At 31.9% G+C, this 70,878-nt stretch overlaps 8 protein-coding genes across 10 annotated transcripts in view; 4 read left to right on the top strand and 4 right to left on the bottom strand.

The window, feature by feature from the left end:
- LOC101218995 (IQ domain-containing protein IQM2) overlaps positions 1-1,618 on the top strand; it is a 3,764-nt gene extending 2,146 nt beyond the window's left edge. Inside the window, exons 7-9 of the mRNA XM_011661875.2 lie at positions 56-295; positions 420-521; positions 611-1,618. Of these exons, the coding sequence (XP_011660177.1) occupies positions 56-295; positions 420-521; positions 611-1,348 (1,080 nt within the window). The 3' untranslated portion in view covers positions 1,349-1,618. The remainder of the gene's footprint in view (positions 1-55; positions 296-419; positions 522-610) is intronic.
- A 2,121-nt stretch (positions 1,619-3,739) lies between these two features.
- LOC101218765 (IQ domain-containing protein IQM2) lies at positions 3,740-8,378 on the top strand. The gene is made up of 9 exons (XM_004139086.3): positions 3,740-4,229; positions 5,086-5,628; positions 5,711-5,825; positions 5,913-5,978; positions 6,091-6,179; positions 6,754-6,844; positions 6,928-7,167; positions 7,298-7,399; positions 7,487-8,378. Exons 2-9 carry the CDS (start codon positions 5,144-5,146, stop codon positions 8,030-8,032), a joined length of 1,734 nt encoding a protein of 577 aa, XP_004139134.1. The 5' UTR covers positions 3,740-4,229; positions 5,086-5,143; the 3' UTR covers positions 8,033-8,378.
- Positions 8,379-12,671: 4,293 nt separating this feature from the next.
- Positions 12,672-20,889, top strand: LOC101222313 (succinate dehydrogenase subunit 6, mitochondrial). Its single transcript, XM_011661873.2, has 3 exons — positions 12,672-12,988; positions 14,821-14,923; positions 20,492-20,889. The coding sequence occupies exons 1-3, from the start codon at positions 12,803-12,805 to the stop codon at positions 20,644-20,646; spliced, it is 444 nt and encodes a 147-aa protein (XP_011660175.1). The 5' UTR covers positions 12,672-12,802; the 3' UTR covers positions 20,647-20,889.
- Positions 20,890-25,778: 4,889 nt separating this feature from the next.
- On the bottom strand, positions 25,779-30,237 carry LOC101222077 (fasciclin-like arabinogalactan protein 17). 2 transcript variants are annotated; one of them, XM_011661872.2, is made up of 3 exons: positions 28,771-30,237; positions 26,956-27,062; positions 25,779-26,179 (listed from the first exon to the last, which is right to left on the bottom strand). In XM_011661872.2, the coding sequence occupies exons 1-2, from the start codon at positions 30,095-30,097 to the stop codon at positions 26,989-26,991; spliced, it is 1,401 nt and encodes a 466-aa protein (XP_011660174.1). In that variant the 5' UTR covers positions 30,098-30,237; the 3' UTR covers positions 25,779-26,179; positions 26,956-26,988. The 2 variants fall into 2 exon arrangements, with proteins under 2 accessions (XP_011660174.1, XP_011660173.1); XM_011661871.2 differs by having other exon boundaries at positions 25,779-26,173.
- Positions 30,238-41,228: 10,991 nt separating this feature from the next.
- LOC101221841 (E3 ubiquitin-protein ligase RHF2A) lies at positions 41,229-47,999 on the bottom strand. 2 transcript variants are annotated; one of them, XM_004139020.3, is made up of 8 exons: positions 47,708-47,999; positions 46,945-47,085; positions 46,818-46,864; positions 42,791-42,853; positions 42,599-42,707; positions 42,129-42,511; positions 41,904-42,011; positions 41,229-41,830 (listed from the first exon to the last, which is right to left on the bottom strand). In XM_004139020.3, the coding sequence occupies exons 1-8, from the start codon at positions 47,711-47,713 to the stop codon at positions 41,518-41,520; spliced, it is 1,170 nt and encodes a 389-aa protein (XP_004139068.1). In that variant the 5' UTR covers positions 47,714-47,999; the 3' UTR covers positions 41,229-41,517. The 2 variants fall into 2 exon arrangements, with proteins under 2 accessions (XP_004139068.1, XP_011660171.1); XM_011661869.2 differs by lacking the exon at positions 47,708-47,999 and adding an exon at positions 47,223-47,428.
- A 2,947-nt stretch (positions 48,000-50,946) lies between these two features.
- LOC116403204 lies at positions 50,947-54,477 on the bottom strand. Its single transcript, XM_031883792.1, has 2 exons — positions 53,458-54,477; positions 50,947-52,121 (listed from the first exon to the last, which is right to left on the bottom strand). The coding sequence occupies exons 1-2, from the start codon at positions 53,818-53,820 to the stop codon at positions 52,065-52,067; spliced, it is 420 nt and encodes a 139-aa protein (XP_031739652.1). The 5' UTR covers positions 53,821-54,477; the 3' UTR covers positions 50,947-52,064.
- Positions 54,478-55,132: 655 nt separating this feature from the next.
- LOC105434526 (uncharacterized protein At2g29880) lies at positions 55,133-56,255 on the bottom strand. The gene is made up of 2 exons (XM_031880327.1): positions 55,859-56,255; positions 55,133-55,769 (listed from the first exon to the last, which is right to left on the bottom strand). Exons 1-2 carry the CDS (start codon positions 56,216-56,218, stop codon positions 55,389-55,391), a joined length of 741 nt encoding a protein of 246 aa, XP_031736187.1. The 5' UTR covers positions 56,219-56,255; the 3' UTR covers positions 55,133-55,388.
- Positions 56,256-64,695: 8,440 nt separating this feature from the next.
- LOC101221614 (tubulin beta-6 chain) lies at positions 64,696-68,285 on the top strand. Its single transcript, XM_004139019.3, has 4 exons — positions 64,696-64,916; positions 65,336-65,736; positions 66,417-66,686; positions 67,296-68,285. The coding sequence occupies exons 2-4, from the start codon at positions 65,343-65,345 to the stop codon at positions 67,973-67,975; spliced, it is 1,344 nt and encodes a 447-aa protein (XP_004139067.1). The 5' UTR covers positions 64,696-64,916; positions 65,336-65,342; the 3' UTR covers positions 67,976-68,285.
- Positions 68,286-70,878: the final 2,593 nt, after the last annotated feature.

Genomic DNA, 70,878 nt, shown 5'->3' with positions numbered 1-70,878 from the left:
ATAATTTGTTTCACCTATTAAATGTTGAATCATCCCCATATTTTTTTATTTTCAGCTGGAAAGAGTAGCCTATGAAGTTATTGTGGAGGATGGGAAGTTCATGTACAAGCTATCCAGGGAACTCCTCCACACGACTGGAGTCGATAAGCATGTGAAGTGGATATTTGTTCTCAGCACCTCTAAAGCCTTGTATGTTGGCAAGAAACAGAAGGGTAAATTTCAGCATTCAAGTTTCTTGGCTGGTGGAGCCACATCAGCTGCTGGAAGATTGGTTGTGGAAGATGGGATCCTAAAGGTACACGTCACAAAACTTATAGAATTTTCAATCATCTTTTCTCTCTTGATTTCCTACCATTTAAATGGCTTGTCTTTAACCTTGAAAATGCTCGTTTAATGATGATTTATTGTGTTTTGAACAGGCAGTTTGGCCTCACAGTGGTCATTACCGTCCCACAGAAGAAAACTTTCAGGAATTTATCTCTTTCCTTACAGAAAACAATGTCGACCTCACTGATGTCAAGGTGAGAATTGGAAAACAAAGTTCTAACATGTTCTTTTTCTGGTGAAACCAGTGCATAATTTGATATATTTCTTCTTTTATTAAATTCAGATGAGTCCTGATGATGAGGAAGAAAATGGACTACAAATGCAAAAGAGCAGTCTCCATGTTCGATTTGGCTCAACTGAGGAGGATTGGGCTCAAAAGTTCAGCGGTGGTCCAGATGATAGCCTTGGAGAGATCATGGCTGAAGAAATGACTGGCAAGGAATCAGATTTGCCAGATCAAGAAATGTCATCAACTGGCAAACTGTTCGAACAAAAGAGGTCAATCAACCTGAGTAGAAAATTAACCAATCTTCACATCCCAGATAGGGGTAACCTGATCGAGAAACTCGAGATGGAAAACAAAGAAATGAGATCTGAAATGTTTGTTTCGGAGTTAGATACTGAAGCTCCAAAGAAAAGCTATTTAGAAGAGGAAAAAGGAAGTTGTGAAGTAGAGATCATCCCTGATGAATCAATACTGAAAAGAATAAACTCACACAAAGAAACAAAATCATATCAACTGGGAAGGCAACTATCTTGCAAATGGACAACAGGTGCTGGTCCCAGAATCGGGTGTGTTCGTGACTATCCAGTCGAACTTCAACTCCGAGCCTTGGAGCAGGTGAGCTTATCACCAAGAAAAGTGGCTGCTCGATCTGAATTTCATTGCTCGCCTCGGATTGCCAGTATGTTGAGCCCAAGGGTATCTAGGCCAATTGATATGCTCCACCAAAGCAATACACAAACTGCTTCTCCTTTGTTCAAGGGAACATCAGCAGCAGACATTGGTAATGACAGTTGATTCTTCATTCTTAATTATTCTATTCATTTATTATTTGTGGATAGAAGAAAATATGATACAAATATTTGTTATTCTTTTTTCTTTTGTTAAGTGTACATAAATCTTTGTACTGATAATTATTTTTAATTTTGAGAAATGAGAAGAAATATGAAGTATACATGGAATTATATCTAGAAGCATATAGATATAACTCATGCATACGGCTATAACTGGCCATTGATTTTACAATTTGTACTGTTTCTAAAATGATATTATATTTTTGAGTTCCTCTTTGCCTTTTCTGCTTTAGTTTTTTTATTACTTTTATAAAATATCAACCTGCCCCTAGTTGAGTGTGTTTGAGACACATAGTTAGTTTAATCAGTCATAACAAACTCTTTAGAGTTGATTTTCATTTATTATGTATGGTTCCAATAAGTAGTTTTAAAAAACATTTATAAAAGTGTATCAATGTACATAATTGTGTACCAAAATCGTTTAGATTTGACATAAAATCGTTTAGATTTGGTATAAGATCATATACTAAAATCGTTTAGATATAGATACACTCGTGTACTAATATTTAATCGTCTATTTTAGATAGATTACTATCATTGTCTATTCCAAATAGACAAGGGATAGATTCAAACGATCGTTTACGGTCAATCTCTGGACGATTATGTACTAATATCTAAACAATTATTTAGACTAAAATATACAATCATTTAAATTAGAAGTTATTTGTGTATGTGTATGATCAATTAATTGCGTGTTATTTCATGTTGTGAGCTTTTTCGTTTTCAAAATTATTTTACACAGTACAAATATTTTTCATTTTGTTCTATTTTTTAAAAAATCTTGTGTTTTAAAGTAACGATTAATAAATAAAATCAAATTATAAAATTTGTTTACTCGTCAAAATATCACACGATGAATGTGTAAAAGAAATGAAAAGTAACCCCTAATTTAATTTGTTTTGCTATAGTCAAATTATTTACGACTAGGTGGTTAAAACTTAAAATAACCAATTGTAACGCCCCCATCCGTGACATTCTCTTGCGACCAACATCATCTTTATATATTCTAAAGGCTTATTAGAGCGAAAGTTCTTTCCACAGACCAGCAATATTGCTTTCAGGATGCTTTGTCCTTATTCACATGTATCCTAGAAAAATTTCCAAGAGGTTACCCAACATATAATTACTTCAAGTTAAACATGCTTAACTTTAAAATTTCTATAATTGAGTCACTTAAAAAGAATATGCACGTTGTTGGTATATATAGTAACTTTTAATTCTTTTAAGTCTTTCTTAACAATTACTTTCATGTTCTTATTTCATGTCTTCAAGATCCTGCTCATTCAAATGTGATATCCATTTATTATGTCTTCTTTCTAAATTTAGTGTGTTACACCAATTCACCCCTTTAATTTCCAACGATTTTATCCGTCAATGATAATTTCTAGTAACAAACTTCAACAAATTTCTTAAATTGCTTGTTTTTGTGGAAGGGGTCAGAGAGGGTGGTTGGAGTGGTGATGATCATGAATGTAGTTATTGGAAACATTGGAAGGGGAATTTGATTATTTTAAGTTTTAAACATTGGGTTGTAAATAATTTTATTTTAGTAAAATGAGGGCCAAACTACCTCTTATTTCTCATTAGTTTGTGTGATATTTTCACAAGTAAACAAATTTTATAATCCATCTTTAGAAAGAATATCTATTTTTAAATAGAGAAATAAGTTTTTTGATTTAGTTACTAGTTCTTACTTTATATTTTCTTTACAAGCTTTCAAACTGGTAAAGATAAAAAAAAAAAAAAGAAACTATAAAGATAATAATAATTATTATTGATTAAAAAATATATCTAAACTGAAAAATACATTTAAATAAGAAAGATAGAGAAAAATTAAAACAAAAATTAATTTATGCGAAGAAAATAGTGCAAAGTGCAATTGAATAAAAAAGAAGCAAGCAAAAAAAAAAAAATCAATCTCTTTAAGAAGCAAGAAACATAACAATAATAAAAAAAATAAGTATTAAGTAAGAGAAGAAAATATCCCTATTTTTGCAAATAATTTACAAATCACATCAATTTTACAAATATTTTTTATTTGAAAATATCCCTAAATTTTACAAATATTTTTTTTTGTTGAAAAGTTAATTTAGAGTTACCTAATTTTAAAAATTTTAATTAGAAATAATAATTAGATAGTAACATTTTTTAAAAAATGAAAATATTATCAAGTGATCTATCCCAACTTATATTATTAGTGAAATTTTAGGGATCTTGATATGTTTATAATTTTTTAAAAATATTGCTACCAAAATATTTTGAATTTAACGGCTATGTTTGCAAGAATAAGCATCATTATTTAGGGTATTTAGCCCGGTTAGTTTTTTTTAAGGTGTTTCATCTTCTTCCCCGCGAAGCGAGCAAAGCAAACTAATGAATAGCAAAGTTTCAGAGATAAAACAACCAACCCATCCCATCACTCAGGATTCTGCTTTCAATCGCATTAGTTATTCCTAAATTCTCATTCATAATCTGTTCCCAGCTCAACAATTATGGAACATTTTTCATCTCAATCCTTCTCTAGAGGGAGCTATAACGAATTTTGGTCCCCCAGAATCTCAATCCAGCACGAGACTCCCCCTCTTCCATGTCCATGCTAATTGCTTAGCTCCCATGTCAACGAATTTATTGTTTTGTTTCGATCCTTGTACTGTCTGCTTGTGAATTCTCTTAAATTGATTTTTTTTTATACTCATTAGTAATTAATTTGGTTGATTAGATCCTTGTACGTCCAACACGATGCTCTATGGCTTTTACTTTTTCCAAAGCGCGAGTTCTCTCTTATACCTATCACATTTTTCAGTTCCTACCATCCTATGATTTAGGTAAATCCGCCATTTCAGGTTTCTTGTTCGCTCCATTTTGGTTCTTGCTGCTTGTTCATTCATTTCAAGCCTTTTCTGATGAAATGGATATTTTTTTTCACTTCTTTTTCTTTCTGATATTGGTCCCATGGAAATGTGGACTGCTTATTTCTGAAGTTGGGTCTGTGCTTGATGCTCTTTTTCTGTCTGTTTCTGAAGTCCCACTGTAGTTGCTTACTGGAATTTGGTTGATTACATCCGATTGATGACAGTTTGGTTCTTGGTTTTGAAAATTATGCTTCATTTCTTACTTCTTTACTACTGTTTCATATTTCCTAACTAAACTTCTGAATTTGAGTCAAATTACAGATACTCAGAAACAAGTTTTTGAAAGTTGTCCTTCAAAATTTGGCTTGGTTTTTTAAAACACACCTTAAAACTACATAGCACTATAGACAAATCAATAGATGGGTTTAATGTTCATAAGCTTAATTTTCAAATACCAAAAACTAAACACCAAACGGTTATCAAAAAAGAGCTAAGGAATCTAGTTTTCTTGATGAAATGGGTTTTTTTACCGTTTCTGACCTGTCTCACAAATCTTTGGTTCCAGGCTACTGGGAATCATACTGGTCTGTTTGCTGTTAGTACATTGTTTAGGGCTTGAAAATTAAGGGAAACTCTCCTTGGGCTTCAAGTTTAGCATTTATATCTTTCACTTTTTTTGTTTTCTTCTAAAGTATTCTTGGATTAATTGTTTGCGAATCTTTTTTTTCTGGGCATAAATTCAACTTGTTTGTTAAGAGATTGACTCTGTCTATTCCTTGAAGATTTATGACTTCATTTGTGTTGGATTTTTTTTTGTTCTTATTTCTAGGAACTTCATGTTACACGAATAATGTTCATCTTGGCTTTGCTGAACCATTTTTGCTAAAATGGGGGCTTTCTTTACATGTCCTTTGGCCAAATACATTGATAAGAAAAATGGGGGAGAATCTGAATCTGTTACTGTGAAATTCATCAATTTTGGCGATGATGAAGTAAAAGCTCTTCAGCGATCCACCAGTTCTGATAGTGGAGATTTGAAGCCTTCAGTAATCAAATCGGTGGGTTTGCAGAAGGCGGAGTTAGATTCATCTGTCAGGTTGAGCGGTAGAGATTTGGAGAAGATGACTTCAACAGAGATAACAGATATTCCTCTACAGGAGGCAGAGTTGGATTTTGTTGCTAATAGTCCTAAGAGCAATGACATGGAGAGTCAATCTTCTAGGCCCGAGAATCATGATGGTACCCAAGCTGTTATGGATCTCGCTGCAACAAATATGGAGCACATGGCAGCAACTGAATTACAGAAAGTTTATAAAAGCTTTAGAACAAGGAGAAGGCTGGCTGATTGTGCAGTTATTGCAGAGAAGAGTTGGTATGTGTGCTGGCTTGTGCCTTTTTTCTGAATCAAAATGGATCTTTTTTGAGCTTGTTCTCAGTGGTTATCCTTGTTGCAGGTGGAAACTCTTGAATTTTGCTGACCTCAGGAGAAGTTCCATATCATTTTATGACATCGAGAAACATAAAACTGCCATTTCACGGTGGTCTCGAGCAAGAACCAAAGCTGCTAGGGTAAATTTCACCATGTTTTACTTGATATTGTCATGAAACCAACAAACATCTCAAAAATATCAACCATATGTCTTTCAAACACGACAGGTTGGAAAGGGCTTGTTTAAAAATGACAAAGCTCAAATGCTTGCTTTACAACACTGGCTTGAGGCTGTAAGTCTAATGAACTTGAGATAAATAAAGTGTTACATTGGACCAGTTTTTCTTTTTTCTTTTTTTAAATTAACTTGCTATTATTAGTTGTAATTTCTTTTTCTGTTGCCAGATTGATCCACGACATCGTTATGGCCAGAACCTACAGTTTTATTATGATAAATGGCTTTACTCTCAGAGTGAACAACCCTTTTTCTATTGGTAAACATTCCTTCACCTAATTTTTAAAAGCTTCAGTGCTAAATTCAGGTTTTTTAAAAGCTAAAGGTTTAGAGTAAAACATGTCGGATACTAAGAACTAAAGAAGCATTGATATTAACTTAGATGACAGTTAAGGCATAGACACAATATCACACTATAATTATTATTATCATCTTTATTATTATTTTTATTTTTAGTATAGGAGAGGACATACGTCATAGACTCATTGGCACAACAACAATAAGTTTAGGGGAATTTGCAAAAAAGGGCAAAGTGAACAAAGTATATACATTTCATTGGCAAAATCAAGTCCAGTGAATTTTTGCCCTTAAGTGGTTGTTTTTCTAAAAAAAAATGAAGTCAATATGCTTAAGAAACGAAGATGATATTCCCCAGTCTCAAACTTTGTTAATTTTTTTTGGGTCATATCTTACTATTTTTGCTTTTTTGTTATATATAACTTTTATGTCCCTTTATTATAAAACTATTGAGCATTTTAAATGGGCCTAACAAATATGGGATATGCATTTGGGTGTTGACATATTAGTCAAAATAAAGTATCTATACTTCTTAGGTTGGATATAGGAGAAGGGAAGGGAGTAGATCTTGTTGAAGAATGCCCTAGAGTGAAACTTCAACAGCAGTGCATTCAGTATTTGGGTCCAGTGAGCCTCAAACCAGCATCAAATTGTTATTTATTCTTTTAGTTCATATGGAATGTTGAACCATCCAAATGGTTTTCTTTCAGTTGGAAAGAACAGCCTATGAAGTTGTTGTGGAGGATGGGAAATTCATTTACAAGCAATCTGGGGAACTACTTCACATCACTAGAGTTGATAAGCGTGAGAAGTGGATATTTGTTCTCAGCACCTCTAAAGCCTTGTATGTTGGAAAGAAAATGAAGGGTAAGTTTCACCATTCGAGTTTCTTGGCTGGAGGAGCCACACTTGCTGCCGGGAGATTGGTTGTTGAAAATGGCATCCTACAGGTACAAGTCACAGAGCTTTTAGAATTCTCTTTCATTCTTTTCTCACTGCAATCCCCTACTATTTAAGTGGTTCATCTTCAAGTTTGATTCTGTTTACCGTTTAATGACAGTTTCTCGTTTTTTTAAGCAGGCAATTTGGCCTCATAGTGGTCATTACCGTCCCACAGAAGATAACTTTCGTGAATTTATCTCCTTCCTTTCAGAAAACAACGTTGACCTCACTCATGTGAAGGTTAGATTGGAGATCTTAGATCTATGATGTTCTTTTCTAATGAAATCAGAACATTATTTACATGTTTCCTTTTTTCATTAAATTTAGATGAGTCCACGTGATGAGGAGGGCGAGGAAGACAATGTACTACAAACACAAAAAGGAAGTCTTCATGTTCGAAAAGGCTCGTCAGAGGAGGATTGGATTGAACAAGTGAGTGGTGGTTCGGATGATGGAGTTTCAAAGATTGTTGCTGCAGAAACAATTGGTGGAAAATCAGATTTTCAAGAGCAATTAGCATCGTCAACCATCAAAACATTTGAGCCAAATATGCCAATCAATTTGAGAAGAAAATTAAACAATCTTCACATACGAGAAAACATAGAAATGAGATCCTTAAAATATGTTTCGGAGTTGGATACAGAAACTCAGAAGAAAAACATGTTAGAAGAGGAAAATAGAAGTTACGAGGTTGGTATCATCCCTGATGAATCAGTGCTGAAAAGAATAAACTCACACAAAGAAACAAAATCATATCAATTGGGAAAGTATCTATCTTGCAAATGGACAACTGGTGCAGGACCTCGAATAGGTTGTGTTCGTGACTATCCAATTGAACTTCAGCACCGAGCATTGGAGCAGGTGATGTTGTAGCCAAGAAAGGTGACTACTCGGTCCCAATTTTGATGCTCGCCTCCAGTTGCCTGTATTCTAACCCATAGTGTTCAGCCAATTAATATGATTCACCAAACTACTACACAATCTTCTTCACCTTTTGTACAAAAGGAACATCAGCAGCAGATATTGGTAATGATGAGGTGATTCCTAATGATTCTATTGATTCTTTATTTGCGGAAATAAGAAAATATAATACAAGTATTTCCTATATAATAATAAATTTGTTTGTCACGTTGGTATTGAGGCGCTTATGTAATGATGAAGTTCTCCTCATGGGGTTGTTGCTTTGAATCATACTTAAAAGGGTTTTTTTCTTCTTGTATTTCGTAATTTTTTTTTCATTTTATATATTAGTTTCATTTTAAATTTAAAAATGCCGTTTTAAAAAAATTATACATATAAAACAATTCGGAGAAAACGATTAATCGATCACACGTGCTCATATAATTCTTCTTCTAAATGATCGTGATACGCGCTCGTGTAGAAAATGATATACATGTATGTAGTATCAACACAATCGTATAGTTCTTTTTAATAATGAAAAAAAATATTTCAAATCCAAACGACCGTGTTGATACGCTAAACGATTGTGTTGACATGTTAAACGATCGTGTTGACTATGGTACATGATCGTTTATATCATATCCATACGATTGTGTAATTCTTTTTAAATGATGGGATAAATGGCTTTAAATTTAAACGATCATCTTCACCATGTTAAACGATCGCGTTAAGTATGGTAAGTGATCGTTTAGATAATATCCACACGATCGCGTAGTTCTTTTTTAATAATGGAAAAAATGTTTTAAATCTAAACGATCACGTTGACCATATTAAACGATCTTGTTGACTAGGTAAGCGATCATTTAGATTATACCAAAGTGATATTTAAACGATTTTGATGTTATGGAATAAGAGCTGGAAGAAAGAAATATAAGACGGAGAAAGAAAAAAAAAGGAAGATGTATAAAAATAGAAGAAAGAAAACATGAAAGAGGAGCTGAAAAAATCTGGAACGGTGAATAAATGGCAAAGAAAAAGAAGAAAGAGAATTGACGAATCTTCCAGCAATATCAAGAACAAATGAATTTATGAAAATATTTTACTAGCTTCCTGAAATTTTTATTTTTGTTACACAAACCGTAAATATATTGGCGTTTTGTTATATTTATTTAAAGTAACTTTTAAAATGTTTGTTTATATATTTATCTTAATTTTAAAATTTTTAATATATAAATTAGTTTTTTAAATTTTAGATTTTAAATTTGCAATATTAATTTTTATATATTGTTAGTGATATATTATAAGGCCCGAATCCAAAGAAAAGGAGTCATGTTAAAGAGGAGCCCTGTTGAGAAGTCATTTTGACTAAGTATATATTAGAGGCATTCTACGAGGAAGAATGTGATTGAAAAGAGGTAACACGAGAAGAAAATGCTTCGGTTAAGTGTTGAATGCGTTGAAGCAAGGCAATGCGATAGGATTGATTGGTGAAGAAGAAACATGCAACTGATGCTAAGAACTAGGCATTTGGGTAGTATTGCGATGAGAAGTACCTATGCCTAAGTTTGGTTGCGATGAAGTAGATGTCCGTATGAGGTGACTAGATGACCCTCTGAGGTAAAGTAAATGTTCTGTTGTTTTCGAGAAGAGAGTCAAGCGATAAATAGTTAAGCATTCCAAGAAGATAAGGTTAGCGTTTCAAGGAAAATGTCTAATCGAGAGTGACAACTGGCAACGTGTTGAACTTAAGATTGGTTGCATGGCCTGATGAGTGGTAGCTTGACACGTGTAAAACATGAAGATGACCCACTAATGTGAAAGATCACTATAAATAGAACCAAAGAGGCCAGGAAAAAGAAACATAAGATGTTAAACTTTCTGATACTTTGTTAAGAGAAAGTGCTTGGTGCTGAAAGGCCAGTTGAGGGAACCACTAGGTGGGAAGAGAAAGTTGAAAGCAAAAGGAGAAGGAGTTGAGGCCAAGTATTTATGTGAGTGATCTTTGTGATTTAAATGAAAATTTGTGAATGATTTCTTATAAATGGAAGAAATGTTTTGTATGTATTGAAAATATTTCTTGTAATCTGATCATCCATGCTTATTCCATGAGATTGTTACTAATGTAATGTTATGCATTGAAAATAAAGCTTTTGAGCTAACATTTCTTATTTGTTGATTATGATGATTGTGTGATGTGTGGAGTTGTATGATCTATCTCGAGACGCTGGTGGAAGTGCATCCCAGGTCTAGGTGAGGAATGAATCGTGAGACGTTGGTGAAGTGAATCTCAAATCTATCATGAGATGCTGGTGGAAGTGAATTCTAAGTCTAGGCGATGAGATGCTGGTGAAAGCAAATTCCATGTCTGAGAAAAAAATGAATATTACGAGACTCTGGTGGAAATCCCAAATCTATTGCGAGACGCTAGTGAAGTGAATCCCAGGTATAGGCAAATAGATGTGGATGAGAGAATCCCCAGTCTCGACGATGAGTTGTGAATGTCTTAATGAAATGAAACGCGTGGAATTTATTGTGATTGTTGTGGTTTGTATGTTAATGCAATGAGAACTTATGATTGTGAAATTGAGATTGCTATCATTGTTGAAAATGTTGTATTCCCCATAAAGGTATTTCCTAAACACATCACTCACTAAGTCTTTGACTTACATCTTAAGCTTATGCTCCTCAGGTTAGCAGGCGATGGAGTCAAGCAAATAATGGATTTCAGGCGTAGAAGCCAAGTAAAGGAAGGAAAGATGAGTTGTTATGCAAACTTGTAGGGTGGCATTTGGGACGGGCGTCACATATATAATTAAATTTTCCTCCAATACAGAGTTTAAGTTTTTAGGTGAATTGGTGGTTTAATATGCTATCAAAGTTATATAATTAAATTTGCCTTCAACTCAAGGGTGAATTGGTGGTTTAATACATATTATTTTATTTCGATTTTTTTATTACATTTAAAATAGTTACAATACACAATTTAAAATTCTACCAACCTAAATAGACAAGTGAGCAATTAATCTAAAATAAAGACAAAAATTGCAATTAATTTCAAGCTATAAAATTTAACGACAAGTTAATTGCCAAAATTAAATAGTCGAGAGATAGAGAAATTAACATGCAAAATTTTACCGTGGGTTGGCACAACCCAACTTATATACATTTTTCAAACTTTTTTTTTGGGTGTATGTCACTAAAACTTCAAATAAACTCTTTTCACGGATTAGAGACAATGGTTACGCTACTCTTTTTATGAGTTCAAACTCAAACTTTTACACGGATCATGATCAAACCAACACAAATGACTCTTTTTAGGGATTAAGAGAAACTCTTCACTAAATATTTAAAATGAGGTATAAGATGAGAAAAATTCTTTCAAAGAGCAGATTTACAAATTAAAGCACTCAACAAATCAATCCTTATCGTATAAAATTTCTCTCTCAAATATAAGATGAAGAGAAGAAAATTTAAAGCTTGGAGAGAGCAACAATTGAGACTTTGAATTTTTTTGAAAGGATTGAAAAAAAAATATGTAATTGATAAGTATATGTGCTAATTGAAGAATGTATTACGAGGGAGAAGATGTTGAAATCTAAAATCAAATTGGTACACTCAATCTTGTAAAAGAAAAATTAAATGGTGAAGATTTAAACTCAATTAATCGTCAGACACAAATAAAAAAATAATACAATAACATATATCTTTATAAGATACTTTCTTTTAAAATCCAACAAAAACAAGTTCACTAGCTTTAAAAACTTAATCGTTAGACACAAACTTAAAATAATATAAAATTCGTTTTCTTTTTAAAACCAATCCAAAAATAACCATGTGTTCCTCCTTCATTTGCTTCACATATCTATCATTAATTGAATCCAATTTGATGATTTGACCGACACATCATTACCTCGGATATGTTTTTGTTTAGCTCGTTTCCGATATAACTTATTTGTTTGAGCTCCAAATTAGTTGATTCAAATTGTGTTGGGATCGTTCTTTGGAGCTCTATGCTATAGACTCATAGAAACACTTGAGTTGTTAAAGAAAAAACTAATTCTAGTTTGTTACTCTCAAAACATTAGTTATAAATAATAAATTAAAATTAAATAATTTGAGATTAAGAGTCAACACGCCAACAAATACGTATGAAATTAAGTATTAAAAAGATAAGTATAAAGAAAATAGGAGAATATCTGATAATATATGTGCTGTGTATTCTCAATGGTGAGATGAAAAGCATGTAATTAAGATGAAAACAAATCTGGAAAGACAAAGAGGAGGGAAGAAGAAAAAGAGAAAGAGATTGGAGTTTGGAGAGAGTATGCATTATGTGGAGTGACTAACTGGAACTCGAATCTGAGAATTATTGTAAATATTTGCAATTGAGTTACGTTTATTTTATCCATTAGTATATTTATTCTATAGAAAAATTGTCGATTGAGTTATCCTCGTGGTAAGTTGAATCTTCCATTTTATTAATAAATAGTTGATTGTTTAAAGAAAAGTGAAGCACCTTCTCTTATCATTTGTGTAAGAGAAAAGAATGGAAATGTAGGCTTTTCTATTGGGCTTTGGCTTGGCCCAAGGTGGAGAGAGGTCCAATAACCTTCACTTTCCTCACAAACACAAAACAAAACCAGCTTTGAAGAGCTAGAAGAGAGAACAGCTTTGAGGATTCTGATTTCAATCGGATTTAGCTTCTAAAATCTCAATCTTAATCTGTTTTTTGAGGGAGCAATCATGGAAGATTCGTCCTCTCAATCCTTCTTCAGGAAGCACTGGGAAGGCTACAAGGAGTTTTGGTCCGACAGATTCTCCATTCTCGACAACTATAGCCCCTACGTTCAGCGCCAGACCCCTCTTCCTTCATGGTCTTCCTCCGATGTCGAGGAATTTATTGCTTCTGATCCCGTTCATGGCCCCGTTGTAATTCATCCTTCACTTCTTTTCCTCTTTTGCTTCTTTTACTTCTTCTATTGCCTGCTTCTGAGTTGATGTCACTCGGTGTTTCATATCATCTCGGTTGTTTTTTTTTTATCCATTCTTAGATTCGTATATCTGAAATTAAATGTGTTCAATAATAGTGGGGTTTATTTTTCCTTTGAGCTTGGGATGATCTGAAATTTCCTTGCCCAGTGAGTGTTGATACCCGATGGCCTGAGTTATAATATAGCATAACTCTTAGTAGGGAACTGGACCAAATATTTCCTTTTTGAATAATTTTTATGGTTTGTTGCTGTCAATTTTGGAAGTACATTTAAAAAAAAAAAAAGAAAAATTGGATAGAAGGAACGATTTCATTGATAAATGAAATAAAGGAATAAAAACTCGTTATTGGTGAGTTACAAGAAAGAAGATCAATTGGAGATGAAAAAAGATGAGCTATGAAGTGCAAAATAGTGCTGATTTTTACACCAAAAGAAAGCAGTAGAAAGAACCCTATCCATAAAGCGCTCAAAAGAAGAGGATACACCATTCCGTTCTCCTCATAGATGCCAGAAGAACATACGGATAAGAGGCAACCAAAGAGTCTTCCTCAAACAACAAAATGGGTTCCCGCCAAACAAAAGCAAGGTGATCATAATTCACAGACCAACCAAAAGCTTCCAAAAGTATGTACCAAAAACGAGATGCAAAAGGATAATGCATAAAAAGATGACTAAGAGATTTAGCATTTGAATTGCACATAACACACCAAGATGCTGTCAAACGCATGATAAGGGGATCTGCTTTCATTTTAGAAGTACCTAACAGTAGTCTTTTGAAACCATTTCTATCATAACAAGTGAAATAATGTTTTCCTTTCGATTTTTTTTTTATATTTGTGAGTGTCCGGGCCAGCTTACGTGCACCTTAACTAATTTCATGGATCAACCCACCTGACTCTACAACATTTGGGTGTAAGAGAAACTCATAGAAAATTAATTCTTAGGTAAGTGGCTACCATAAATTGAACCCATGACCACTTTATTAGTTTTTTTTACCATTGGCCAATCCATCATGGTTTATTTTTCTTTTGAATTGGAATGTTATATTACATTCTTACAATAAAATTAATGCATTTTATTTTAACTCTTCGTTTTCTACTTAGTGTTACTTTGCTGTTTGCACTCATAATATATTGCAATTGTCTATCCTCAGAGTTTGTTATCAGTGTGTTTAATAAAGTACCTAAGAACCATATTGGTAAATGGTATTGGTTGTTATCATGCTGATTGATAGAACCTTGTAGTGCAGCGCTAGCTTATATTTGCCTGTGATTTTCCTGCCAAGACAAGGCTTTTTGATTCTCTCTCTGGTCCTATTATGTCCTGGTTTTTGTTGCTTGTGGCTGATAAACTGATTTTTTCTCTTTTCACTGTCTTCTAACCTTCAGCTATAAAAACAATTTCCAGTTTATTTTCAGTTATGATCTAGAGTCTAGATTATTATTATACTGCCTGTAATGCTAAATAGTTAGATCATGGATTCATTATATGATCTCGTGCCTTCTTAAGTTCAACTACTTGGCCGGGGTGTTTGCTCTATTCTTTTTCTGTTTAGTGTATTCCTAAACATTCTTCAGGATGAAATTTCGAAACTACTTAAGCCGCATATCACATTAAAAACAGTCGGGTTAAGCATGGTTCTCGTTATGTTTCACATTTTTAAAACATAGCGGGAAGGCAAAGGCAGATTCCTTAACTTTCTGTTACTAAGAGTTCATGTATATGCTTCTAGATTCCTCATTCATTGGCTGCTTATTATTCCTTTTTCAGTTGAAAACTGCCAGAGAGGCTGTAAACTTTGGTCTCACAGGAAGTGTTATTGGAGCTGTCTCGACTGCAGGTGTTGCATGGAAATACTCAAGAAGTTTACATGGTATTCAACTCACTTGTCTTTCCATTTAACTGCCTGCTTCATATCAGTAAAGGAATACCAGTAGAATTCAAAATATTCATTTACTTTACTACTGCTGACATTAGCAATTGTTTATTATTTTTTAATTTTAAGTATAACATGGTTCAACGAAATCTGCAGTCACATCTCTTCAAGTTACATTCCTTTTCTTGTTTCCATCTTTATGCAAGTTAAAATGACTTTTTCAACCAATGCAGCACATTGTTATTTTCTTTGGCTAAAAGTAAAACCTTTGGTGGTACTATACTATACTTACCACTCAAATAGGTTATGAGTTTGGTTGACATGAACATATACAGTATACTTGCTTAAAGCAATTTGCGATTTATTTAATAGGGGGATATATTGATTAGTCCCAAGTTAGGAAAGTGTAATGTCATGTTGTAGAATACTGAGATCCTTAAGGCTCCAATTCTTGTTTAGGAGCTGGCTTTGTTTGTCAAGATCTTAAGAATCTTTTTTGTTTAAATCTGCTGCGTCCAAGCAAACGAACTATCTTGGTGAAATGTTTACTATGAGCATTGTGTTCTACATCATACCAAAGCCACAAGTTTCATCATACCAAAACCAGAAGATTCAGCAGTGAAGAGTTAGCGCAACATAGCATTCATACAGTAGAAGAAGACACAAGACAGTGATTTATTGGGGGAAGCGTATAAGTCAATCCTCCTTCAGCACGAGCAACTTCCACCCTCCCAAATCCCTTCTAAGTTCAGCTCTCTTGTCGATACGTGTGGTCTACAACTGCAGGTAATCTCCTTCCCTTGACCATGAAGATTCTATCCTGGAATACAATGATAAAATAAGGCAACAGCGCTGAAGCATTTCTTACAATCTATTTATTCGTACATAGTTCTAATCCAAGAATCGAAGAAGTCGGACATTGATCACCAATTCATCAAATAAATTTGGAGTTCAAATGGAATCGGCTGGACATTTGTAGAGGATTTTGGAAGATCGGGTGGCATGCTTACAACATGGGACAAAAGCATGGTTGCTCAATTGAATTCCTCAAGGCGGGTATTCTTTTTCAGTAAAATTCAAGATTCAATGCAACAATGTCTGTTGGGTGACCAATATATGGAGCAACTCTAATTACAGAGAAAGGAAATTCCTCTGGCCGGAACTGATTTCTCTATCACATTACTGTTTGGAACCATGGTGCTTAGGAGAAGACTTCAATATAACCAGATGAGCCCATGAAAGATCCCCATTGGGTAGGACAACAAAGGGAATGAAAAAGTTCAACAATTTCATCAAGGAAGCTGCCTTATAGGGCATACCCTTATCAAATGGACTGTTTACTTGGTCTAGAAAAGGAATTTCAAATTCACATTCTCTAATTCTTTGTTTCCTTGTTACCAAGAACTGGGACGACTTACTTCCAATTCCACTGTCAATCGAATAGCAAGAATTTTTTCAGATTGTTTTCCACTGCTAATGGAAACATGTTCGATAAGCTGGGCCTTAGTCCTTTCCGTTTCTGTAACAGCTGGTTGTTTCCAGATTGCATAAGAGAAATTTGTAAAACGCTAGAAGAAGAACAATCAAATGGTTGGGCAGGATTTGTCTTAAATCTCAAACTTCGGAAAGTAAGGAGAAAGTATGGTCCACTGACTATGTAAAAGAAAGACAAGGGAAAGAGAATGATCTTATTCCAGAGTTGAGATTCTTTGATGCAAAGGCTGGATAGAGTAAAAGCATGGTCCACTGACTATGTAAAAGAAAGACAAGGGAAGAGAATGATCTTATTCCAGAGTTGAGATTCTTTGATGCAAAGGCTGAATAGAGTAGACTGTCTTTGACAGAGTATATTCATCTTGCAGTCAAAGGAGCTTTAATAACATTGCATTCCTTGGAAGAAAGAAATTTGATTCAGAAAGACAAATTGAATTGGTTGAGGTTGGGCAATGAGAATCATCCTTCTTCCATCGTTTCCCTGCAGCAAAAAAAAGGCGAAATCGTTTTCCTGAAATATTCTCTTCAGAAGAAGAACCAATAACCTCATTCAGAGCCGTTGAAGGTGAAATTCTGCATTATTTTGAACCCCTCTACAAAAAAGCTCACAGGCCCTAGAATCTTCCGCTCCAATCTATTTTGGAAACAGGTTGGTGCATCTCAAAATTCCTTCCTGATAACATCATTCAATGGGGAAGAAATCCTATAAGCCATAAAAGCTCTTGGGAAAAATAAGGCACCAGGTTCCGACAGTTTCACAGTGGAACTCTTCCTAGAATATTAGAATTTTTTCAAAGAGGTCTTCCAAAAATGTTCAACGAATTTGTGAAAATGGAAAACTATCTGTCTTGTTCCAAAAAAAGGAAGAATCCCTCAAAGATTTTCAGCCCATTAGTCTGACCACTTCTTCCTATAAAATCATTACCAAAGTCTTGGCAGAAAGAGTGAAGAAAGTCATGCCCTCAATAATAGCAAATATTCAAAGTGCTTTCTATAAGAGACAGCCAAATTTTGGATCCAATCCTTATAGCAAACGAGGTAGTGAAGGACTACCGAGCAAGGAAGAAAAAAGGTTGGATTCTCAAAATTGACCTCGAAAAGGCATTTGACTGAGTAAACTGTAGTTTTCTAGACAACACCCTCAAGCATATGGGTTTTCATCCAAAATGGATTGAATGGACAAATGTATGTATCCGACACCCAAAATTCTTGATCTTTATTAATGGTCGACCGCAAGGCTTCATCCAAGCATCAAAAGGTATACCCCAAGGAGATACACTATCCCCCTTCTTATTTCTTCTAATCAGTGAGGTTCTCAGCCTATTAATCTCACAGGCACATCAGAGTGGTTTATTCGAAGGGTTTACGGTTGGGACAGACAAAATCCACCTCTCCATCTGATAAGCGCATAAAATGTGCTTATTTTTACTTCTTATTTAGGGTTGATTTTATTGGATTTAATTTGTTTGATAGTGTTTCTTAGCAAATTATGGCTAATTTATCATTTTGGATAAAAATACACGAAAACGGGCAAACCCAAGTTAATTGGAACAAAAATGAAGGAAATATGTGAAATTAAGAAAATTTCTCTAGAAGAAGGGCTGTGTTGCAATGCTACCTATAGAGTTGCAATGACGCCCACAAGGAGATGATGCGTCGAGTGGTCCCATGCGTCTGATGAGTAGGCGTCAAAAGTAGACAGCGTTGCAACGTTGTGCACTTAGTGCACTCAGCAAACAATTAGTGCGGTTGTGAAGATGCTCTACAACGTCACACTGCACCTATAGCGTTGCAAGGCTCTCCCTGTCCAACATGTATAAATAGGGCTTCAATTTGTCATTTTAAGCTTCCCATTTGATTCCAAAACATTCCAATCACGGGAATTTCTCCTCCTCCATACTTTCTTTCTTTTGTGCTACTTAGAATAGTGTTTCGTAGCAAATTATGGCTAATATTATTAGTCTTCTTTATTCAACTCAATTGAAACAAACCTAACCTCATTTTCCATTGCCTTAGATAAAATTAATTCGATTCTTGAATAGCTAAGTTAAAACCTAATTTTGATCCTTGAGGACGATACTCGTCCTTCTAAGCGGTTTTATTGCAACTTGACCATGTCCAATTGCTTGACCCCACATCACCATCCTCCAATTTGCCGATGACACACTTCTGTTTAGTCAATACAACGAGACATCTTTGAACAATCTTATTGATACAGTTGGTTTCTTTTAATGGTGTTCCGGTCAGAAAGTAAATTGGGAAAAATCAGCTCTATACGGAGTCAACATTGGCGCTTCCACTATCCAATCAACAGCTGTTCGAATGGGTTGTACAACTGGTTCCATTCCATTCACTTGCTTGGACTACCTCTAGGAGGTTATCCTAAAAAGCTATCCTTCTGGCAGCCTGTCATCGATAAAATTCATCTGAAACTCGATTGTTGGAATAAGTATAATCTATCTAGAGGTGGCTGCCTAACACTTTGCAATGCAGTTTTTGCTAACCTTTCAACCTATTATTTATCTTTCTTACAAATGATGAGGTCAGCAATCACAGAATTGGAAAAAATAATGTCCATTTTTTTCTGGGAAGGACAAAAAGGCAGCAAGCTAAACCACCTTGTGAAATGGAGCACCGCATCAAAAGCTTTATCTGATGGGGGTCTTGGCTTGGGAAATCTGAAAAACAGGAACTTAGCCTTGCCGTTCAAATGGAATTGGCGTTTTTTAAGGAACCAGAGGCATTTTACTGCAAGATCGTCAAAAGTATACATGGCAGTGGCACTGATGAATTTGAATGGCATTCCTTTGGGAAGTTTGGGCTTAGTTTATGCTGCCCATGGATTAGTATCTAAAAAATATGGTCAAAATTTAATCATTTTGCAACCTTTAAATTGGGTGATGGAAGAAGAATTGCATTCTGGGAAGCTCCTTGGTGCTCGGAACAGTCAATAAAACAGGTTTTTCCTAATCTGTACCGTATTGCAACCAACAAAGAAGGCAATGAATGATCTCATTGGGACCCTGCAACTCCATCCTGGAATCCTTCTTTTCGATGTGCTCTAAAAATGAAGAAATTGCAGATTTTCAAGCACTTCTATCTAGCATCCATGGTAAAACTCTATCCCATGCAGCAGATTCTAGACTTTGGTTATTGGATTCCTCAGGTAAGTTCACCGTTAAATCCCTTTCCCAGTTTCTAACTGCCTTGCATTCTCTTGAAAAGAACATCTATCAAGCAACATGGAAATCAAAAAGTCCCAAAAGAGTGAACGTTCGAATTTGGGTAATGCTTTTTGGATCACTTAATTGCTCGGTCACTCTTCAATCAAAACTCCAAGGCCCTGCAATTTCCCCCTCCATTTGTCCACTTTGTAAAGCTTCTGGAGAGGATCTATAACATCTTTTCTTCGAATGCTCATTCTCTGGTAAGTGTTGGTGGAAACTATTTTCCCTTTTTAACTTGCAATGGGTCTTTGGACAATCCTTCAAAGACAATGTGCTTCAAGTTCTCAGCAGTCCACATTTACCTCCAAAAGCACAAACGCTATGGTTTAATGCAGTTAAAGCCTTTCCTCCAAAAGCACAAATGCTATGGTATAATGTGAATGCGGTTAAAGCCTTTCTCTTAGCACTCTGGTTCATACGAAATCATGGAGTTTTTCATGACAAATTCTATGACTGGTCAGATCGTTTTGCCTCAGCTCGCCTTCTTGCTTCGTCTTGGTGCTCTGTATCTAAATTGTTTGGTGATTACTCAATTCAAGACATATGCCTCAATTGGACTGTGTTCATAACCTCTATCTAATTTCCCTAGGTTCTAGTAATTTATGTTTCGATATTATGTGAGTAGGCCTCTTTTTGGTATTCACGAGGTGTATTGTACTTTTTCCTTTGAATCCCATTGTATCTGTCATCTGAATTCATGCCTCAGATTTCATCAATACAATCTGTTTCCTTTTCAAAAAACAAAAAAAGAAGGAAGGAAAAAGAGCATTGTGTTCTATGTATAAAGATGCATAAAATGCTAGTTAACGATTGGTGTGCTTACTCCGTAGTTGTGTTTTGACAGGCGCTGGGCTGTCGTTCCTTGCGGGGGGTGTATTCGGTTGGACTTTTGGCCAAGAGATCGCAAATCATTGGTATCAACTCTACAGGGTGGATACCATGGCTGCACAAGTTAAGTTTATGGAGTGGTGGAGAAACAAGAGTGAGGGAAGTTCTTAAAACTCTGATTTGCGTTGAAGCAGCAGAGCGGCAAACACTGCAGCTGCCATCTAAAATAAAAATGTAAGTGCCACCTGTTGAAATACAATGGTTGATTGGTTTGTTTTGTGATGAACTCTTCTTCCAACCTTTCAAGTTTAGAAAAGTACTCTCCTTTTTTATCTTCTGGAAATGACTCATTCATTTGCAAGCTTGTTAGAGAATGTACCCATCTTTACCAAATAAACTCAATCTTGGAGGTTAGTTAGGGTCTAAAGCATGTCCAAAATGGATACACTTGAAAGAATATTGGCTAAACTATAAAATAGGTAACCTTGAACTGTGCTTTGGTTTTAAAAAAAAACTGCAAAGTTGCAATAATATGCTTTGGGTTTTTAAAAATGTTTTAAAACTATCCTTAAGAGTAGAAGTTTGATTGAAAGAAACTGAAATTTGGAATGGTGTGGCAGTGATCTAGGATGAAAGTTGAGACTGATGCACTATTTCAGATCATTTTGTCACAGTATCATGTTTCAATTTTTGCTAAATAATATTCCAATGGATGTCCATCCCAAGGTAGGATAAGTTTTGAAATGTTTATGTAAAGACAAATGTATTGTTGTAATTTTGAAAGAAATGACAGTTTGGAGATGTTTTTATAATTTATCAAATTCCACTCTCATTCCACATGTTTTTTTCTCTTTTGAAAGTATTGTTGTTTTGCATATCCTTACTTTCAAAATGCCAAGCATGAAAATAACCCTATTAAATCTTTCCATTTAGAAAGAAAATGTAAGAATGGTCAAAGAAAGGAGGATTGAAGGTTCCACCATATATCAAACCCCCTACCTCCAAATTTGTTCCTTGCTTTCTTAAATGCGATTTTAATAGGATTTTCTTTCTTTCTTTTTTCATATTTGGATGCATCCTCAGAATGTGTGATGTTTTGATTTAATTTTAAATTGAAAAACTCTTAAGGAAATTGATAAAAATAACAAATTTGTTATTATTAGTTAATGAAATTTTGATGGTAGCTAAATTAGAATACAATGATCATTTTTAACCATTATTTATATGAAGAAATAAGCATTTAGATGTATAATAATGGAAACATAGACAACATTTAGATGTATGTTGTAACATATTAGTGTAAATGTGAAGAGGAGGAATTTGAAAAAATGCATGAAATATTTGTATAAAAGAAGATAATTATTGTAAATTGTTTATTATAAATGAAGTGGATACAAAAATGAAAAATCATAGCATTAAACCAACCTAACACAATAATAATAATAGAAAAATCATAACATAAAACATAACAGAGCACGATGGAAAAGAAAGACGAAAATTAAAACTCTTAAATTCTCTTAAATTCCCTTGAGCAAGCATATCTAGTAGCAAAAAAATAAATTCTTTCACTATCAAAATTTCGATTGAAATTTCAAAATTTCAAAATTTCAAAATTAATCTCCAAATATCAATTTTTCATGCTAAATTTACCCTTTATATTATAAGTTTTTAAAAATGATCTTACTAATAAGAAAAATCTCATTTTTCTTTAAAATAATTATTTAAAAAATAGTTGCGTTCATCAAATTAAAAATGTTGTTTAGAGATGATTTGTGGAGTTATAAGGATGTGGTTATGGCCCAATTAAGAGCTCTAACTCGAATAATAATTTTGAGTGCTATAAATTAAAAACATCTATCGACATATATCGACATATATATCTGAATCATAGATTTATATATATTAGAATCATATCTATCGACATATATATATATATATATGAATCATACAAATTTATATGTATCAGTGATAAAAAGGAATCTTAGGAATCTTAGTAACATATGAGGGTGTAAAGTAAGAAGCAACATCAATTAGTGTTTGCTGGTTTAAGCTCCATGAATTGAGAATCAAACCAAAACAATTAGGTTTCTCATTAGAAAAAAAATGAACTATGCAAATATGTTAGATATAACTAACGAGAGTTCAGTTATGTTGTTTTCGATCTTGGGATCAAAATTGGAAAGAAAGAGATGTGACACAATTATTTGTTTGTTGTAATAACTTTTGCAAGGTGAGAAGGTGAGGAGATGGAGATGGAGATGGAGATCACAAACATAATAATACAGTGATCGATCATGTTCTAAAGTTTTGTTAAGGGTATATTAGAAAGAAACTTTTGTGTTGGATTCACTTCAATTTTGATTTTAATGAGTATGAGGTTTATATTTCAAAGGGTATAAATCCTCCATCACATCAAATAAAGAGAGAACAAAAGAGTTCGAGAGGTATAGATATAGACGTAAAGAGCTTAATTGTATATAGTTGTGAATGAGAGAGATTAGTAGGAATAGCATTCCAAATATTCTAATTTTGACCATATCATGAACTCACAATTGTAAGACGTAAATTGAAAATTAATATAAAGTATTCTCATTGTATTATGTGGTATACATTAAGTACTTATGCTCAAAGCCATCATTTGCCCTCCATTTGGTTGAAACATCACCTACCAATCGCTCGACTCTCTTTTTTTTTTTTAACGTTGATAGATGGTTTACCTTAAATTGTTTTTTCTGCTTTGCTTTCACTTTCTCAACATACGTGTGTATATATATATAATAAGTTATTAGATCATATTGTAGGTGTATATACACGTTTTTTTTTCTTTTCATATCCCGAATATGGCAATTATGTCTAAAAAAATTAGACAAATATAGTAAAATTTAGATATAGTTCTTAAAGTCTATCAATGGTAGAATTTAGCAACTATATCACTAATAGAAGTCATGATAGATTTTACTATATTTACAAATCTTTATAAATATTGATATATACTTAATTATTAGTCTTAAAAGTGCTACTCATTACCGTTGGTTTGATGTCAACTCTAAATACTCTATAGTCTCACTCGAAAAAGGGAGCCAGATGTATGATGAAGTTAAAAAAATGGAAAAGATGGAATATCAATATTTGAAGATCTATGCTTTACCGTGAATGCAAATATACAATTGATCTTTGAAGTGATGTTGCAAAGTAAAAAGAATATTTGTTAAGAGACTAAACGTGTAGTGTTTGTTGAAATAATGTTAACAATCAAGTCAAGCCAAGTGTATCATATGTGGATAAAATCTCACATAATATTCTATATTGCACAAAACCAAATGTACCTAAGTTGAATATTAATAGGAGAGATACTTTGAGTATTATATTGTATAACCTTTTTAATGAGTGAAAGATTTCAATAGAAAAACAGTGAGAAGTAGAGAAAAGATAAGACTGTAAAATCAAGAATTATGAGTGACGATAAATATGTGGTGTCATGATCATAAAAAAAAAAACTAACTAAAAGATTAGTTTGTTTAGCAGTGACTCTAAAATAGAGATGAATAGTAATATCATAAGGAGTTAATGAATGAGTGATAGAAATCGTTGAGTACTGTAAATACGATTCGATGTGAATTCTAATATCAAACTAAATTGAATTGATATGGATTGTGTCTATTAATTTGTAGCATTGTTAAAAGTATTAGTTCAATGATGTGAAGCTTATCAATTGAGAAAATTTGAAGAAAAAAGAAACTAAAGAGTTTTGATGAAGTTTATGGATATGAGTTTTAAAATTGGATGGATTAAGAATGCCAATAGGTTTTGTTTTTCTATTCTCAAAGAATTGAAGAATCTGTTAATCCAACCTAACTTCATGCACATAAAAGTGATCATGTGATTATGTGAACAACTCCACAATTATCTTTCTTATGTACCATTCAACAAGTAGTGTGGCTAACTTGGATTAATGTAGAAGTGCCTTTTGGCATTCTTAATATCACAACAACATTCATTACAAGGAAAACAAATATTTTAAATCCTATTTTGATTTGGAAAGAATCCACTTTAATTCATTTTTAAAAGGAACTTTTAAATATTTATTTTAATTAAGGTATTTTTAAACAATATTTTTGTTTTGTAAAAAGAACTAAAAATCTACCTTCGATAATTTACGAAATATCAGTTTTGATTTGCTATATTACTTTTCGGACGTGTCACTACAAATGAAAGATCAGAAGAGTTGGTATTTGTTTGGTAAGTAATTCAAATGATGTCATATGTTTTGAGTTTGACTGAGTTAAACAAATATGCTAGGGGTGATCATCAATCGAGCGAGATCAGTTTTGACAAAAATCACGATTGAAAATCGACCTAGTTGGTTTATAATAACGGAAACCGACAACGATGTTTAGCCGGTCGATTTTTCAAAACCTTTTAATTAAACCAACCAACCGACCATATTTTTAATAGAATCAACTATCGGGTGTTGATTCAGTCAATTTCGGTTGTTTATTTTTCGTGTGTCGATGCTCACCTCTAAAATATGTGTTTGGTGGTCATCAACGTGAATTTTGTTTTCAAAATCTATTTTCGAATTTTGATACAAACAATACGAATTCTAAAAAGTGTAACCAAGTTTTGATTCGAAAAGTGTAAAATGCATCATTGTATTAAAATGATGGTAAATTTAATGTTATAAACACGTATGTTTGTAAAATTTAAACTATGATATTACAAAAGAATTATTATAGAAAGAATTAACATAAATAAAATTCTTCAATTAATTAATTAATTAATTATAGCTTATATTAAAGTAAACATTAGTGAGTAACTGTAATTAATTTTATAATTTATAAATATATATATATATATATATATATATATATATATATTGAAAGATGATTTAAATTGGATTAAAATATTTGAAAGGGCAACCAAACACATGTTTAGAAACATGAGATACAAACCATATTATTGTTCAAATTGATTTAAAAAAATCTACCAAACACATCATTAGTTTTAAAAATAGAAAAATGATAATGAATATTTTAGAATTAGATAATAATAAAAAGAAAGAAAAACAAAAAGTAGAAAGTAGGAAAGTGGTATTTAAGTAAAAGAAAAAAGAAGGATACTAATGTGGAAGACATTTCCAAAGAAGAAAGAAGAAGGAAAAGGAAGACATTTGGCATCAATTAATAAAACACATAAATGGCACAAACAAACAAAGAAGAAAGTCAAAAGAAAGAAAAAGGAGAAAAAGGGTGTGTGATGAAAGCAATGAATTTCATGAGATGATAATAAAGAATTAGGAGAAATAAAAATGAAAATGGAAGTTTATTGTGTATTGCACAAATTACTTCTTTGAATTTATTATTTAAGTAGGGGAATAATAACACTCCAACCCCATCTATGTTCCCATTTCAACCACCCTTACTCATCATCTTCACCATAACATCTAATTCTTTTCTTCTTCTTCTTCTTTTTTTTCAAAATTAAAAAAAAAAATTACATTTATGTACTAAATAGTATGGTTGAGGATTGAAAATTCACAGTGAATTTTTTTCTTTTTTTTCTTTTCTTTTTTTTACTCACAAACTCACATTTAAAAAAAAAATGAAAGAAAAAAGGAGAGAAAAAAGAGGATGAAGGGCATCATCCCAAGTCCACCCATTAAAGAAGGGCTGCATCTTCATGTAGAACATTTCTGCATCTGCATCTGCATCAACACATCTATATTAATCAGATTGCATTGCAACCTCTTCTATATTCCAATTCAACACATTCTCATAACTCAATATATGTATAATAATGCTTACTGGTTATGGTGTTCTTTTTCATTTGAAAACTAGTTGATTGAATTAGGTTGATATTGGTTGCCTTCTTCCCTTCATGTATTTTTCAAAACAGCAAGTCCTTCTATATGTTCTTTTTATTATTATTTTTTTGTTAAAATACTATTTAAATTTCTAAATTTGTTTAATTTTAGTCTCTAGTCTAGTTTTAATGGTTCAAATTCAGTATTTTTTACTTTCAATCAATTTAAAATTTAGCCTTAATGTTTGTGGACTTTTTTGAAACCATATTCATATACTTTATTTCTCGTGCATGAAAATTATTATTATTATTTAATTGATTTCAATAAAAACAAACTTGAGAGGTTAAATTAAACAAACTTTGCATTATAGCGACCAAAATAATATTCTAACCATAATTTGTCATGTTTTAAAATATAGTTTCAAGCTTTGAAAGTAGACTACAAAATAGAGGAGGAAGCCAATATTATATGATTGTAAGCAATAAGGAGTTAAAACTAAGATCATTATATTAAACAACCAAAACAAGAAGTTTTACGACAAGTATTTCAACTTGATGTACAAAAATTTGTTATCAAATTGGTTGTAAGTTGGAACCTATATTATCTAATAGATCAAGGAGAGCAGTGATATGGGCAGCCAGAAATGTGTAATCAAAAGAGAAGAAAAAAGGAAAAACCTGTGTGTTTGAGAATTGTAGGCGAAAAGTGTTTCATTGGCAAGTTGTGAAACGAGAATCCTGTCCGAAGGCTCCTAGCATTCTACATGTCACTTCAAGCAATTTCCCTGCCATTGTATTTATAAACACAAACACAACAAACATCAATTTTATACTTCTATTTAAACACTCTCTCCAACTCTACACTTATAAACACAATCCATTCCTTTTCTATACCCTACTTTGGTGACTATTTGATTTTAGTTTTCTCAAAATTATAATTACAAAGCCTCCTTTCACCTCTAATTTTTTGGCTTAATTATCTACCTTTTACTAATGTCTTAAAAAATCAAATCAACTTATGAAAAAAAAACTAGTTTTTAAGAATCTAGTTTTGTTTGTAAAAGTAGGTTGAGAATGTCTCTTGCACTAAAAAAAAATACAAATTATTGTAAGAAGTTGACAGAAAATAGGCTTAATAGCTATCAAATAATTCCTTATTTGTTTGAACAGTACTTGTATATCTATGGTTATGGAACATGGTCTATAACCAAACTGTTTTCTTTAGCTTACAAACATGCATAAAAAAACAGATGTATGCCAAGTCAAGGTTGTCAAGTTTATGCTAAATGATTCAAACAATTAGTAGAATGAAATTTTATACAAAATTCAATGAATGGTTTTTGAGATGAGAATAAATAAGAATAATAAAATCTAAAAACTCATGAAGAAGCCAACAATATTTTAGGTAAAGAGGGAATAATATGTAAAGAGAAGCTTAATGGGCAAATGACAAGAGCTTTTTTTCTCTCCACCAGCTGTTGTTTTAAATGTTTTTTCTCTTCAAAGGGGTCCCATTCCTTTAAATTCCATAAGATATTCTGAGTTCACCAACCCAATTAATTATTTTTGTTGTCCTCATACTTTTTCCTATTTCATTTTTTTTACCTTTTATTAACAAAACAAATTGAGAAGAGGAAAAAAAACTATTTAATAATTTTTCTACTCATTTGGTGATTTTGATAACTCAACAGCCACCCTTCATTGATAATTCTAAACTTGTCCAATCCAATTTATATAAAGACAAACTAAACCCATATGCATAATTATTAAAAGAATCCAAAGATTAATACAAAATAGAAGATGATCTTAGTGAAAAATAATATTGTAAGATTTTACTTGGAATTTTTGGTTTCATTAGATAACACGGAGAGATTCCAAGCAACCCCATTGAAGAAACTCAGTCTCTTTCTTCAAAAGTAAACTTCAACCAGAAAATTTGTTTTAGAAAAGCCCCATCTCAACGCATCAAACTTTGCCACCAAATCCCCACTTCCCAAGCAATTCCAATGAGTAAATTTCACTATACACCTTCTCAATATATTTATAATTACAAGTTAAGTCCCTTGACTTTGAGATTTCTTGTTCATGTACTATCAATTAAATCTTATGAATTTTTTGAGATTTACTAATTTATTAAACACAAAATAAGAAGTCATAGAATTAAATTACATCAAATAGATCAGTTGTTTGTTAAACTTTTCAAATTTGTTGGGACTTGTTAGACACCAAAATTGGAAGTGTAATCCACCTTAGACACAATTAAAAAACCTATTAAAATACTGATACAGGAACAAACAGGACTAAAGAATGACTAGTGATTTAACATTTTTCTCCTTACTTTTTCAGCTGAATCCATAATCAATCCGGCAAAGCCGGTCACCGGAATTAGATAAATAGAGGTAGGAAGCGCCGTGAAACCCTAAACTAACAAACATAACAAAGCAATAGATTCATGGAAAATTGTATTGCAGAAAACGAAATTGTTTCACATACCTCTCCTTGGCTTGGTCACTACCTTCACGTGTTGAACTGTTTTCACCGACAGTTTCTCCTCCGCCTCCTCCGGCGGAAACAGAACTCCATCGATTCCCTGCACTGAGATACGCCCGTCGGTGTAAATGTCAGGGTCGAACAAGTACGCCGACCCTTCTCCCTGCCCAAACTTCACCGAACCATCAGCCTCTTGCGCAACCACTTTATGCGGCAATCTCAATGTGTCGTATCGGATTTTTCCAAATCGGCGAACTGCATTGTACATACTCTCCTCCGTTTGATACTCTGGAATCAAATGGTAGTACATGATTTGCTCCGGGGCCCCTGGCTCGCTCAGTTGGTCCGTCGTCAGTTTCGCCATGGCTTCGTCGTTCGGCGCCAAAACGGTTAACACATAGCCTTCTGAAACTAGCCTTCCCATTTCCGTGGCTAAGGACGTTAGATTCACTAATATATCAGCCATTTCGTTGTAACCGCCATAGTGTAAAAGAGTGTGAATGAAATCCTTCACTTGCCGTTCACCGTTGAAGTGGTGGTGTGGCCCACCTGGTCCCGGCGCGGGAGCCGGAGCCAGCGATGGCCCTGGAGCTAATGCGTCGTATATTGGAAGAGCCGGTGCAGAGCCTGGTTCGGCTGGTGGAGCTGGCTTCTTTAGACGGTGAGTCCTCGGATCAACCTCTGGTGCTCCTTCCGGTTTCACTGCAGTTATAGCCTGGAGATTCCGTCGGCGGTTGAAATCGTCTTGTACGGACTGAGGAATGAGCAATCGTTCGATTCCGTGGATGACGCCGTCGGGACGTGTAATGGCGTCGGGTTGAATGACCTTGGCGAGATCCACGGTTCGTTCGCCAGTGCTGTGGTGAGTCAATCGGAGGACGTGATTGGAGAGTGTTTGGTGGCGAGTCGACTCAGAATGCTTCGGCCACTCGGTCGATCCGATACGAGTCGGAATGACGTGAAACGTCAATAGCGTCTGGAGTGACTTCAAATTCCTTGGCTCGAGAAGGAAACGCTTGAACTCAGGGTCGAGATCGCGCTCCAGAGCTTCGTTTCGCGGCGCGAAAATGGTGAGATTGTGGTTTCCAACAGCATCTTCTAGAATCTGCAACAGCAAAGCTTTCTCAATCAGCTCTGCAAGCTCGGTATAATGCGAGTCCAGTAGAGCGACGAGGACCGAGTTGGAGTTAATCTGGCCGGAGGAATTAGCGGAAGGAGACGACAAACGAGGCTTTGAATATTCCGGGGATGCGGAGGAGATTCGGAAGGAGAGAAGTAGAAAAGAAAATATGATGGAGAGCTTGAAGGGGGCGGAGAGAGTAAAATCCATGGCCGGTGGCGGCCGGCGAATGCAGCAGATTCCGGCAAAGAAAAGAGGACAAAGCTTCCTTCTAGAGGGAGAAGGTAAAGCAACTGTGATAGTTTGTGAGCACAATTCTTTTATGCGGGTGTTTTCCCTTTCCCTATTTCATTTCATTTCATTTATTTATTTATTTTGAAGAGCTCATTTTATAATTTTAAAGCTTATTTAATCAAAAAATATATATTTCATATTAATTATATAAGTTACCTCAAAATTATCTTTTCAAACACCGTCAGTTCTATATATTCTTTAAATAATAGATATTAATCAACTTTGTTGTTAATAATTATTTTTTCTTTTTTATTTATTTTAATGGATTGATAAAGTACAAATTTAAAATAAAATTAAAAGAACCAAAATAAATGAAAAGAGATGAGTTAACATTTTAAAAACACAAAGATTGAATGAAACAAAACTAAAAAGAAATGCGGACCAAAATAGGCGGAATTATTTAAAATCAGAAAATGGAAAATCCAATTCTAAATATTGAGAAAATAATTAATAATAATGAAATTAGGTTACATATTAAATTATATTAAATGAAAAAAGAGGTGGAAAGTCATTAGGGGTTCTTTCTCTCGACAATCAATCACAACAAACCAAATGGTTACATCTACCTAATTAATTTTCTTACAAATTTTAATCACTAAACAAACTCAACTTCAACCTCAAAACTCCTTCAAAACTAAATCATTTTTCATCTATAAAAACATTCCTACTTTTTCTTATTTTTCTTTTAGTTACCCAACACAACATTCAAATTTAATACCTAAAACCTCATTCTTAAAATAATTTATAAAAAAAAAAAAGAATTGAATTTTATTCCCCTCATGGTTAATTAAAATACATTTTTAGCCTACATACTTTAGTTTTGTTAGATATTGATGGTGATACTGTCTCTATTAGCATTAGTTTTAGTAAATCTTCAAATAAATCACTTCTAATAGTTTGATTTATTTCCTAAATATAATTAATCTCTATTAGCATTAGTTTTTTTCTTTAAAAATTATATAATATTGAGACAAAAATTGTTAATATGTAAAGAATTGAATTTGATAGTATTTTGAAAAAATATGAAAAAATAAAGAGGAAAATAGTAATTTAAGAGCATTTATTGATTTAGTAAAATATTGGGAGGGAAAAAAAGAGGAAAATAGTATTGTGTGTTGGGAAACGTGGTGGAGGAATAAAGTGGTGGAGTGGGGAAAGGAAATGTCGGCAATGAGCAAATAGATTTTGTAAACGTGGCTAATTTTGATTGGATCTAAGAAACGGTGTAAAATAGAGCTGGGAGTAGGTGATTTGTTGAAGGTTGGAAGGACAGCTCACGGTGGGGTGGGGGGCACGGGCGCTCTTCTTTTCTTTCCCTATTTCACCTTAGCTTTCCTTTGCTTTTAATTGCACTTCATATCATCAAATATCTTCCATATAATACTAAATAGGGTTAGAGTGTTGGGTGGGATTTCTTATTTTGGTTTTTGTGTGTTCCCTTCATCTCCGTCGGGTGGAAATGGAGTTCACGGGCAATCGAACCGGGGATCCAATCATCCATCCAAACCCAAAACCCCCAATTGCAAACCGCTACACCCTATGACACAAACTAAAGGGAGACAGAGACGATAAAACAAACATAAATACACCTAATAAAAAATGGGAATTGCTCAAAATAAAATATAGAAAAAAGATATTTAATATGCTATAAATTTATCTTTATAATAAAATTGGTCACCTCATTTACAATTTCTAACTTCACCCTCTCCATCTCATTTTTCACATACTCAACTAATCATCAAATTTTCTAACTTTTTTTTTTCTTTATACCTCAATAATTAAATAAACTGTACAATAATTTAATTGTACTCTAGTCCAAATAATAAATATGGAAAATTAGATTTATCACTCATGAAAATATAATATAAAATATTACATTAGTTGTTGTATTTTGAGATTTAGTTATTATTGGAATTGGTAAATTAACAGGAAAATACACCGTGTAAATATACAACCAAATTTATAATAAAAATGCTAATAAATAGTACAAACTTTATTTTAGAAAAAAAAACAGCATTTATTATTAATAAAGAGAAAGTTTAAAATACATGAGAAATAGCACAATATATAAGGACTAAAACCGTATTTTAACTTATAAATAATAAGCCATATTTTTATCTAATTAAAAAGTATAAAAATATTTATTCATTAACTTAAATAATTTCTTCAAATAGCTTTTCAAATATTGTTGGTATGTATATCTTAAAACCTTATAATTAATTAGTTAACTTGATATAATTATTGATTGTTTAGAGAAACATTTAATGGGTGGGGCTCAAACTTTAGTTTAGAGAAAGTTGAATGACAATTTTATCACTGTGATTATACTAAATTTGTCAGTAGATACAAGTTGATCATGTTTTCAAGTAATAATATTAAGAGTCTATAGTATATGGATTACTTTTTTACTTGATAAGATATTTCATATATTTCTACAAGCACGTCCTTACTTGAAGGAACTATGTATTTCTAAAGCTTTTCTTTGATAACTTTTGAAACTAACTTTATTTAATTATTTCTATGTACGATAAAAATCTAGTTAAAAGATTATTTCTCTTAGATGTTACATTATTGTGTGAGTATATATTAGCTAATGTTTCGACTTTTGTCACCGTAATAATTATCTTAAATACATGATGTTCATTTTTCACGTATGATGTTGTACAACTAGTCATTTTGGTACCAATAAAGACTGATATTATCTATAGATTTTGATGAGGCAAATTTGTTTGGGATTTGGTTGATATATACTAAAAGTGTATAATGAAATGAATAATAATATTTTAAGAAAAGAAAATAGTTGATTTAAAGAAAAGAAGAGTAAATGAGAAAGTGAAATAGGGATGATGCATAAGTTGTACCAAATCTAGAGATTTGGTCAATCCAAGTGGGGAAAGTATCACATACTACAAATCTCATTCTTTCTTTTACTTTTTTTTTGTTTTTAAAAAAGAGAGGAATTGATTTTTTAATGTGATTATAGCTACTTAATTATTAAGATGTATTTAGATTATCTTCTTGATTAAGATTTTTAGAAATAAAAAAATAACATACATATTTTAAAAAAAAATGCTTTTTACATTCAAAATTAATTGTTACACACAGAAAAAAAAAAGGCTTGAAGATTTTGAGATGTTCTTTTTAAAAGTCAGTATTGGACACTCATTTTCTCAAGTTATTGTTTCTTTCAAAAGTAGTTTTTAAAATCAATCCAATTATTTAAAGAGCTTTTTACTTATTAATCATTTAATCATTATTGGGGCAAACATTATTAATATTTAATGAAATTTCTTAGACATAGACAAGTAGGTTGATTACATATATATATATCAAATTTTGTTACAAGTTGTTATTAGTATCGAAAATGTGCTAATTTCTCTAATTTAATTTAGACTCTATTTGGATTGTACTAGTTTATTATATTATTTTATATGTTTTGAACAACTAAGAGGTAGAATATATATACCACCAAAGTCGAAATGGATGAACGAAGAGCATCGTGTGCATGCATGTCATTGTGTTCCCTGTGTGTAGTGGCACAATGCTTGGGGTAAGGGCAAAATGTGGAGAGTGCGAGACAACACACCGGTACATTTATATAGGGATTATTATTTCTTTGATTTAGGTCACATGGTATAGCTTCATTTTTGCAACCACCAACTTCCATTTCTCTATAGTTTTACATTCCAAACTCTATCATCTTGTATCTTGCATTTATTTCAACATTAAGGCTCATCTTATACCACATTATGAGTGGCTAAGGTAAGTATTTCTAGCCTATAGCTAGGGATAGGATTGAAACTCATCGTAGTTAGTTGTGAGACTTGATTTTGAACTCATTAATGTAAGTCTGCTTATACTTAATGTTCTAGAACAAAGGTTATTCAACTCTATGCATTGAATGTATGAGTTATTGGGTGTCTCTCATGTATGCTTGATTATCATTTTGAATGTCTTCAAATCCTATTATCTCAAAGGCACCAGTTTGTAGAGCATGTGTTATGTGGGTTGTGGATTTTAAGTCATATTTAACAACTAATATAGACTAAATTGTTATATATAATAAAAACTTTAACTTAATTTGGAGTAGAATTTAATCAAAATAGGATTTAATTAAACAAAATTTGTTTATCGTAAATAGTTCAATTTTAATCAAACTTAAGTTTTGGTTGGTGACTATTTCGTTTTTTATTTTAAATTTGAAGGTGAAAGTAGTGTCTATAAGCTTAATTTTTCTTTTTTTAAAAAAAAAAACAAAATGATGAACAAACGATACTTATATTAATGAATAATTTCAAAAACTATAAACTCTTACGTACTACCAAATTAATAACACACAATATTTCAATACTCTTGAAAATATTTAAAAGCAAAGCTGAAGCCATGAAAATAACATTATATCTTTATTTAGGTAAGAATATATATGAATGTGACTTAAAACAAACACACACAAATATATAAAATCAATATGCCTTCAACAGTGTGTATATATATATATTTCTATGTTGTTTCTTATAAATATTAATTCCCTTAAAAGAAACTTTACTTCAACCAAATAATATATGTGAATTGTGTTAAAAAATTTAATTTCCATAGATTTAATTCACAAATAACTTTGATTTTAATTTGTTGTTCTTTGAGTTTTCTTTGCTTTTTTTACATCCTTTCATCTTTTCTTCAAGTTAAGATCTCTCTCTTCATATAGAAAGTGGAAAAAGGAAATGTTGATTAAATAAGTGTTTTGGTCCTTACGATTTAGCCATTCTTTTATTTTACTCCTTCATATATCAATTTTTTTGTACCCTAAAAAATGTTATTACTAACTTAGCAATCTTCTCTGTTTTAATTTGATCAAATTTATATAATACTCTTTACTCTTTTTTTTCTTTCTTTTTTACAACTCAGTGCGTAAATCTTATATGATCCAAAATCACACATGCTTTAGTAAATTCACCCATTAATGTGTTTAACCATTTGACAAATTAAACTTATAAAATTATAGTTTTTAAACTAATTTATCTTCATTTTTTAAAAATAATTACTTAGTGTAATTTTTTTACACTTTTATTCTCTTATTTGAAATTAAGAAATGAATATTTGGTAAAATCAATTGCATTAAAAGTATAAAGATAATTGAAATCAAATAAAAAGGATTTAAGAAATAAAAGTATAAAGATTTTGAAACCAATGAAAAGTAAAAAGATATTTTTGTAGAAACTAACAGCGGGAGGAAATGGAAGAGTTGCAAAAGAGGGTTTGTAGATCTCATAGAGTTTTATTTTTTGAAAGAAAAAACAAATATGGAAAAATAAACTCATAATGAACCAAATTATTGATTGATTTTAGTAGATAATATAAATCAATTTCTTGTTTGTTGGTACACATACTTAAATTAGTAATTGTAATTAAATCATGGATCCTCCATTGCCCTTTAAAATATTAATTACTTTTCTGATAGTAATTATCACAAGAGGAAAAGGGTAAAATTAGCATAAATAAATAGATAATTTACAGATTTAATATAAAGCAATAATAATAAGTGTTGAATGGTTTCATATTTATAATTGATTTTAGAAAAAGAAAAAAAGAAAAAAAGAAAAAGAATGCCATCCCTTTTTTAACTCTCAATTTTGCATTCATTACATTTTTGGAACATTTACAAATTTTCAAAATTAATTGATGCATTGGATACAAATTTGAGTTTTGTCTCTAAATTTCTCCTTCTATTTATTTTTTTTCCAATAAATCTCTAAATTAAATTACAGTAAACAAAAAGAGGGGTGTTTTAAAAAATAGAACAAACTAATAAATAAAATATTTACACCCAACAATTTTGAAAAAGGAAAAAGTTCGGAGGCCACAATAAAAAATTTTAAAAATACCCTCAATTAATTTGACATTCAAGCAGCTAATATATTTAAGAAACCGTCGTTTAGAATTTGATTGTTTAGATTTGGACATAAATCCAAACGATTTTTTAATTACATTTTTTTTGTACACGATTGTTTAATTGATCGTTGCGATTTTCTCAAGATTTTTTTGAAAAATAATCATTTATATTTGGTACATAATCATTTAAATTTGGGTATCAAAATCTAAACGATTTTATTTTTTGCTACACGATCGTTTAAATTTGACTATTTTTGTAGACTATCGTTTAAATTTGGTTAAACTTTTTAAAATATTATTTGGTGTTTAAATTTGTGATCGTTTAGATTTGGCTATTCAATATCCTAAATAACAATTTGAAAAAAAAATATTGTACATTTGGTACACGATTTTGAACCAAATAACAATCTGAATAAAAATTGCAGAAAAAGAGAAAAAGAGGATGGAAAGAAGAAGAAAAAATTGCAAAAGATAAGAAGAAAGGCGATGAAAAGAAAAAATGCCGTCAAGAACTGTAAAGAATAGAGAATAATACCGAAAAAATCGAGAAGAAGAGAAAGAATCAAAAATGAAAAATCATTATAAACAATTAAAGGTCAATATGAAATTCTAAAAAAATAATCAGTCTTAATGAGTTTTTTTTTTAAAATTGTTCTATAGATCGTAAATACTTTGTCGTTTTATTCTAATTATGAAAATTAACCATAAATATATACAGGTTAGACACACAGTTTAAAATTAAAATATTGAATAGAAAAAAAATAAAAGTTTATAAAAACTTAAAGTTGGTAGAGCCATCTGGGACACTAACTTGAAGTTGGTGAAGTGATTTCATTTTCTGTTGCCCCAACTATAATATTGGTGTATGCAACTTAAATACTATTTCAAATTACTCTTGGCTACAACATTCACTACCTTATTTCATTATTCACAATTTTCTATCAAAACAAAGACAACAGTCTACATATAAACACATCCTATTATAACTCTCACCTCACTTTCATTGATTTAGAATCTCAAATTTTTTCGTTAATGGAAAAGGAAAAGGAAATGCTTTCTAAGTTTCTTAAATAATATTTTTCTTCTTCTTGTGGTTTGGAGTTTAATAAAATGATTGATTAAGATATTCCAAAAAGAAAAAGAAGTATTTTTAAAAAGAGAAATAGGGAAAGGTGTGAGGGTGTGAGGGTGTGGTTCCTCCAAAGGTGTCGGTGCCTCTTCTTCTTCTATTCAACCATCTCCAAGTACATCAATATCTGAAATTACTCAAGTGACCCTCAACAAAGAAGTAGATTGTCTTTAATGTAAGGGTACCTTTGCCTTTTTCCTCGTGAAGATATGATAAATTAATTTTTCTTTGCAACTTTGGATGCCAAAATTGAATAAATTAATGCTTTTTGCTTTTGTGGGCTTTGGTCAATCATTGAAGTTTTGTTTTTGAATTATTTGCTCAAATTTCCACATTGTCTTATTTCAATTCAACACTTCAAATTATTTACAAAATTATGTATTGTATATTAAGTCTAAATCTAAAGGTTGAGTTTTAGATTGTTTGATTTTGGGATTAACTTCTTGTTGTATGTTCTTTTCAAAATAAATAAATACTTCTACATTTGCACATTCTTACTCTCTACAATGTGGAATTTCATCAATTTTAGTGAAATTAAAATTGATAACAAATAAGTTGTTTAATTTTTTTAAAAAAATTTAATTTCAAATGAGTTCCATTTGAACTTTTATTAAATTAGTAAAATCAAAAATATTTAATTGACGTTTTTTAAAAGTATAAAAACGTCACAAAATATTTACCTTCTATAGAATAAAATCACTAAAATAATTTTTTAGACATTTTTAAAATTAAGAAAATAAATAAAAAAACATTTATAAAATATATCAAAATTTTAGATTCGACCAATATTTATAAAAGTTTAGAGATAAACATAAAAACAGATATCATATCCAATTTAAACCTCTAGAAGTCTAAAATATTTATATTAAATTCAGGTTTCATTTTTGACATAGTCATTGCTTTACATAATTGAAATAGTCAATCTATTATTAACAAAAATTTAATTTTTGAACTTGAGTTATATTTAATAATTAGAAAGATTACTTGAACCTAACTAAGTTGAAATAAATAAAAATAACAAATTTAAAGTAATTGAGAATATAATGATGGATGGATATTGATTATTGGTTATGTATACAAATATAGCAAAATTTATCCGTGATAAACACGGATGAATTTGTATCGATGTCTATTAATGTCATCGATGAACACTAATAAATTATGAAGTTATATTACATTTATGCACCACATTCTTAGTTTTTTTATACTTACAATCCAAACATAATCTCGTATTTAAAATTGGAGCTACTTAATACAACACTTCACCTGTTTTAAACGCATTCTGCCTAGACTCCAATTGAGTACAAAGCTTAACATTCACATGCTCTATATACCAAAGATGTGTGGTGAATAATAAATTTACATCATGGCCATTGATAAATGATAGTTAAGTTGATAGAGGCTCTATAAACCTAACTAACCTTTAATCTTAATGAAAGAATCAGGATACAACCAACCATAGTACTGCACTTAATAAAAAATTGTCACATGCCAATTTACACCTACATATTGCTCTTCATTCTAGATCTAAAATTTGGTGTGGTTTGACATTTTTTTACTCACCAAATGTTCATTTGTTATTTGTAACATATAGACTATCGAATTGGTCAACAAAAAATAAACGAAAGAGAGAAAGAAAGAGGAAGAGTTTTGCATATGAAATCTATTTAAATAACATTGAACTAACAATTAGTATCAAACCCCACACGACTAGGACCAAATAAAACTATCGAATTTGTCGACAAAAAAAAAAAAAAAAAAAAAAAAAAAACAAAAACAAAGAGGAAAGAAAGAGGAAGAGCTCTACAAATGAAATCTATTTAAATAACGTTGAACTAACTATTAGTATCAAACCCCACACGACTAGGACCAAATAAAAGAAATGCATTTAATCCATAGATTATCTAGTGGTTTTGAAGCGCGCCATAAATAAGTGTTTTGTTCATCAATCAAGCGTAATCGGTTTTTTTTCTATAAAACCAACCCTAACCGACCATGATCGATTTTTTGAAATGCGACCATAATCGACTTTTAAAAATGTCTCAGTGACCACCTTGAACGTGGGAGCAAATCATGCAATCATAATAATAACGATATTGTAAGGATTTGCACTCTTTAAGAAATAAAAAAATAAAAGTTTGTTATTAAGAATTAAACCAAATGACTCTTTTTTCATGAAAAAGTATTTGTTTAGTCCATAAGTTTTCTATTTAGATTTTATGTTAAAAAATGCTACACATTTTATTTTAGTTTCAGTTCACTCCTCAAATGTCAAAATGTTAAAATTTTACATTGATATTTTACATTTTTACCTTCAATTCTTTTATTAAATACTCCTCCACAAACATTTACCTTCAATTCTTTTATTAAATACTCCTCCACAAACATTGATTCAATTAAAAGTAATTATGAAATAGAACTTGTGAGCTAAATCTCAAAAATAGTAAAAGTTAATTAATTAAAGTTTATTTAATTATTTTAAATTTATTTATCCAAGTTGAAGACCAAATTAAAACAAAATTCAAATATCACCCATAAAATTGTAATATTTTAAAACCTAAGAACAAAAAGCTAAACTCAAAACTCAAAGATCCAAAGAATGTTTTCCCTACTTGAAAATACTTGTTTATCAGTCGGTCGAGAGCCACCGACTTGTCGAACTACGATTTTTGCAAACCAAAGTGCAACCGACACATGTACATCAAAAACAGTTTTGAATGGGTGGCTCAATTCTTCAGATTTCATGCACGTCCCCTTACGTTTGGTACACAACAATAATGACATTTTAAAGAAAATATAACCAAAAAAGCTTTGGAATTATTATATTTATATTTACAGAAACATTGTAAAGTTAACTAACCCAAATGTGGTATTAAAGTAATTGACCATAAATCACTTTAATATCTCTCAACGTACACTTAGTGATATTAAAATCACATTGAAAAAGATTAGAACCAAACACACAAGAAGATCATCCCTTCAATTCGCAAAAGACAGAAGGAAAAAAGAGAAGGGAATGATAAACCTTGAAGAGGTGCGCATTAAACAAATGTAAAATAAAAGGGAATGGCTCAATGATGCAATAGAAACAAAAACACAGTGGAGAAATGTATAACATTCTCATTCCAATTCATCTTCATCCTTTGTAGGTAAGCAACCTAAGTACGGCTTAACACTGGCCTGTGAATAAATTTCTGATAAAAAATTTGATCCCTCACCCTATTAGACTTAAAAACAAATCGCTCAAGTACAAACAAACCGCAAGTCCAAACTTCCAATTTCCATAAAGGTTGAATCCAAGAGCCTAACTTTTTGAGATAACAGAAGAACATGTACATCTTACTTTAATTGGGTAATGCCCTAAACAATCTTATGACCTTACATCAGACTTGGCCAATTCAACCAAATGTCATCAGTCAAATACCTAATGAGCCACTGTCTAAAATCTTAGGATACTAAAGGCATGTTTGAGATTAACTTTGAAATTGTTAACACAACTTTTGTCAGGTTTAAAACGAAACATCTTTCCAATTATTCAAAATCAATTTAATGTATAGTTTCACACTTACCAAAACTATTTTCATACCCTTAAACTGATTTTGAACATAGACAAAAGTAATTTTATCCCTTCAAAGTCACGGCCAAACTTAAAGAAAAAAGTATTACTAGAGAAGTTATTAAAAAGAGTATCCAACAGTCTTTTTCACACTCAATCCATTCCACAAGCAAAAGACCTCTTTCTACTGTGAAACCTATTGACAGCAGTAGTTCAACTCACAGGTAGTTGGCACAATTTTTCCCTTCCATCAGAAGAAACCACCACATACTACACACTAACAAGTTCCAATGACCATTTGAGACCGACACAGAATCTCTACGACTAATCTGCATCTCCAATGATGGCCTAACCTATAAAAACCCATACAATATATAAGTTTTTCCCTTCAAACCCACCCACCAAAATAGGACAGTAGTAAAGGTGGAGAAGCCAACCACAACCTCGATCTGTCGAGGTGGGAAAAAGTAGAATATGAACTTTGGAGATGATGACTTCAATGAATTTATGAGTAAATAATCTATGATATTACTAATTATAAATGATACATTGGCTAATATATAAATATACTCTAACTAATCATAAAATAAACTAAAACTCAAAATATTTTTAATATTTTGAAGTTTCTTTCTTTCTTTTCCTAAATTTTTAAAACATCAGTCTACTCCAGGCATTTCTTGTACATATGAAAGAGGGAAACAATCAATAGCAATATTCACCTCTTATAAGATGGGCTTCGAGTGAAGCCGATTCTGAGAATGTTCAACTTGAACTGGATTCTGCAGAGCGTGGCCCTTCTTTATTTGTGTCGGTCGAAGGACTGTTTCCTCCATTCTCTGGCATCGATCTGTTATTTGATTCTGAAACTGGGCTATTACCCCCTACACTACTGGACTCCGGACTGCTGCTTTTTCTAGCATCTCTGGTTTCAAGACGTTCCATCATGCGTGATACTGTCGCTATGCCTGCATTGACTTCTCTTCTAACTTCAGAGCCAATATCTGACATTGAAGTGTTGCGAGAGAACAATTTCTCCTTCCAACCTTTTGTGCTCTTTGTGATTGAATCTTTGTATCTAAAAAGAGGAGCAAAATAATCAGAAATTACACTTGGAAAAAATGAAGGCCATTAAGGCATGCATTACAAACCTCATTGACATAGCATTAAATCGAGACTTGAGAGAATCCGAGAATGATTGCAATTCTGATGGTCCAGCTCTATCTTGATTATTGGGCACTGGTTGACTGGAAGATCTCCTAAGGGTGGGGAAAGGGTGGTGACATTGCAACAATATTAATAGACGATCGATAAATTCTATGACACATTGCAAATTAAACGGAACAAACTCAAAAAATCCAGCAAACAATGAATACCTTTCACTCGAAGGAGATCCAAGTTGGCTAGCAGAAGCTGAGCTGGATTGAGGTGCTGAAGGAGAAGACTGATCAGTTTGCACTGGAGATACTGAAGCATTGGATTGTGGGGCCTCTTCTCCTGCAGGTGGAGGTGGTGATATAGAAGCTACCATGATTCTTGGGGCTGCTTCACCTTCCCGATCATCACCAGAAGATGGAGAGGTCGATGAAGAATTGGGATGGGAAGAAAACACCAAAAACTGGGGACGGCCATGAATTCCTGATCGATTTCTGTGGCTTTCTCTTCTAGCACTATGGCGTGCTTGTCCCATGGCAGCTGCTGCAGCTAGGTGTTGGAGTATACGCTCTTCAAGATCAGCATCATTAGCACCAGCCGGCAGCTGCATTGAGAAAAGAATGTGTCCTGACTTAGATTTTGGCACCCATGATTTACCAAAATTAGGCTAAACAGCATATTGGGTACATACATGCTGTAACTCGAAGTCACCAAGTGTCGGATGTCGAAATATTGTTGAGTTTCTAGCTGGATTAAGTCTAAAACTTCTCTCTTGTTCTACAGCTTCAAGCAACTCCTGGCTGCAGAACCACCTCATATTAACAACCTTCATCTGCTTCTAAGTTTAAATGAAAAATGATACAAATATGAAATTGGTATAAACCTGGTTGGATCCTTCAGGCTAATAGATTGCCAACACATGGGGCATTGGGAGCTTCTCTGACACCTATTTAAAAATGAAACAAAAATAAACCTATTTGAACCAATCAAATCTAGATTCAGGGCATAACCTTGACACAGCAAACTTCTTTGTAATGCAGAAAATAATGAACTTTATCGCAGGGTTCTCCAACCGAAAGGTAAATGATAGGTAGCTAGAGATTAATAGATCGTATATGACAGGTTATGCACCCAAGGAAAAGGCACATATCTGAGTAGTAGTCATACATGTACAAATTAATTTTTCTTCTTTTATGTTGTCATCACCTTGACCATTGATTTTTGGTACCAAATTCTGGCATACTTTATCAGATTTTTCTTTAATAGCTATGGTGGAGACTTTCTGTCTGAAATGATTAGTCTCTCCCCTTCTGTTGGAAAATGTAGAGCACTTTGGCAGGGCCGGAAATATTTACCATGTGGGGTATTTGGCAAGAGAGAGGGAATTGAGAATTTTCTAACTATTTTGCTCAATGAAAAAAAGATTTCAATTTCTATCCAAATTGTTTCATTTTGGTACCAAGGCTTTTCAGTTCACAGTGTTTTAACCATTTTTGTTATCACTGCAGAGGTTTATATGGTTTCCAAATTTCTTAATGGAAGGCTTCTTTATAACTACAAAAAGAATAGACAAGCAAATTAGGTTTTTGGGACAAGGAGTAGGTTATATAATTTTAGGTTATTTTAGTTGGGTTACAATAGTTTTTGTTTGGGTGTAGATTATTTTAGTTTGTGTTATAATAGTATGTGTTTGAGGTGTGAACTATTTTATTTTGAAAAGGAAATAATAAACACTATAGCAAAGAATAAAAAGATGATGAGTGTAAAAGAAAAAAACTGTAGCAAATAGTAATATGGTAGTAAATTGAGAGTTTTGAAATAGTATTTACAGCAGCTAATTGGGAACTTTTAAATAGTATTTACTATAGCAAAGAGGCGGTTATTATAATCTTATATAATCCTTGCCCCAAACACCCCGTGATTAAGGCATAAACCAGCTGAAACATATATTTTTAAATGAATCGGTATATTTTTATGCATCTCAATGATATTATTCGAATCGGAGCAACGAAGGGCAGAATCTTAGTGGATTGTGGCAGCAAGGCCATCCTGCCACTTACAATACCCTGTCGCATGCATCTCAACGATATTGCAGCTCATCAATTGAAGTATTTTATCACATTTAAAGAAAATTCATTATTTACTGAATAGAATGGGAACAGTTTTAGGACTTGGTGTCATCTATAATACAGATCTTGGCAACTTTTAGTCAAGGATAAGATACGTATCTTCTATACAATGGAGGGCTCAAACAATTATATGAAGCATTTATCCGCAGAAATAAAATTATATTTCCACTTGAAAAGTTACCACCTAAACTCTAGTTTAAGAAACTTGATATTTTAAATCTTCCTTAAAAAGTTCTCATGTCTTACAAACCATAAAACTGAAAGAAAACAAATCCCAACCATGCCCTACCACCATAAAGTATCATGGGGCGAAAAACAAGAGAAATAAATAAACAGAAACATCCCTCTCAATGTAACAGTAACAAGACAGATGGTCCAGGGAATTAGAACCACAATGCAAGCAGCCTAAGAAGCAGATAATGAACTAGCCAAGCAAACTCGGTATTAGTTAGTAATCCCAACGATTAGATATAGCTTGGTGTTCTGATAGGAAACATGTTTAAATGATCTTTTTTCTCCAATGATGATTAGTTTATTGTGTTTTTATGCAAATAGGAGCAAGACAAAGCTCCCTAAAAAGATGATAGTTGATAGTGAAATTCAACGTTGGCTAGCAGAAGTTAGGATACAAGTCTAGAAGGCTATTCTAATCAATTTATAACTTCGGTCCACAGAAAACACAATAAAGTGCATGAACCATTCAAAATGATATGAATACTCACTAGATCTTGCCAAAAAAGGTGTGGTAGAAGTTCTCAGGTGTTGTTCCAAGTTTTTGTTAACTCAATCAAACTCAAAGCTATTGATTTTGTTCTACTTCCATGCATGACCAAGCACATATTAAAAAACAAACAATACAGAGGTGCCTCTTCTGAGTCTTGTCTTAAATATTTATGCATTAATGAGAAAGTTATCAAAAAAAAAAAACCAAAATTTTTAAACCAACGAGAGTATCAGAAGAGGAAGCATAAAAATACAACTGAAAAATCAAAGGCCCCTGTAAATCAAGTAATAGAGACTTGATTATAAACTTATAATGGTGCAGGTTTTCTATTAGAACTGTGGAGGAGGTTAGGTAAGTTCCATAAGATGGAGTCATAGTTGAAAGTCCTTACCAGAGAACTGTTTTGAGAAAGAAACGCCACAAAACTGGTAAAGAGAATACAACAATCCTAGATGAAGGAAGCTTTTTCCAATGATAGAGCTTAAAGAATAGGGTACAAGACGTGAGAATATGAGAACCAATCTGATGTAAAAATCTTAGTATTAGTAGTCACCTGAAGGCAATCTCTAGATTTCCACCATCCAACAAACTATGGTTCATCTTTTACTCTAGGAAACAATCCTGTGATAGATACTATGCGTCTCTTTTTCTTTTCTTCATTAGAGGAGAAAATCTCATTTGAGATTCAAGATGTTGAAAACACATATATTAGAGATCAATTGCAATCTACACTCAAAATTGACTGTGCAGAAAAAAGTGAAAACACACAGAAGAGAAAATAAACGAACATACAAAAAATTTAGGCAATGGCAAAAGATATTGACAAAACTAAGGCAACAGCAAAAGATGTTGACAAAACTAATAGCTTAACGATGAAAATCAGAGAAATATTTGCTGAACAGGTCTGCTAAGCTATTTTGCACTTAATTTTCTAATATGGTCACATCAAAACTGTTGCTGGTGATGATGGAACACTAAAATAAGCTTCAAAGAACCAGGTCAGTATTGTACAGGAGCTAGGAGCCTTGTCTTGTCTTGAAATCTATATCTAGTAGCCGCTTTTGAAAATTATATTTCATTGCAATTTGGAATTTTACTTAAAAGAAAACGTATTCATGCATGCTTTAATCATCACATAAACTACATCGCCTTTGTACTCAAAATTCTGGTTGCCAAATATATCAAGTCAATTTTGTAACATTCCAAGCAGGCAGTGCTGGGTTAATCCCACAAGAATTTCGTTCAATCCTGGATTTTCTTTTCTAACCAATATCCATGAATGGTTATTATTAAGACCATGAGTAAATGGTTCAGTCCAAGAATCTTTCTACCACAATATACATCTCTTGAAGTTAACTTTCATCCTCACTATTTTCTTCAATCATCCAAGGAAAACACGCACATAGAAAGTGATCTGATGACCTTTACTCTCATCTCAATATTCTGGAGACAATATCAGAAAACTCAACATCATTCCTCAAAATGAAATGATATCCTAATTCTTAATGCCCACCATCTCATCCACTGGAAGCAATCACCTGGATGTCCAGTATATGTGAGTCTTAACAATGAAAGAAGTAAGCCACAAAGCTTACCAGTTTACAACTTATATATACTACCATCGCCACTATCATGCACTGGCAATCTAGCACACTAATCAGTTGAAGAATTGTCAATAAAAACAGACCCAGATTCCTTAATCAGTCTTCAACCCCTAAAACCTAGGAAAATCCTTCAACGTTGCATTCCTCTTAATAGCATTGAGAAATTCACTGCTCAACAATTCAAATATGCAAGATTCCACTTACATGATTTAACAAACCTTTGCAAATCCAAAACTTCACTATGATTTTTTTTTTTTTTTTACCTTTTTGGAGGAAAGAGGAAATGAGATACTCTTTGCAAGGGAATGCCTTGTGATTACAAAATGGTGTATGGTGTATCCATTGGACTTAGACTCGCATATTCTTTTTTTATTAATTCCAAAAAGAAACCACAACGACTAAATCTGATATTTCAAAAAGATATTGCAAAAAAAAAAAAAAAAAAAAAATTACCATTCAAGAACGCACTGCAGATGGAACTCGTGTTTGCAACTCGTCATCTGAACAAAATATAGCAAACTAAGTAGAATAGAAAGCACCTGACTTCCGATTAAATATCAAATCACAATATACGTAATACCGTTGAAGGATCACTGTCACAGAAGTTTTCTAGACATATACTGCAAGCATCATCACAAGCATCCTGGATTCCACCTTCGACAAAAGCAGCAGCTGATGTCAAATGCGCTTCAGATTTCTTAGTTTCGTCCATCGTGGGAGACTGTAAGAACAAAAAAAAAACTTAACAAAAAAAAAAAACAATACAAAAAGCACATGATCTGGTGCTTTATATATAAAGAAACTTAATAAGGAAATGATATACAGTAGCATCAAGTATAATTTAGAGATTTGACTTACATTACCGAGAATTAAATCACGCACATACATCCAACACAAACATTCATAGAGAATCGAAGAACAAAAAAACTTAAAAGCACAAATTTCCCGAACTGAACGCCAAAAGCTGGCACCAAAGAGAAGGAACAGGCAGAAAACAAATGCAAACTCAGAAAAATTGTTGCACACTACTCCACATCCGGTTACTCCATGAAAAAACAAGATAAGAAAAGAAAAAAGAATATATCCATCCGTGTCCCCTTTATCCTCCGAATAACAGCCAAGAAAAACGGAATCCGAAAAAAATGAAGAAAAAGTAGGTAGAAAAAACAAAAATATTCCAAGAAAGAACAATCTTCATCGGAAAGAGAATTAAAAGATAGAGACATCAAAATCAACAAAAAAGAAAAAAAAAAAAGGAGAAGAAGGAAAAGAAGAAGAAAAAGAAGAAGAAAAAGAAAAAGTCAAGAAGAGAGAAAATTGAGAAAAGGAAATGAGAAGAGTACCTCCATGAGCAGTGGGATGTTGATTGGATTGAAATCAGTGAAACCCTAGGGAAAGGAGGAGGAGAATTGAGGGTGGGGAGGGCGGTGGTGGAGGTGGAAGTGGAGGTGGAAGTGGAAGTGGCGGTGGGGGCTCCGGTATTGACTTGGGAAAAAGCAGGTGATGAGAGGTGAGTTTGGGTTTGGGTTTGGTCGGTCATGGGGTGGGTTTGGGTTTAAGAGCTTTGGAGGAGTGAGTTCTTAAGGAGTTTAGTAGTTTCGCCACTCGCTTTCGCACCAATGCCCCCATGCCTCTCCTTATTGTTAAACCCGTCATTTGCTTTCCAACCCTTTTTTTTCTTAAATTTTATTTTATCTATACATCTATTAGTTCTTGTTTTGGGTTAATACTCTCATCCTTTTCTTTTCTATGGAGTTGGAGGGTATAAAAATCTACAAAAACCTCCAAATCAGTTTACTTAACATACTATCCTAATTATAATATATGACCATTTAAAGAAGAATAAATAAGTATACACTAATCTCATGTAAATATAACAAAATTTATTTGTGATAGACTTTAAAAGACTCTTATGGTATTACAAATTTTTTAAAATGTTATTATAGACTTAATTATTTTGAACCTAATTGTTATATTTGTAAACTATCTCATGTAAATAATATCTTTTAATATTTAAAAATTATAACGTATTCTTTTATCATTTTAAATTATTTTTTCTGTTTTATATCTTTTAGAAAATATTTATTCACTTTTATATTTTGTTTTTTATTGACAATTTTCATGTATATGTCCATGTCAAAATCTTAAACATTTTATATGCTTCAATTTTGTATATTCTTTATTTAAAAAATACTCTTATATTGTTGAAATTTGTAACATTATCTAAGAACTTTTACAAACATTTTGAATTTCTAGAAATTCTCTAGAATTTTAGACAAAAATCGAGTTATTGTGTGTTAATAACTTAAAACGATATGGTTTTTTATTCTTTTTCTATCGCTTTCACATCATTTCATTTTTCAAAATTTCATCTAAAATTTAAAAGAATTTATATTTCAAAATGTTTTTAAAACATTAGTGAAACTTCAAGGGCAATATAGTTTCATGAACAGTATGCCTATAATTATTCATTTCAAATCTCTATTGGGATGTTCAAAATCAAAACCTTCACCTTAAAGATGTGAACAATATAACCTATTGTATATAATAGACCATTTTTATATTATTAAATAGATATTCATTTTGATTAGTTTCAAAATGTCATATGTCACTTTTTCAGACTCCATCTATATTGACGGGTAGGAGTGTTCAAATAATCTGACAACCTAAACAACTCGACTATGTCCAGCTCAAATTGTAAGGGTTGGATTGAGTTAGTTTTTATTTTGGGTTGGTTTAGGTTCGGGTTACATTTTAAAATATATGAGTTGACTCAACCCAACCCGAATTTCTAATTTATTAAAATATTATTACAACTTTTAAAAAAGGAAAATTGTCAAAAATATAACATTTTAACAAAATATTTACACTTCATAGAAAAAATAAGTAGATTTACAAAGTGAAACAGAAAGAACATACCTCAAAGTTGCATTATAAAACGAGATTGATTGTCAAATGGTATAATTAGAAGAAATGTGTCGACTTTGATGAATATTTTGCTCAAGGTTGTCAAGATGTCTTTCATACGTGTAGTTCTATGTTTGGCAGCTAGTCTTGACCTAAAGGTTGAGTAGATTGATGTTAAAATTTCTTTTCTTCTTGTAGATTTAGATAAAGCTCGTAAGCTCGAAGCGTTACATAATTTGAGTTTGAAAATAAAAATAAAAATTAAAAGAAAAAAAAACCTCTCTAACCTACTGTTTATTCCAAAGAAAAAAAAATTCCACTCCATATATGAACAATAAGTAAAAAGAATCCATTTTGCAAAGAATACTTTTTCAAAGTTTGAATTTTCCAACTTCTTATTCAAAAGGTTGAAATAAATTTTATTCTGGTTTAAACTTGAATAAAAAATATTATGAATCTCACCTTTTGTTTTCATGTATTATTTAATTGAAATTTGTCATCTACGTATCTTTTATTCTTGACTATTAATTGTGACTTGACATAGTCCAAGTGTTTTTCTTATTAGAATAAAAACTTTATCTAATCTCAACTCAAAGTTAATAAGTTAATGTTTGACCTAACTTATTATAAATGGGAATTATATATAGATTATAGTTCGATATATTACAATTTTTAAGATCATAGGTTCAAATTTCTAACTTTAAGCCGTGTTTGATAGATCTCCAAATAGACACAAAAAAGGAGAGGATATGTACATGAAATATTGGACGCTATATGTAATTTACAATTATTGAATCATTAGACGGTTAAGATAGCAATAATTGATACATCATTTACTAAGATATTCTTAGATGGATTGTGTCGAACTCAATTAATCTAAACCAAAGTTTAACTTCTAAAGTCCAAATTGATTTTGGGATGGTTAAAAGTGATTTAAAAGAAATCTTAACCGCTTTTATTGTTTAACAAATTCTTAGTAATTCTTTTTAAATCACTTTTGAAATACAAGTTCATTTCATTTGTTGTACGACATTGTACTTTACCCATAGGGCCCCTCGAATTCAAGAAGAATTATGAATCTTATCAATGATAGCTACAGATAAACTTTTATCACTGTTTATCAATACCAGTGATAGAAGCATATCAGTGGCTATCAATATCGATTATTGATAAAATCTGAAAATTTAGCTATATGTTGTAAATATTTTGTTAAATTTGCTATTTTTGACAATTCTCTTTCTCTTTGTATATATATTTCAAAAAAATTCGAATTATCATCTCTTAACTAATACATGTTTGAAAGTGATTTTGAAATTGTTAAAATCACATTTCCAACGTACTTTTAATCCCTAGAAAAAAGTTTAAAACATTTTTCATACTATTAAAAAAATCAATTTTGAATGATTAAAAGTATTTTTAAGACGAGTTTAAAGATGGCAAAAGTGATTTTAGCCATTTTACTATCAAACATGTAAAATTATCATTACTTAGCACTTCATACATGTCACTGAAAATAGATAGAAAGATTCCAAAGAACTTGTCAATAAATCCACTTGAAATTTCATATAAATGGTTTGTTGTTTTTTTGTCTTTCTTTTGAAAAATCAACCATGAAAAAAATTGAAAAAAAAAAGGAGAATATTAATAAATCGAACAAAAGAAAAGACTCCAATCAAGTTATAATGAGAGCTAACAAATAATAACAAAAAGTTTCATCACCGACACTAAAAATGAAGCACAAGAAGAAACCAAATATCACAAGGGTCCGTCCCCCTCTCCACTCCTCTACTGATATAGAGTTCTTTCAACCACCCTTCCAGACCCTACAAATTGTACGTGCACTACTTGTCACAAAAATCTCCCTCAACCACTGATACAGAAGCAACTCCTTCATTATCGTCCTATACTCCTTGCCTCTAGCAACATCTAACAAAGTAGCTCCAAGAAATGATTGAGCAAAATAACAACTCCCAAGGGCATGATCCAAGACTCTCTCTTTCCTATATCAAATAATGTGACAAACCCCCCTCCCAAAAAGATCCCTCTCCAACTTATGGAAGCATGGACCAAGTGAGAAAACAACCTGTAAGCAATCTCAATTTCAACTCTCATATATCCAATCAAATGACCGGTCTGCAGCCAAGCCAGTCTATCTGTACAATAAATGTAGTAAGAAAGTACATATTAGAAAGAAGAGGGCGAAAAATAATAATGATAATTCCTTCACCTAGCCAATGATTTTAAGAAAAATCGGTATAAATATCAACAAGAAACACTATAATCTTACATGCAATGCAAGCTTAACTGCGCAACTTTTTTAGTAGCCACTTTTTTCTCAACCTCTCATCCAAGTTCATAAACATCACAGCCCTTTTTTCATCAAAAGAGAGAAACTCACATGCGTCGAGGATCAGATCCTCGTCCAACCCAGGCATGGTTTGAACAACATCAAACACTTGGTCTAAGCAAGTTGGCCTGTCTGACAATGCATCAGCTATTCGAGCAACGTTAGCAGCCATGACACTCACTATTTGCACAATGAGATCATCGCTGCATCTTCTCTTTAAAGACTTTCGTGAATGTGAAGAGGAGGATGGTCTAGTTCCTGTTTGTTGAGATGAAGCCTCCGTGCTATCAGAACCACTGGAACCATTACCTCCCCCTGCATCATCATCTGATATCCCTACTTGGGATTCTGTATGGTTGTGGTTGTTCAAAGTATAGTCCTTATCGTGTTTTTCAACTATTGACCATCCTTCAGTTTTCTCCTTGTTATCAAAAATCATACACAGCTCATAATTTGTAATTCTCAATTGACTTGGCTTGGAATTCCCGCACATCAGGGTGTTCCTGAAATGGATTTTAGAAAGCACTGAGCGAATGTGCAAAATTTCACATGTCCTGACTCCTCACCGCATTAAACAATAATATGAAATGATAAAAGGAAAAGTAGTATATGTAAGTAAAAACTTTTTCCATAATGAATTTTCTCTTGTTCTGGAAGTTGTTCCATAATTCCATTAAATCGGTGTCGAGTCAGTAATATTAATAAAAATCTTTGAATAAGAGGCAAGACACAAGTCTTCTGACATTAACTAATGAAATTGATAAGATGGACTCTAGGTATTAACTGGTAAAACAATCCAATTTGGACATATCCAAAATGTTCTTAGATCAAGAGTATGTGACAAATAAGAAGATAGAACCTAAATGCATAGATAATAGGAAAACCAAATTACAGATAAACCAAGTGTTCGAGGTACTTAAACCATCCCTCTCTTGAGCTCTTCTGAGAGTACTGATAGAGCTTATTAGTAAGACTATGGTGGTAATTAACTAGAGAGGTGGTTATGGAATCTGACTATATATCAAATATGAAGGAATGGGGAAGGGATACTATTTTGTAGTAAATTAGAGCTTAGGAAAGATCTTAAAAGAGTCAGCACGAGTACCTTGAATTACTTGTGCTTATATTGTAATTTCTCTAGATAATGAATCTTTACAGTTTTCATATATCTTTTGCGTTTAGATACCTAAGAGATCTCTCCGAAGCCCTAATTATTCATTCAACAAGTTATTGATTAGCTTTCTACATCTCACCACCTCTATTTATAAACTGAGTACTATAACAACTTCCCTAACTAGTTACTACTATACCCTTCATATCCTAATAATGCCCTAGTGACATTCCTACCAAAATGCTCTTTGCCAAACAATATCTCAGTCCACATATTCAGATACACTTTTCTTTTCCTTTTAACTATTTTATTTTAGATATGATTGGGAAGAGATGTAAGGTTATCGAGAGATCTTGGAATGAGAGGTGAAGTTTGGCCCATTTCAACACCTCTTGCTAGGCTTCCCAACAAAACAATTTTACTGTTACTTTGATTGTGACACACATCTCTGGCATTTATAGCTTCATCTACAGATAAATCCAAATTATCAGCAGCAGCATTGAGAGAACTTCCAGATGGAATGTCACACCCAGCAATAACACACAATTCATCATAGTTTTCAATGATCTTCCCTCTAAATTGTCTAGTATCCGGGTTTCTATGTTCCAATTATAGGCAAGAACCATTTTGAACACCGTCAATGAAGAATGAAAAAGGAAAAGAAAAATCAAATGCATCTTTATTTTATAGTCATTGACCGCTGAAAGATTAACTGAAATAGAATATACCTCAATAGAGACATCCCATACTGAGTCCTTTGCAACTAACATCTTTTGCTGGTCATCCCATTCAAAGTCACCTTGGTCTAACAGGTCCCTTAGCAAACCATACTCTCTTTTCCATGATTTAAAACGATCCTCAACTTGATCTTTGGTCAATTCAAGAGCAAACATTTCTCTTAAATTCAATATAGCTGCATCATATACAACGGGATTGAGTTTATTATCTAACATGCCTTTGTTCCCAGGAATCACATGCTGCTTGAGAACTCTTCTGAGGCAATGGTCCATTTCACTAGTCCACCCCAAAGAGTTCCCTTCACATCCAGTTTTTCCATCGTTTACGACAACAGGGAAATCCAACACCTCCATATTGTAATATCTAAAGGAAATGCAAAACTGATCATAGTTTTCAAATACTCTACCACAAAAGCTTTTGGCCTCAGGATTGATCTACATGCAAAGAAAATGATAGCAAATTGTTATTCTGGAGCTAAAATTCAGGTAGAATACATCTTTTAACGTGTCCACGGTATTTCAGATCAAATAGAAAATGAGAATGAAGCAGCATAAATTTCAAACATCACGATTGTTCGTATATCAAGATTTCACCATTTAGCTTCATTAAACTGGTCCCTTGTTCATGACATTTGATGATATGCCTTTTCTTGCAAAAGGACTTAGAGAACATCAGGAACTTTCTCTAGACTCTTGCTACCTTCTCAATGATATTAATCAAGTCTTTCATTTATCATGTAACTCATTCCAGTTACCTGCTACATATCAGTTTCAAACATAATTCCAAAGTGATATATCAGATCATAAAAAATTCTCTATGCTCTAGTTGTTGTCTTATGAATAAAGGCAAGGGAGGACCAACAGCACTAATTATTTCGTAGTAGGAAATTTTGGAAAACACCTTTTTCCTTATTTTGGTTGTTCATGGGAATTTGGAAGAGCACCAAACATAAGGTTTCCAATCGTTTGGTGGACTAAGATTTAAAAGTAAAGCCAACATACGGTGGATCAGTAGTATAAGAAAATATTTTTGGACTTAAGCGCAAAATAAATTGAAATATCTATGAGGAGAAAATAGTTAAGGTGCTTCTTCATTCTTGTAGAGTTTTAAATTTTGTTTGTTAACCATTTGGTTTTTTAAAATTAAGCTTATATAACTAGTTCCACCCATAAATTTCTGTGTTTTATTATCTACTTGTAGTTTTTAAAAATTGTTCTTGTTTTTGAAAATTTAGCAAAAAAAGGTTATTATCTACTTGTAATTTCAATTGTTCTTGTTTCTGTGTTTTATTACAACTAGTTCTTGTTTTCAAAGAGGTGAAAACCATATTAAAGAAATTGAGAAGAAACAAGCATAATTTTTATATAAAAGAAAGCCAAAATTGAAATTATTATCAAATGTGGCCAGACCTTAATGCTAAGAGAAGACATCCTACTAAAGATTTTTGTAACCATTACTTTTTCCAATTCAAGCCAACAAAAAAGGAAAAAGGATTCCTCACCACCTTAGTATAAGTGAGAGGTAGAATTTCTCATTTCACTCCCGTATTGTACATCTCTTTTGTGGCTATGAACTATCTCTTACCTCAAACCAAAAAGGAAAGGAAAAAAAAAAAGAAGTAAATGTTTGATGCTAGTAATCCAAAGAATAAGAACACGATCAAACCAGCCCCTCTTATGGGCCTATTTTTCGTGTGCCCGTGTATTTCTTTTCATGATTCTAAATGATTCATTTCACAAAATAAACAGTAACAACAACAAAAATAAAGAACATGATCAAATGCATGGAATTCTGCAGATTTTCTACTTACCTTGATATAATCATCCCATACTGAGTCCTTAGCAATGATGACCTTTCTTGTTTTGTCCCACCTGAACCCATCATGAGAAAGAAGATCTTTCAGATTACGATATTGCTTCCTTCAAGTTTTTAGCCTGTTTTTAATGTGTTCTTTTGTCAAGTTCGGCCCGTATTTCTCATTTAAAGCTGAAACAGCTAAATTTAGTACCCCACGTTGTAAAGATTTATCAAGTTTGCACCCCTTCGTCACATACTCCACGAGAGTCCTCCCAAGGTAATGATCCATATCACTAGTCCATCTTAATTTCTTTGCCATCTTATCATTAGTCCGAGCGTCTAACGCAATCAAAGAGCCTGAACTATCCTTGCCTTTTGTCCGTATTTCTTTCACTTCTGCATCATCGTCTGAAAAGATTGATATTGCTCGCTCACCCATGATAATACACCATTCATCATAAAGTTCAATAAATTTTCCACGATACTGTCTGGCATTAGGATGTGCCTATAAACCACAGAAAATTAAGAAACTACAATATGTGGCAAAACCAAAAGTAGGCTCATAAATTAACATCAAAGAGGATGATATTTTACCTTTATGTAATTGTTCCACACTGAGTTTTCAGCTGCCACCATCTTTTTTGCCTCATCCCATTCAAACCCTTTATGTGCAAGAAGCTCCTTTAAAATATGGAACCGTTTTTTCCAAGTTTTTAATCGACTTCTGACATGTTCTTTAGTTAAACCATCACCAAGGTTTTCATTCAAGACTTGAAGAGCTGCGCATTCAACAGGCTTCCATGCGCCATCAACCTTACTTCCTTCTTTTTCTTGCTCGACAAGAGTTGTGGCAAGTAAATGGTCCATTTTAGTAGTCCAAAGCAGATAATTTTGTCTCTCCTTCCTATTGCAACTGCCAGGCAGGCTCCCAGGCAGATACAATTTCTGATACATTGCTAAAAAATGTGCCAATTTAAATCTATAAAATAGTTATCTTCATTGATAGTAACCATGGAATAAGCAATAAACTAATCATGCATTTTTCTTGGACTAGAATAATTAATCATTTATCAATGTAAGATTTCACTCAAACTTAAACAAAGATTCACTTGGCTCCAAATAATTAAGACCAAAAGAAACAAACACTTACCAGTTCTGAAGGACCTAGTTCTAGTTCCTATCTTCTCTAATAATTTGGAGTATGATCCTTCTCCTTTTATTATCTATTTTTAATTTTTAATAAGAAAATGAATGTCTTGTTCGCTACCGTTAAAAAAGAGGGAAAAATAATAAAAAGAAACCAGCTAACGTTCAGGGTATATCCTAAATGTAACCACACAATAAGGTGCCATCAAAGACAAAGGGCAAAAGCCAATAGCATTAGATCTGACAACTATGTACTTGCACTAAAAATGTCACGCAAGGAAGCAGGAGCTCTTGAGTGGAACATCATAAACCTTAGGGGAGTGTTCGGACATTTGTAATAGGATTGGAATGCTTTGTAATGTAATCCAAAAATTATGTTTGGATTGAGCGTTTGAGCTCAAATTGTAATATTAAACTCATTTCGTTTCGTTATTTTTCAATTAAACTATATTTTCCATCCTTTTCAGTTTTTATGATTTCATTTTTGTTTTACCCTCAATTCAACATGCATTCCAACATTTCTCCGATTCCCAGTAATCATGCTTCCATTCTAACTCTCCAAACACCCCTAAAGGCATACTTGAGAGGGGTGGGTGATAAAAGGGCATTTTGATGGAATGACATTTGCATACAAAATCAGTCTCCATCCCAATGATTTCCGCAGGTTTTAAATTTTCAGGACAAAACAAAACAAAATTTGTATTTTTCTGCCCTTTTGTTTTGATATTTTCCATTTGATTTTTAAATTAGGAGTGAAAAAGCCCTTCCTCTTTGGGTCTATTTAAAGAGGTTAGGATTTGTTAGTTAGCTGTGAACAAACGCTTTCGCTTTGGGTCTATTTAAACGGGGCACTGTTGTTGTCATTTTCTCCCCGTTTTAAAAGTACTTCTCCAACAATTCTTAGAGTTCGGTTGGATTGAATTAACAATACATTTTCTTTTAAACGTTTTTTTTAAATCAGTTTAAAATTTGAACATTTACATATTTGGTTTAATAATACATTTTTTTTAAAACATTTTTTTTGAAAATGAGTTTAAAATTTAAACATTTACATGTTTGATTAGACTTTTTTATAAGTGTTTATATATAAATTTTGTTTGATTTGTCAGGTACTTAACACTAATTACCATAAAGAACTACTAAACATTATGACATAATTTCATAAAAAAAAATATATATATTTTGATTTTCTAAAAGAAAAATATACTTTGAAATTAATGGCACGATCTCCTGAAACTAAATTATTTTAAAATTTTAAAATTAGTGAAGTTAAAACCAAGCATTATTTTTTTTGTATTACATAATTTTATTTTAGAAGTAATAGTATATTGATATTTAAATCATAATTATAAAACTAAGCTAAACATACAAAATTTAGTATGTTAAATCACCCTAAATCGAACTCAAACGCACATGGAAGTGAAGAACAAAGCTCAATTATTCACGAAGCAAACAGTAAGTAATAGAGACAACATGCTCACAACAAGGAACTTGAGAACAAAATGGAATCTTTAATAATGTAGGAAGGCCCAAATAAGAAACAAAATGGAAAAACAGGAAGAAACAAATTACGTAACCTTATTTGAGAACAAAGTCAGAAAAAACAGAGTGAGAAAACAGCTTGTGACAAAAGAGATAACTAAAAGTACTCAACAAAATATGAAAATGGAGAATGAACACAAAAGCCTGAGAAAACCATAGAAGACAGAGTAGTGAGAGAATGCAAGAGCTGAAAAGCTAAAATAAGAGAGTTTTTCAATTAACTAGGTTGGATATTAAATTTACACGTGTAAAGTTTTAAGTAGGAGGTGGCAAACTAAGAGAGTTTATGCATGACTAAGTTTGTTTAAGAGCTCTATAAATAAGAGAATTTGGATAAATTAGGAGAGGATGATGAGAATTTTGTTAAAATGTTGAAATGTTGTTGGTTTAGCCACACGAGAAGAGGCTTGCGAGAAGAAGAAGAATGACTTCTTTAGTAAAATTTTGTGAGTGCTTTTCTCTCAAATAAATTTATGTTAAAAACTTTATTATGATTTCTATTTACTGTTTTGAAAGAAGAATTCAAATGAGAATGTTTCAAAGAGATTTATATGAAAAGTTATGTTTTCAAGCATGATTTATAGTGTTAAAGTTTGATTTTATGACTATAATTTCAATACTATAAAATGGTTTTCAAACCCTTAGTTGTTTCTTTGAGATAATGCTAACTTTTATGTGCACATAAAGAGTCAAGACCGGAGTGTACGAGCTACATGGTGATAAGAAGCTGGTTTATGCATTGAAAGGAGCGTATAAAGCTTAGCGACCTGAGCAACAAGGTCGAATCTGTATGTTCTCGGATGTTGTTGATACAGTAGTCTAAACACGAGGTAATGAGACAAAGCGTAGAGAACGATTTAGGATTCTTAGCGAAATGAAATGATTTGTTAAGCATAGAAAAAGGTTTACGCGAAATGAAATGTTTTTTCGGTATGTTTAAATGATTTGATATTATTTTTGCGAAATGGTTATGAAAAGATATTGTGAAAGATTTTCATAAAACCTCATTAAGTCTTTTAGACTTACGTTTTAAAAATTTTTCTTCCAAGATCAGACGTTTAGGCCAAGTAGAGAAGAATGTTGAAGGATTTGCGGCAAGGTGATTCAAGGCATTTTGGAAATGGTTCAACATTGGTTATTTGGTCAAAATATTATAATTATGCATGAAATGTTTGTTATTAATAAAGTATATATTTTGATTTGTAGTTATTTTGTTTGGCGTTACATTGACCATCGTTGCGTTTTGAGTGTTGTTAATAGTTTAAAAGGAGTTGAGAATAAGATTTGCGATAAGAAAATTTCAAGGTTGTAACTAATTCAAATCCTATTTCCACTACGTCGGTGTTTTGGTGCAATCCAGTTTGGGGTGTGTCATATATTGAATGGGACTTTCCACCCATGCATACTTCGTTGACAGTGTATGCGTGCACTTAAATCTAACATACCTAAATCATTTTGCCATTTATACATCGAGTCAATAAGTGAGATTGTGTCGTGCTCATGTTGAATCACCTAGATTTGAATAAGTGAAGTGAAGATTGTCAACAAGGGTGAGTATTTTCTTTTGTATTTTTACTTTTCTTATAAAATAACATGCCCAGGTTAAATATTACGTATTCTTTGTGTTATAGTTAAAAACAAAATTGAACAAACGCACAAGGCAATCAAGCTCTTTTACTAATATTCGATCCCTTCACATTCGAGTACGTAGGGATATCCTATACAATGAGTTTATAACTTTAGTAAAAAAAAAAATACGTCATTAATTGTTGATGCCAAGTTTTAGTCAAGAGAAAACACCCTAACCTTCATGTGAGAACAACAATAAATTTGTAATTTAAGGTTAGAGATGACTTAAAAAAAAAAAAAAAGGTCCCATAATGCCTAAGTTACTAAGAGTACTAAATAACACAGATGAAGATGAAGATGAAGATAAAGTAACGATAATCTATTTATAAAGAATTTGATCTAGAGTTTTAACTTAATCGCCTACTATGATTATGATACAAATTTTGTAGTCCCTAGCAAGATAGGATTAAATCTCATATATACTATTCTATATTATATTATCTTGATTTTTGGCTCTACCGTCCTAGATCAAGATTCGGTCTTAATTTTTCGTTGCTTTGAAAAGATGCTTTCTTAAAAGTTGATAAACTATAAATAGATAGGTCTTGCCATATGCATATGATCCCTTCTTTTCTAACTACGGTTTAGTCCAAACAAGTTCTTATCAAACCCCCATTAAATTAAAATTTTAAGGCCTATATCCTTCGTAAAGGGGACACTGAGAAAGAACCATTATTCATGTAATTGACTTTGTAGTAACTTTAAATCAATAATAATAACCTTTTATCTATGAAATATTTGACATATCATGTGACACATTTGACACGCTTTATTATTTAACCTTTAAATGCATGTCACATATTTAACATCGCCTATTTTTTTCCCCAACAACAAATGGAATGAAGAGAATCAAATCTCTCAAATCTTAAACTGGGGACATGTACATTAACTACTTGAATCATGTTTAAATCGACGTTGACATAAACTATGAAAATTAGTAGCTCATTCTTTACACAAAATCAAAGTGGTATAGATTTCGTTAAGCTAAAGATTTCATTTAAAAATTGTTTATGCACCAAATACTAATCTCCATATTATTAATTCAACATCTACAAACTTTTAGATTGAATTACGTAGGTTATTATAATTAAAATCATGAATATTTTTAAATGTAAACTTAATCAAGAATCTAAATTAATTCACTTTATAACAATTTAGTCGTTCAATGAAAACAAGTTTTGCACAATTTCTCAAATCAAATTGGAAAAGAAGTGGTATTAAGCAATAAAGTTACGTCGTAACATTTAAAGATCTAAATGGATACCCTATTAGGTTCGAGTGATTTTTTCTTATTTTATTTCTAGTGCGAGTGGTCCTTGATTTGGATGGAGTAAGGCCAAGGATTAGTTTCTCCATGTGCTCCCCTTTTTTCTTAAGTTGTTATATACACTATCTTTTTGGCCCTCTCTTCCTACATTGGTGAATTATGTCACATTACACTATTTTGTTCAATCTTAATTATCTTACATTTGTTTTAAACTCTTAGAAACTCTTCAAGCTATAGTTTCGAGAATTAACTTTTTTTTAAAAAAATGTTTTAAATTATTAGCACTATACTCATGTGGTTAATTAAATAAAAAGTTTAAAATCTACTTATGTTAATTTTGATACTATTTTCAAATGTGAATTTAGCTCTCTTATCTTGACGTATACCAATAATAGAAATAGAATTGATTAAATATTTAGACATATGTGTTCTAAAATTTAACAAATCAAGGCCTTGGCCAAAATATTATTCTATTATAAGTAATACATTGTTTATCATTAAGGTTTGAAAGAAGAAATTTAGTTCATTTTCAAATTGACACATCACTGACAAATTCACCATTTAGGTCAATAGCAAAATATATTTAGAAAAAAAAAACAGATCATAATACCTTTTTTTAATATTAGAAATATGACCAAACGACTATTAAATAACTATCAAACAACTATTGAAGAGTTATCGACTTTTAAATTTTCTATTTTTGCAATTTAGAAAATACAGTGACATGATTCTATTATCATAAACTTTTAAAGTTAAAATGTGGATTTTGTAATTATTCAAATTTTAATTTTATGAGAGTTCTAACAAATTTCGATTTTAATGTGAACGCGACTTTTTAAAAATATATAATATATTTTTTAAAAACAAATAACAAAGTTCAACAAGTCCTTTTTATCTTGTAATTTAGTCAATATTAATAATGTTTAACTTTAATCGGTAGTTCATATATTCAATTTGTTTGAACAGAATTAAACCAATTTGACATTATTAGTCTAACCAAGTTAGATCTTCAGAACTTTGGCATATTGAAGTAAAAAATCTATACCTGCATGCACCGATGGATTTAGTATAGATCCATGGTGGTCCGAGCTCCACTCAACTTTATTGTCTTTATATAATATATATAAAGAAAACTAATTAATGTTTAATATTGGTAGATAGTTCAGTGGTAATTATGCTAAGTTCCTTAGTTTTCTGGATCCGTCACAGCCTACGTGTTAAAAAGGTTCCAAAATATAAGTCATAGAAAACTTTTGGAACAAAATTGTCAAAGTTTGAAAAATAAGATGTAATGTGAAATCATGCATTTTCAAAACTTTAGAAACAACAAATTTGGACCTTATTGGTAATCTCTCGTCATTAGTTTTTATTTGAGAATTAAGCTTAACATATAATCTTTTCATCTCCAAATTTCTTCTTTTCATTATTATCTAGTTTTTAGTGATATTGATAAATTTTGAAAGCTTAAAAAAAAAAACAGCTTTTTAAATTAAATTTTGTTTTTGAATTTTAGTTAAGAATTCAAGCAAGTTTGATAAACGAAAGCTAAAAACAAAATTGTTATTCGATGGAGGCTTTGTTTTCGAATTCAATATGCTTTGTTCTCACTCATGTGCTAAAGGCTCGTTTGGTAACGTTCTTGTTTTATATTTCTCATTTCTTGTTCTTTTTTAAGAATAAGAAGCGAGACTATGTTTGATAACTATTTTCGTTTCTTGTTTCTTGAAAATAGAAACACATACATGTTTGATAATTATTTCTTATTTCTCGTTTCTTATGTTATTTTTTCCTAACATTTCTCTTATTTTTACAGTTTAAATATTATTTAAATATGTAAAATAAGAAATACATAGACTTTATTAAAAAGATTAAAAATAATTATAAAACATTAACATTATCAATACACATAAGTCAAGTTGCAAAATTAATATTATAATATAATAGTTTTTCTTATTCATATATTGTTAATATATTCTCTTTCAATTAATTTGTTTTAAATGATGCAACTCAATTATATTATTACGTAAATGTTGTAGTTCTAAAATATTAAAGATAACTTAAATGCTTATCTTAATAATCTATATAATGTAAAATTCTAACTAATTTTGAAGGCACCAAAAATAATAAATTTAAATTTAAAATAACATATAAATATATATGTGACAAATTTTGAAATCTAAGACTAAAAATTATTTAAATAAACATATTAAAAATTTAAATTTGAAAGATCAAAATAATATATAAATTTAAATACTGAACCATTTAAAACTGAAAAATAAATAATATATATTTTAAAAAATTAATACAAAGTATACGATAAATATAGCTCGAAAAAAATTAAATTTGAAATTTGAAAATCAAATAATACAAATATTGAAAAATTTAAAATTAAAAAACTTTGAAACCTATCATTATGAAAGATTAATAAAGAAAGAGAAAAAATCAAATTAGAAAAAGATTAATAAAAAAGGAAAAGAAATTCACAAAAATTAAAGGGTTTTTTTTTTAATTGAACAAAGTGCTAAAATAATTACCCAGTATAGAATAATTTTTTTAAAAAAAAGTTCACGACGTGAAATAACAAAAGTAACCCGCGATTAATCAGTCACACATGTGTGAAATAACGATTTTGTAAGTCTAAACGATCTTATACTATTGTACTAGTCTAAACGATCATGTACCCTTATACTCAATCTAAATGATCTTGTACTAAGTCTAAATGATTTTGTATCAATTCTAAACGATATATTTGTAATATTGGTTTATTTTTGTTTATTTGGATAGATAACTATTCATTTAGATATTGATACACGATCGTTTTGATCATGTACCAATGTTGTTTAGATCTTGTACTAAGAAGAAAAAAGAAGACGAGAGATGAAGAAGAAGGAACAAACTCTAGAAGAGAAAGAAATTCTAGAAGAGAAAATTAAGAAATCAAGAATAAAAAGTAACGGGAATATAAAGAAAGAAATAATAATAAGAATAAATTATAATATGAAGAGGAGAAGAATAAATGGCAAAGAAGAAAAAAAAAAATAAATGAAGGATGGTCCACAATATTCAAAATCAATAAAGAGCAAATATGAAATTTATAAAAATCAATGGTTGTTTTATAGGCTTAAAATTTTTGTTATACGGACCGACTGTAAATATTTTTGGATTTTGTTACATTTAGGTAAATTATCTAATATTAAACATATAAATGTAAAAAAGTGAATAAAGAAAGAAAAAAATTAAATTAAGAAAAATAAAATAAAATCACCAAAGTTGAAAATTGAACCCAAAATCTACCGCTTATGAATGATTAAATTATAGATTTTAGACATATCTCTCAACCACGGAGTCAATTACAATAAACTACTTTCACAAATAAGCATGAAACTAGCTCATGGTTTCTCAAATTTTACTCAATTTTTAAGATACGTATGTTATTTGTTATCAAATAGATCCTACTAAAATTTTATGACCGTAGGATGTACAACTTATTGGAATGGATAGTAACTCATCTAATAAATAAATGATGCATGTGAAACTAAAATTAGACATAAACAAGGTGAATGAATATAATTTTTTCTCTAAAAAATTTAAATTAATATATAACCTCTAACTTTAAATTTGAGGGCACAAATATTATATTATACGGGTTAATTATTACAATAATATTTAGACTTTAAACATAAAGCACTTAGAGGCTAATTTGAGTTTAACTCACTAAACTATCATTACCCTTTCAAAATAAAGCAAAAGATGAGTAAAATAATTCACCATCAACATCCACTAAGATAAACTACTACTCCTCAAATCTTCATATGGGTTTTTCCTTTTTTGAGTTGCACTCAAATTTTCATTGTTCAAATTTACCCATCAAAACAACCAACAATCTTCCAAATTCAACAAAGATTTGACCTTACACCCTTTGATGGCCAAATCCTTACCCTCTCCATCTTACTTCAAAATTCTTATATAAACCACCATCACTCTCACTTCTCAATTCACTCTCTTCTCTACTCCCAATCACCTGACTTGCCTCTTACTCCACCGCCTGGTTCCGCCCCAACTTCCCCGGTAATTTACAATTCTTCAGATCTGGTTGCCACATTTCATTTCTTGCTTATATTTAATGTGGGAATTTTCATATTGGCGTTTCTTCGAACTGGGTTTTGCTTTATGATCACATTCTTGTAGCAAAATGCCATGAATCTGTTATTTGATTCGGTTTTTTTGGAGATCGGTCTAGCTTTGTGGCCATATTCTGGCATTTGAATGCCATTAATCCGTGATTTGGTTGAATTTCACTTCCGATCCAATGTTTATGCTGATCTTGACATCTTTGCATTCAATGCAGAGGAGTTTTGTTTCGATTTATTACTGATCTCATCTTACTGATCTTGATTTTTCTATACTTTTATGTGTATGTGTGTATTTTCTTTAATTTCGATGCCAATTGGACTATGTGGTTAACTTCAGAGTGTTGTTGTGGGCAGGGTAAAGATGAGGGAGATTCTCCACGTTCAAGGAGGTCAGTGTGGTAACCAGATCGGATCCAAGTTTTGGGAAGTTTTGTGTGATGAACATGGCATAGATCCGACTGGTCGATACACTGGAACCTCTGATTTGCAACTTGAGCGTGTAAATGTGTACTACAATGAGGCTTCTTGTGGACGTTATGTTCCTCGAGCCGTGCTCATGGATCTCGAGCCTGGTACCATGGATAGTGTGAGGACAGGTCCTTATGGACAAATCTTCAGGCCGGATAATTTTGTTTTTGGGCAATCTGGTGCTGGTAACAACTGGGCTAAGGGCCATTACACAGAAGGAGCAGAGCTCATTGATGCTGTTCTCGACGTTGTGAGAAAGGAAGCCGAGAACTGCGATTGCCTTCAAGGTATTATCTCTGTCTCAGATCATGTGCTTGATTAGATGTGGTTGCTTGGATCTAATGAGAAGTGTTTAAGTTGAGGCCTTTAGATTTAAAATTAGTCGTTTTCCTACTGTGCCCTTTATTTTTCATTTCTGAATGTTCATGTGGGATGAGATTTTAAGACATGATTGAGAGTGTCAATAATGGATCCAATACTGAAGTGCATTTTACTCCCACGTGCCTTGAATCTTTGTTTGAGTTATAGTATAGAATATTATTAAACTCTTTCAAATAGTATGGTCTCTTCTGTGAAACAACTTCCAAAAGTGCCAAAAAGTGTGTTAACGTCTTCTTTTGTTTCTTTACCTTTTGCTTTTAATACTGTTTTTAAAAAAGTGTACTTGGGTATGTGTAGTGTTAAGCACTTCTGAGCGTAACTTCCTAATGGCTTTGCTTCTTGTAAGGAAAGGTCTTGCCAAAGTCAATGAGATCCATAGTTATTTATTAATTAGTTAATCTGTACATCAGAAGACGATTTTTCTTCATTTTCTTACATCCTAAGATCTGAGCCTTTTCTTCTTTATTGACGAGACATTTACAACGAACCAATACCTGTTTTCTTTATGTCAGTTTGTTTTTGTTTCAACTTTCATTAAGTGTTCTTAACTCAGTTTACTTGCTTGGCATTTTTTGTGTTCTCATAGGTTTTCAAGTGTGCCATTCCCTTGGTGGAGGAACTGGTTCTGGAATGGGCACTCTTCTGATTTCCAAAATCAGAGAAGAATATCCAGACAGGATGTTGCTGACTTTCTCTGTCTTCCCTTCACCAAAAGTATCGGATACAGTGGTCGAGCCCTACAACGCAACGCTCTCTGTTCACCAGCTTGTTGAGAATGCAGATGAGTGCATGGTGCTGGACAATGAAGCATTATATGATATTTGCTTCAGGACTCTCAAGTTAACTACTCCTAGCTGTAAGTATGGTTGATATCCATCATTTTTTGACAGACGAGAACATAATGGTGGAAGAAGCTGATTCAGTAATTCAAACTGAAAAATCTAAGTTACAATATATGTTTGTTTTCTTCCAAACATTCAACTATGGTTTTCACTTAAATTAAAAGAAACACCTGAATTTCTAGTCAAATTCTTTTACAACTTGGTTTGGTTTTTTAATACATTTGTAGCCGATACTTATGGGTGGAATTAGTGTTTATAAGTTTAATGGTTGACCAACACTAAAAATCAAATGGTTACTATACATACCCTTGGTTATTAAAATCATGAAGACAGATTGGCATTAAAGTCAATCTAATCAAAGACATGACGGCCTAGTGTCCAATAATCTTACCTGAAACTTGAGATTAGAGCTGCATCTTCTTTTACAAATATACTCTGGAGCTTTCTGCTCCATTTTATTTTTTCTCTTTCAAATAGGAACTTGCAACTGGCTACATGTTAAATGAGTTGTAAGATATGTTCGTTAATTAAAGATACTTTATTAATGTATCAAGCACTGCCTATAAAACTTCACAGCTCTCGAAAGCACTGTTAAGTTTTTGACTTCTTTGCTCTTGAAACAGTTGGGGACCTCAACCATTTAATTTCTGCTACAATGAGTGGTGTGACATGCTGTCTCAGATTTCCTGGCCAGCTCAACTCCGACCTCAGAAAACTCGCTGTCAATTTAATTCCCTTTCCTCGTCTACACTTCTTTATGGTTGGATTTGCTCCTCTTACCTCACGTGGATCACAGCTATATAGGGCATTGACCGTCCCAGAGTTGACGCAGCAAATGTGGGATTCTAAAAACATGATGTGCGCTGCAGATCCACGCCATGGTCGATACCTCACTGCCTCTGCCATGTTCAGGGGCAAGATGAGTACTAAAGAAGTTGATGAACAAATGATCAATGTTCAGAACAAGAATTCTTCATACTTCGTTGAGTGGATTCCAAACAATGTCAAATCCAGCGTTTGTGACATTGCTCCTAAAGGACTTTCCATGGCATCAACCTTCATCGGAAACTCAACCTCCATTCAGGAAATGTTCAGGCGTGTAAGTGAGCAGTTCACAGCCATGTTCAGGAGAAAGGCTTTCTTGCACTGGTACACTGGAGAAGGAATGGACGAAATGGAGTTCACTGAAGCAGAAAGCAACATGAACGATCTTGTTTCCGAGTATCAACAGTACCAAGATGCCACAGCTGATGATGAGGAGTATAATTACGAAGAGGAAGAAGAAATTCCCGAACATGAGTAACTTCACTATCTGTGAGTAATCTATAGTGTATGATGCTGCTGCCTATATATATCTATATATATATGTGGTATTAGTGTTTATTGTGGGCGTTTCCTTTTTTCTCTTCTCACATGTTGTGTCAGTATGGTGTTTTGTTTGTAATGTTTAGAGTTATGCCATCTTCACTTTGTAGTTGAAGTTGTGAAGTAGTGGGGAGAAATGAGGAGCATTGGTGTTTGTATGAGTTTTCACTTCAGGATTATCAATTGATTGTTTGAATGTGAACTTACCAGATCTTACGTTAATGCTAGCAATTGGTCCCTTCTTTGCTTGTCTTGAGTTAGAATTTAAAAAGTGTCTAAGAACTTTGTTATTTTGTATTTATTAGTTCTTCGAACTTCAAAATGTGTCTAATACTTATACTTTTATACTTTTAGTTTTGATGTTGTGTCTAATGAGCCCCTAAATTTACAACTATTAGGTCATTTATTTGTTCAACGTCTACACACAAAATCAAAGGTTTAAAGTCTTAATAGACAAACTTTAGAATGTGACAGAATTTATTTGGCACATTATTGAAAATTCAGAAATTTATTAAATATTTTTAAGTCAGGACATTTTTATATGGGAAGTTGAAAGTTTAGGAGCCTATTATATATGTGTTACCATTTCAATAATTTTAAAATTTTAGGATTCTAGATTTTATAAATGGTAGATTATAGACCATTTGAAGGTATAATAATGGTTGTCTTTTAAAAGAAAATTTTGAAATGATTAGTCAACTAGATAGTTCAGACTTGTTTGAAATGATTTAAGAAAAAATGTTCTTTTTTAAAAATAAAGTTTATAGCGATTGTTGTAGCTGGTAGGATCTATTTGGGGTCACTCATCAACTATATATACATTTATCACTTACCATATGTAGATTTCAATCTATAACATATCAATATTAGCAAATGTTTTTGCATGTCATGAATAAATTCTATTTAGATTAATAGTTAAGTTGTTTCCTCATCGAGATTAAGCTGTGTAGATTGTCATTTGTATTCATATTCGATTAAATAGACGAAAATGTGCATTTTTATTCTTGCACGTGTGTATATTATGAGGTTCATTTACTGACCTATTTTCGTACTCATCTTTGTTTTTTTTATGAATTGATGAATTTGATCTCAACCTCCTTGTTTTTTGGTACTAAGTTCTTTTTCATTATAATTTATTTTTACAAAACATCTCAATCTTATGTGTTGAGTAGGAATTTTTGACCGATCACAAATTGTCATATAATTAATTTAAATTTAATGATTAGTAAGTTTGAGACAAATTACAAATTTATACTTTTCCCCAAATTAAAGAAATTAAAGACATGAAAGTGAGCAAATCAAATAAGGCCACTTGTCTAAGTAGCTTACCTAATCAAATTGTGCCACATGGCGACTAACCCCGAAGAAATATATTCAAATAAATTGGATCAAACATAAATAAAAGATTTTTAAAAAAAATATATAACAAATCGAAAAAATATTAATTACATTGTATAGAACAATTTTGAAAACGGAAAAAGCCCACAGACTTACAAGGAAAAATACCTAAAATGTCTCAGTCAACACGCGATTAATCGGCCACATACGTGCATGTAATTCTTTTTCTAAACGAACATGATACATGATCATGTAGGTAGTATCAACACCGACTACATACGTGCATGTAATTATTCTTCTAACGATCATGATACGTGATTGTGTAGTCAATGATACACGATCGTTTATATATTGGCGCACGATCTTGGTACATGATTTTATACAAATTCTGAATGATCTTGGTATACGATCATGAAACAAGATTGTTTAGATATTAGTACATGATCACGTACCAAGATCTAAATGATCGTGTACAAAAGCTTAACGATCTTGGTTCACGATCGTCTACCAAGATTATATTTATATTTAGTACAAGATCGTGTACCAATATCATTTAGATTTGGTAACAATCGTTCACCATGTGCTAAATGATCGTGTATCTATCTTTTGTATTTGGTATAGAATCTTGAATCAAGATCATTTAGATCTTGGTATATGATCGTTTGGATCTGAAAGAGAAAATATATGAGAGATGAAGAAAATCGTCTACCAAATGGTAATTTGGAGAAATGAAAAGAAAGAAAAAAAGAGGAGAGATATGAAGAAGGAAGAAATTCTAGAAGAGGAAATGAAAAAAATCATGAAAACGAACAAGTGAGAATATGAAAAAAAAAAAAAGAAATAATATGAAGATGAGATAAATAAATAGCAAAGAAGGAGAAAAAGAAATGAAAAATCGTCTATAAACAAACATGAAATTTATGAAAATATCATGTACTTTTTGATTTTGTTATATGAACCGTAAACATTTTGATGTTTTGTTATATTTATAAAAATTAACCTAAATAAAAATTTATTTAAAAATAGATTAATTTAAGTCAAAGTCGAAAGGTTGAGACAAAAGTCAACCAAGCATCGGGGCTTTCAAAAACTCTATAAAGAGGAGGTCACTCTTCATTTGAGCCATTGTGACAAATATCTAGAGATATATAAGAGATAATCGTGAAAATGGTAAAATAATAGATTACAATTTGAAAAATAGCAAATTATAAAAATAATTTGATTTTTAGCAAAATCGTATAAGATAGATTTTTTTTTTTTTTTGGACAAATTTCAACTGATTTTATCCTTTGATAGTCCAAAACTTTTTTTTTTTCAGTTATAGTGTATTTGTGCAACGTAAAATAATAGAATATAATATAGAATTACGACTACGGTGTATTTACATGTCATTCAGTTTTATAATAATATTAAATAGATACTTATGTTAATCTCATTTAACAAATATATGCTAGATTCATGCCTTCAATTTATAACAGATTATGAGATATTACATGTCAAATC

This window comes from Cucumis sativus, chromosome 1, assembly GCF_000004075.3.
Source record: "Cucumis sativus cultivar 9930 chromosome 1, Cucumber_9930_V3, whole genome shotgun sequence".
In the NCBI taxonomy this organism is placed as follows: Eukaryota; Viridiplantae; Streptophyta; class Magnoliopsida; order Cucurbitales; family Cucurbitaceae; genus Cucumis; species Cucumis sativus.
The sequence above is the reverse complement of the archived record's forward strand: the minus strand, read 5'-3'. Positions and strand labels throughout refer to the sequence as shown.

Coding starts and splice junctions, on each gene's coding strand:
- LOC101218765 (XM_004139086.3), top strand. CDS start 5,144: ATGGGGGCTTTCTTTACATGTCCTTTGGCCAAATACATTGATAAGAAA. Junction 6,180..6,753: donor GAACAACCCTTTTTCTATTG/GTAAACATTCCT, acceptor TATACTTCTTAG/GTTGGATATAGGAGAAGGGA. Junction 7,400..7,486: donor TTGACCTCACTCATGTGAAG/GTTAGATTGGAG, acceptor CATTAAATTTAG/ATGAGTCCACGTGATGAGGA.
- LOC101222313 (XM_011661873.2), top strand. CDS start 12,803: ATGGAAGATTCGTCCTCTCAATCCTTCTTCAGGAAGCACTGGGAAGGC. Junction 12,989..14,820: donor ATCCCGTTCATGGCCCCGTT/GTAATTCATCCT, acceptor TTCCTTTTTCAG/TTGAAAACTGCCAGAGAGGC. Junction 14,924..20,491: donor ATACTCAAGAAGTTTACATG/GTATTCAACTCA, acceptor GTGTTTTGACAG/GCGCTGGGCTGTCGTTCCTT.
- LOC101222077 (XM_011661872.2), bottom strand. CDS start 30,097: ATGGATTTTACTCTCTCCGCCCCCTTCAAGCTCTCCATCATATTTTCT. Junction 27,063..28,770: donor AGTGACCAAGCCAAGGAGAG/GTATGTGAAACA, acceptor ATACAATGGCAG/GGAAATTGCTTGAAGTGACA.
- LOC101221841 (XM_011661869.2), bottom strand. CDS start 47,252: ATGTATGTGCGTGATTTAATTCTCGGTAAT. Junction 42,012..42,128: donor GGATCTCCTTCGAGTGAAAG/GTATTCATTGTT, acceptor CCCCACCCTTAG/GAGATCTTCCAGTCAACCAG. Junction 41,831..41,903: donor TTTAATGCTATGTCAATGAG/GTTTGTAATGCA, acceptor TCCTCTTTTTAG/ATACAAAGATTCAATCACAA.
- LOC116403204 (XM_031883792.1), bottom strand. CDS start 53,820: ATGGAGGTGTTGGATTTCCCTGTTGTCGTAAACGATGGAAAAACTGGA. Junction 52,122..53,457: donor TATGGGATGTCTCTATTGAG/GTATATTCTATT, acceptor AATCCATTTCAG/GAACACCCTGATGTGCGGGA.
- LOC105434526 (XM_031880327.1), bottom strand. CDS start 56,218: ATGTATCAGAAATTGTATCTGCCTGGGAGCCTGCCTGGCAGTTGCAAT. Junction 55,770..55,858: donor TGTGGAACAATTACATAAAG/GTAAAATATCAT, acceptor TGTGGTTTATAG/GCACATCCTAATGCCAGACA.
- LOC101221614 (XM_004139019.3), top strand. CDS start 65,343: ATGAGGGAGATTCTCCACGTTCAAGGAGGTCAGTGTGGTAACCAGATC. Junction 65,737..66,416: donor GAACTGCGATTGCCTTCAAG/GTATTATCTCTG, acceptor GTGTTCTCATAG/GTTTTCAAGTGTGCCATTCC. Junction 66,687..67,295: donor CAAGTTAACTACTCCTAGCT/GTAAGTATGGTT, acceptor CTCTTGAAACAG/TTGGGGACCTCAACCATTTA.